This window comes from Emys orbicularis, chromosome 4 (genome assembly GCF_028017835.1).
Source record: "Emys orbicularis isolate rEmyOrb1 chromosome 4, rEmyOrb1.hap1, whole genome shotgun sequence".
In the NCBI taxonomy this organism is placed as follows: domain Eukaryota; kingdom Metazoa; phylum Chordata; order Testudines; family Emydidae; genus Emys; species Emys orbicularis.
In genome coordinates this window covers 155,366,732-155,435,469 of record NC_088686.1, presented here as the reverse complement: position 1 = coordinate 155,435,469, position 68,738 = coordinate 155,366,732, and the positions used below count along the sequence as shown (strand labels likewise).

At 51.6% G+C, this 68,738-nt stretch overlaps 3 protein-coding genes and 2 long non-coding RNA genes across 5 annotated transcripts in view; 2 read left to right on the top strand and 3 right to left on the bottom strand.

The window, feature by feature from the left end:
* Window positions 1-12,717, top strand: part of LOC135877341 (integrin alpha-D-like) — a 14,938-nt gene extending 2,221 nt beyond the window's left edge. The window contains exons 6-30 of the mRNA XM_065402769.1: window positions 20-150; window positions 393-538; window positions 933-1,086; window positions 1,902-2,052; window positions 2,428-2,501; window positions 2,846-2,975; window positions 3,200-3,348; window positions 4,319-4,459; window positions 4,755-4,961; window positions 5,316-5,446; window positions 5,740-5,897; window positions 6,066-6,220; window positions 6,386-6,517; window positions 8,216-8,289; window positions 8,648-8,789; window positions 9,037-9,150; window positions 9,261-9,340; window positions 10,558-10,641; window positions 10,809-10,887; window positions 11,148-11,255; window positions 11,499-11,582; window positions 11,759-11,872; window positions 12,071-12,163; window positions 12,310-12,420; window positions 12,595-12,717. Of these exons, the coding sequence (XP_065258841.1) occupies window positions 20-150; window positions 393-538; window positions 933-1,086; window positions 1,902-2,052; window positions 2,428-2,501; window positions 2,846-2,975; window positions 3,200-3,348; window positions 4,319-4,459; window positions 4,755-4,961; window positions 5,316-5,446; window positions 5,740-5,897; window positions 6,066-6,220; window positions 6,386-6,517; window positions 8,216-8,289; window positions 8,648-8,789; window positions 9,037-9,150; window positions 9,261-9,340; window positions 10,558-10,641; window positions 10,809-10,887; window positions 11,148-11,255; window positions 11,499-11,582; window positions 11,759-11,872; window positions 12,071-12,163; window positions 12,310-12,420; window positions 12,595-12,717 (3,065 nt within the window). The remainder of the gene's footprint in view (window positions 1-19; window positions 151-392; window positions 539-932; window positions 1,087-1,901; window positions 2,053-2,427; window positions 2,502-2,845; window positions 2,976-3,199; window positions 3,349-4,318; window positions 4,460-4,754; window positions 4,962-5,315; window positions 5,447-5,739; window positions 5,898-6,065; window positions 6,221-6,385; window positions 6,518-8,215; window positions 8,290-8,647; window positions 8,790-9,036; window positions 9,151-9,260; window positions 9,341-10,557; window positions 10,642-10,808; window positions 10,888-11,147; window positions 11,256-11,498; window positions 11,583-11,758; window positions 11,873-12,070; window positions 12,164-12,309; window positions 12,421-12,594) is intronic.
* Window positions 12,718-16,813: 4,096 nt separating this feature from the next.
* On the bottom strand, window positions 16,814-21,748 carry LOC135877375 (cytochrome c oxidase subunit 6A, mitochondrial-like). Its single transcript, XM_065402811.1, has 3 exons — window positions 21,649-21,748; window positions 19,782-19,924; window positions 16,814-16,909 (listed from the first exon to the last, which is right to left on the bottom strand). The coding sequence occupies exons 1-3, from the start codon at window positions 21,746-21,748 to the stop codon at window positions 16,814-16,816; spliced, it is 339 nt and encodes a 112-aa protein (XP_065258883.1).
* Window positions 21,749-26,235: 4,487 nt separating this feature from the next.
* LOC135877379 (uncharacterized) lies at window positions 26,236-27,880 on the bottom strand. Its single transcript, XR_010561358.1, has 2 exons — window positions 27,647-27,880; window positions 26,236-27,317 (listed from the first exon to the last, which is right to left on the bottom strand). It is a non-coding gene; the product is annotated as an uncharacterized LOC135877379 (long non-coding RNA).
* Window positions 27,881-35,978: 8,098 nt separating this feature from the next.
* Window positions 35,979-48,086, bottom strand: LOC135877366 (E3 ubiquitin-protein ligase DDB_G0292642-like). The gene is made up of 4 exons (XM_065402794.1): window positions 47,893-48,086; window positions 45,063-45,157; window positions 41,230-41,397; window positions 35,979-37,746 (listed from the first exon to the last, which is right to left on the bottom strand). Exons 1-4 carry the CDS (start codon window positions 47,960-47,962, stop codon window positions 37,291-37,293), a joined length of 789 nt encoding a protein of 262 aa, XP_065258866.1. The 5' UTR covers window positions 47,963-48,086; the 3' UTR covers window positions 35,979-37,290.
* A 10,252-nt stretch (window positions 48,087-58,338) lies between these two features.
* Window positions 58,339-62,262, top strand: LOC135877382 (uncharacterized). The gene is made up of 3 exons (XR_010561361.1): window positions 58,339-58,453; window positions 58,703-58,813; window positions 62,090-62,262. It is a non-coding gene; the product is annotated as an uncharacterized LOC135877382 (long non-coding RNA).
* Window positions 62,263-68,738: the final 6,476 nt, after the last annotated feature.

Here is a 68,738-nt window from a genome sequence, read left to right as displayed (position 1 = left end):
TCTTTTCCGTCCCTCTCAGAGTGCCCCAGACGTGCCACAGACATAGCGCTCCTCATCGACGGCTCGGGCAGCATCATACCAGAAAACTTCAGAAAGATGAAGACGTTCATCTCTGAGATCATGAAGCGTTTCCGCAGCACCGACACGCAGGTAACGGGCAGAGGCTGAACCCTACTTACCCTGAGTCCTGCCTGAGGGCGAACTCCCAGTCCCCAGTGTCCCAGTGTGTTGCAGGGAGCAGCAATGGATTTTGCATCTAAAACCAGGAAAAAATTCCCACAGAACCAGCTACATCCCGACCGCCTGCCCCAGCGATTAACTGAGTCTGATTCCCTCTTTTCTTACCCTCCACCCCGGGGTTGTTTTTCTCTCTTCTCCCCTGCCTCCTGCAGTTTGCCCTCATGCAGTACTCGAACAGATTTAGAGAGCACTTCGACTTCTTCCAGTACAGGAGGAGCAGCAACCCTGATGACCTTGTCAGGGCAGTCGTGCAGCTCAAGGGTTGGACGCACACGGCCACCGCCATCCAGAAAGTGGTGTAGGTATTGCCCTCCTCCCCGTGCTGACTCCACAGGGAATGGGCTGCAAGGACATGCAAGCTAAGGGATAGGAACTCAGGACTCCTGGGCTCTGCCTTTGTCCCCAACTCTGGGAGGGGAGTGGGGACAAGTAGGTTAAAGCGGGGGGGGAGGGGATGCTGGGAGCCAGGATTCCGGGGTTCTATTGCCAGCTCTGAACCTTTGTTATTTTGTGACTTTAAGCAAGTCACGTCCCCTCCCTGTGCCTCAGTTTCCCCATCAGTAAAATGGGGACATGACAGTGACCTCCTTTGTAAAGGACTTTGAGATCTGCAATGCCAAAGCAGTGGACGAGCGCTAGGTGTTGCTACGTATCAATAACCCTCCCACGCCTTCCCCACCCCCCTTTTCCAGCCGGGAGCTGTTCACCTCTGGGAGAGGCGCTCGGGATGAGGCCACCAAGGTTCTCATTGTGATCACAGATGGGAAGAAAATTAGCGACCCGCTTTCTTATTCAGACGCCATCCCCGAGGCTGAGAGAGCTGGAATCATCCGCTACGCCATCGGGGTGAGCTGCGGCCGTGCGGAGAATTAGTATGGATCTTGGATCTGAGCCCGTGTCCAGGGACATTGTGTGTGTGGGGAGGGGAGGCGGGGGGGAGCAGTCCCATCAAGCACAGGAGGGCACCGGTCCGGCACAAGGGTTTTGGAGACGAATGGAAGCCAGGTTGTAACTGAGCCAGGGTGTGGCGCTATAGCAGAGCTGGAGTTTCACTAGCCAGATTGAGCGGCAGATTCTATCTCGTTAAGGCTGTTCCCCGCGCCCGCTATTGGTCAGGTTAAGTAGCGTTGTCTAGTCAAAGGTGGGGAATTCTCACTGCCCTCCAATCCACATGCCCACTCCGATGGCCTTGACATTTTGTGTGCTTCCAGGGGATGCAGGGTAGGGTTAGTGACCCGCATGTGGGGTGACTTGACCCAGGGGTTGCTGAGACACATTCTCCCACAGACCCAGGATTGGACAAAATCACCCCGTTCTCAATACTGTTATTTCATTTTCTGCCCACACTTGGGGCTGAAATAATGGCTCTGGTCCTCCCCAAGCTGACCTGTCACTCAACCCTTATGTCAGCTAGTGCACGGCATCTATTATCCCATTGGGGAAGAAGTATTGAACCAATGATTGGCCTTAGAGTGTAGATTATCACAGCACAGCTCCAGTGCATCCCACGCCCACACCCCAGAGTGGCACATGGCGCTGGCTGAGCCGGGCCTCTCGAGGGCCCAGCAAGGCTCGGGATGGGTGGATGTTGGTCCAGGACTCTCGGCTGTGACTGACGCTCATGCCCTGGTCTCCCCTGTACCTCCCTCTGCTCCATGAAGGTCGGTGATGCCTTCTCCAGTGCTGCTGCCCAACAGGAGCTCCAGGAGATCGCCTCTCAGCCCAGCAACGAGCACGTCTTCCAGGTGGAGAATTTCGACGCCCTCCAGGGCATCCAGAGCCAGCTGCAGGAGAAGATCTTCGCCATCGAAGGTACCAGAGCCGGGGGAGGGGCCACACTGGCCCTAGGGCTCTAGAAATGGGTTTTCAAGGCCGAGATGGGACGGAGAGCAGCTGGGAATCCAGAGCTCAAATAGGCCCCAAATAGTCTCTCTTTTCCCATCCAACATGTATCCACTGATCTATCTCCATATATCCCCCAAATGCCTTTCTCATCCGGGGGCCCCCAGGCAGGGGACTGGCTGGCTCAAGGGGTTGAGGAATGGGATATGGGGCCTTCTTTCTAGGGGACGCTGGATCCAATCCAGCCTCGAGGTGGGGAGAAGGGCTGGCTCAGGGAATGGGACACGGGGCCTTTACCGTCTATGAAGGTCTCTCCCATGTCTGTCTGTCTGTCTCTGCCCCCAGGCACCCAGTCCCAGAGCGGCAGCTCCTTCCAGCTGGAGATGTCTCAGGAAGGATTCAGCTCCCTGCTGTCCCCTGTGAGTGACGCCTGCCCCAGGGCGTGTCCCACGCTGCCGTGTGTTGGGGCCCTGACGGAACTTTCAGCCTAAGTAGCATCAGGCTGGGTTAGTGCCTGAAAGGCAGATGGCCCTTTATTCGCCCAGATTGCTGGAGGAGCAGCATGGGAGGTGCTTTTCCCACAGTGCCTGAGAGTGGTGCTGTCCTGCCAGCATTGGCCTCAGTACGGGGCGCTGTCTCCCCTGGCAGTCCCCAGTGCCATGCTAAGCCGTGCTGTGCTGCAGTTGGTGGGGAGGTCTCGTAAATATTTCCTGTGCTGTCCGTTTCCTGTAATCAGTCCCCTTTGCCGTGCGTGTCGGTTTAGGACGGGCCTGTGCTGGGAGCGGTGGGAGCCTATGACTGGTCCGGTGGGATATACCTGTACGGGAGCGGCGGGGAGCCGAGCTTCATCAACGTATCCAGAACCTCCACTGACATGAATGATGCTTACCTCGGTAAGAACAAACCCACCGAGCTTCCCTTACCTATTTAAACAGCCCCCGCGCCCCACCCCAGCAGCAGCTGCATCTCAGCACCAGGTGAGGGCTGCCTGAGTAAACTACCCCCGCACCCCACCCCAGAAGTGGCTGCATCTCAGTTTGGGGCAAGGGATCCCTGCGCAGCACTGTTGTATGGCTATTTCCCATCTCACCTCCCCATGTCCCTCTCTTTCTTTGAGGTTATTCATCTCAGGTCGTCACAGTCAATGGGCAGAGCAGCTATATGGTCGGGGCCCCTCGGTACCAACACACCGGCAAAGTCATCCTGTTCAGCCAGGATACCAATGGCGGACAATGGACACCCAGATGGGAGCTGCAGGGGGAGCAGGTATGGGGAGCATTACAGACAATGTGGAGCATGTGTGGGGGTGAGGGGTGAGGAGTGGGGGGACTGGAGGAAGCCTGTAAGGTTTTGACACCATGTGTTTGGTTTCACCTTCAGGAATGATTCAATAGGAAAGATTCAGGCAGGGGCTAAATTTGACTGGTTTAGAGAACTGCACCGCAGCTGATAGTCAGCATGTCTCCAGTATCTCACTGCTCTTACATTCAGTTAGGGTTTGTCTACACTGAAAACCCTGCAGCAGCGCCGCAGCGGTGCTGGTGTAGCACTTCAGTGAAGATGCTACCTACGCCAACAGGAGTGCTTCTCCCATTGGCATAGGTAATCCACCTCCCCAAGAGGTGGTTGCTAGGTTGACAGGAGAATTCTCCTGTCAATCTAGCACTGACTACACCGGGGGTTAGGTTGGTTTAATTGCGTTGTTCGGGGTGGGGGTGGGGGGGGAGATTTTCACACCCCTGAGAAACGTAGCGATACCGACCTGATTGTTTAGTGTAGACCAGGCCTTAGACAGAACTCATAAGACTAATACAAAGAGACTGAGACAGGGTTAAAAATTGCTGATAATATGCACAGTGTCTGAAAAGGATTTCACCTCAACTAACACTATACCTTTCTCCAAGGTCTAACTGCCTATACGTTCCAGCTGAATGGAATTTGTAACAGTGACTTACAGTCAGAGTGGCTCAGTGAATCAAGCACAGCCTCTAAAAAGAAATGCACCACAACAAGCATTCAGCACCTTTGAAAGATGCTGCCGACCTCTGCCTATATGTTCACGTAGAAAGAAAACTTACAGGAATAGCACCACCTGTTGTGTGTAAAGGGTGGGTGAAGGAGAGGATGGAATGAACATGGGGATTGAATCCTGCTCCCAGCAGGGTGGGGAGTGAGGAACCCAGTGGGAGAAGGAGGAAGTGACTAAAATGAAGGAGTGACTTATCTGCCCCTCCAGGTTGGCTCGTATTTCGGGGGTACACTGTGCGCTGTGGACCTTGACAGAGACGGGAACACGGACCTGGTTCTGATTGGAGCCCCCATGTACTATACACCCCTGAATGGAGGACGGGTCTGTATTTGCTCGTTTAGCCAGCAGGTAGGAGAGACAAGCAGGGCCATGGGAAAGATGGATGGCCTGGGGTCGGTTTTACCTGGGCTGCCGTGGGGCTGGGATACTATGAAAATAAACACAGTGATACCTGGGCACTGTGCTCCAGGGAGCAGGGTCAGGGGCTCAGTAGAGGCTTACCTGGCAGTGTGTGCTGGCCCCAGTGCAGCACTAGAGGGTGCTCTGTTGCTGGGAGAGGCATGGGGAGGCTCAGTAGGGGGCACTGACCCTCACAGTCGATGCTGATCTATTTTCCATGTGCTTCTTTGAATCTGGCCTGCAGGGGGCGACGCTGAGGCATAGGAGAACACTGCAGGGGCAGACGGGGCAGGCGTTCGGGCGCTTTGGGGCCAGCATGTCTGAAATCGGAGACATCAGCGGGGATGGACAGACAGATGTGGCCATTGGGGCCCCCATGGAGAATGACAATCGTGGGGCCTTATACATCTTCCATGGGGAAAAGGGAGGCCTCAGTCCCCAGTACAGACAGGTGAGCCCAGCTCCTATGGGGAGGGGTCAGTACACAGTAGTGAAGGGATGTTATAGGGGCCCCATCGTCCCCTTGTGGCCATTAGCCCCTTTCTTAGTCCTTACCCTCTGCTGCCCCTAGTGTCCATTATACAGTATAGCCGCCCCTTTCCCATTCCTCCCCCTCCGCTGCCCCCTAGTGCCCGTTATACAGTACAGCCGCCCCTTTCCCACCCCTCACCCTCCGCTGCCCCCTAGTGCCCGTTATACAGTATAGCCGCCCCTTTCCCATCCCTCCCCCTCCGCTGCCCCCTAGTGCCCGTTATACAGTATAGCCGCCACTTTCCCATCCCTTACTCCTCTCTCTGCCCCACAGCGCATCGAGGGGTCGCTGTTTCCCAGCAGGCTGCACTACTTCGGCCAGGCCGTCAGTGGCGGGACAGACCTGACGAGGGACGGACTGCCAGACATCGCGGTGGGGGCACAAGGGCAGGTTCTGCTGCTGAGGTGAGTTACTCTGTGTCGTTGCACTGCTCCACGTGGCAATCACAGACAGCAACAGTACAAGGTGTGTGTGTAACTGTGTGACTTCTGCCCCATGCTGGAGAATGGCACAATGACAACTCTGCTGCTCCCTTCTCTGCCCTCCAGCATCTTCTCCAGCAGAGCTGTGTGTCCATAACCCATCTCCCTGGGGTGCTGTGAGCACATCCAGGCTGGGTGGGAGGCTCAGGGGAAGGAGGGGGCCTGGCCCCATTGCGAAGAGCATCTGGGTGATGGTTCTGTTCCCCCCATGGCAGGTCCCGGCCGGTGCTCAGAGTCGGGGTCTCCATCAGCTTCCAGCCCCCCACCATCCCCACCTCGGCCTTCGACTGCCAGAGGCAGGAGCAGCTCAACACGGAGGCCAGCAGGGCAAATGTCTGCTTCACCGTCACTAAGAGCACCATGGACAGCCTAGGTCAGACCAAACCCATCCCCTGCTCCCCTCCCCCCTGAGCCAGCCAGTTCCTTGCCCTGTGGATGGATTGGAGCCAGCGTCCCCTGGGGGGAAAGGCCCCATGTTCCATTTTTCCTTGAGGTTCCCGCTCTCAGTCTCTCTCTGTCCCTTGTGTCCCCTCCCCTGTAGGCATCAGGATCTCCAGCACCATCCAGTACAGCCTGGCCCTGGACCCCGGGCGGACGAAGATCCGAGCCGCCTTCGACGCCACCAGCCCCGTCCTGAGCAGGAAGCTGCGGCTCGGCATCGAGAAGAGATGTGAGACGTACCAGATAACGTTACCTGTGAGTGTGGGGGGATCCTAATTCCTTCCCCTCCTGGTGTGTCTCCTCCTCCAACCCTGCCCCTTGCTCCCAAATCACCCAGAGAACAAACCTCTCTCTGGGTCCCACCCAGCCCCCAGCCCCCCTTTCCCTTCAGGGGCCTGACGTGTCTTTCTGTCTCCCCAGCTCTGCCCTGAGGACAGCCTGACCCCCATCACCCTGCGCCTCAACTACACCCTGACAGGGGAGCCCATCGCTGCTGCCGGCCACCTCAGACCCATCCTGAGTGAGGACTCCACCGTGATGACTGCAGGCTCGGTAAGGCTGCCAGGGCCAGGCAATGGTGTTTGTGACAGTGTTAAAGATGGTTGTAGCGGAAGTGGGTTTGATTGCAGTGCTGGAGTAGCCTGTATTGATGTTCTGTGGTGATGGGTAAAATTGTAATGTGGCTGACAGCGTTGGGTGAGGTTGAATTGGTTGTGTTATTGGTGATGTTGTTGGATAGTACTGCAGTGGTTTTGGTGATAATGTAAGCTGAGGTTGAAGTAGTTGTGTTAGTGACGTTGATTCAGATTGTAGCGATCTTGGTGACAGTATGGTTTGAGGTTGTAGTCATTATGGTATGGGTGATGTTGGTTCAGACTGTAATGGTCTTGGTGGCAGTATTGGTTCAGGTTGTTGTGGCTTTGTTGCTTGTGCTGGTGCAGACTGTATTTGTGGTGGTGATTGTGTTGAGATTGTAGTTGTATTGGTGACAGTGTTGGTTGAGGTCATAATGGTTGTGTTAGTTACTGTATTGGTACAGAATATACTGATGGGTGGCAGTGGTTGTAGTGGTGTTGGTGACCGTGTAGTTTGTGGTTGTTGTGTGTGACTATTGTTTCAGACTCTATTGACACTCTATTATGGTTGAGATTGTAATTCTGTTAGGGCTGGTCCACACTGGGGCGGGGGATCGATATAGGAAACGCAACTTCAGCTACGAGAATAGCGTAGCTGAAGTCGACGTTTCCTATATCGAACTAAAAGTACTTACTTCGGGTCCACGCGGTGCAGGCAGGCTCCCCCGTCGACAGCGCTTCCTCCTCTCGGCGAGCAGGAGTTCCGCAGTCGACGGGGGAGCGCTTCTGGGATCGATCTATCGCGTCCAGATGAGACGCGATAAATCGATCCCAGAAGATCGATCTCTACCCGCCGAATTAGGCGGGTAGTGTGGACCAGCCCTTAGTTACCATGTTAGTTGTAGTTACAGTGGCTGTGCTGGTAACTGTTGTTTCAGACTATATTAGTAGTGGTGGTTGGTGAGATTGTAATGGTGTTGTTTACATTGTTAGCTGAGGTTGTAGTTGTCATGTCATTTTACAGTGTTGGTTGACATTTTAATGTTAATCGACACTGGGGGAGGGGTAGCTCAGTGGTTTGAGCATTGGCCTGCTAAACCCAGGGTTGTGAGTTCAATCCTTGAGGGGGCCACTTAGGGATCTGGGGCAAAAACAGTACTTGGTCCTGCTAGTGAAGGCAGGGGGCTGGACTCGATGACCTTTCAAGGTTCCTTTCAGTTCTAGGAGAATAGGATATCTCAATTAATCAAGGTAGTGGTGGAGGTGATGGTTGAGACTGTAGTGGAAATGCTAGCATTGGCAGAGGTTGTTGCATCTATATTGCTGGTGGTGGTGTTAGTTCAGACTGTGTTGATGCTGGTTGTGGTTGAGATTGTAGGGCACTTGTTGACAGTGTTGGTTGAGGCATAGTGGTTCTGTTGTTGGTGGAGCTGTCCGCTCAGACTGTTTTGGTGCTGGTGGTGGGTTGAGAATGCAATGGTGCAGGTGACAGTGTAGGGGCGAATGCAGCCGTTGTGTTCTTGGTGATGCTGTTTCAGACTGTATTGGTGGTGCTGGTGATGATTAAAATGATCTGATGGGTGACAACGCTGGGCTGGCTGAGTTTTGCTCCAGTCCCCTCCTAACCACCCTGACCCCTGCTCCCTTCCCTCCCTCTCCTGGGATCTCTCCCTAGCTCCCGTTTGAGAAGGACTGCGGCAGTGACAGAGTCTGCACTGATGAACTACAAATTTCCTTCAATTTCTCAGGGTAAGTCCTCCCCTCTGCCTTCCATCCCAGATAACTTCCACCAGGGACCCATCCGGCTTGATCAGGCCTCAGATCTGCACCACCCAGCTGGAGATCTGCCCATATTTCCTTGTGGCATCTGACTGGGCACCGATATAGGAAGCTGTCAGCACTGGGGTCCCCAGCTGGGCACTTTTATAAGAAGCTTGCATCACTGCCCCAGTGCGGCATTAGGGGCTGTGTGGGGTTCTCATCTGGGCACTGTTATAGGGAGCTCACAGCACTGGTTTCCTCTGCTGGGTGCTGCCTTGAGGAAGCTTGCAGCGATGCTGGGGCACTGCCTTCCCTGAGGAAGCTCACCCCTTTCTCTCCCCCTTAGCTTGAGCACCCTCGTGGTGGGCGTCACCCCCGAACTCAACACCACCGTCTCCATCCAGAACCGCGGGGAGAATTCCTACAGCACCACGGTGCAGTTCTTCTACCCGGCCGCGCTGTCCTACCGCCGGGTCCTGCTGCTCCAGGTACCATCAATCCCTCCAAGCACTGCAGACATGGGGGGCAGGACACAGGGGATGGTGCAGGGAGCAGGCAGGGGGCTCAGCAGGGGGCGCTGTGCTGTAGGGGGCAGGCGGGGGCTCAGCAAAGGGCTCTGTGCTGCAGGGAGCAGGCAGGGGGCTCGGCAGGGGGCGCTGTGCTGCAGGGAGCAGGCGGGGGCTCGTAGTGGGCGCTGTGGGCTGCATCTCTCACTGGCTGGTCCCCTGTGCTCAGTCCAACAGGAGGGCCGTGGCCGTTAAGTGCAGCTCGGCCGTGGGCTCCAAGGAGCAGACTCAGAGGAACAGCACCTGCCACATCAACCACCCCATCTTCTGGAGCGGGGCCGAGGTAGGGTTGCCCCCCCAACCCGGTGGCCTGACAATGCCCATCCCCTGCTTTCTCTAGCAGTTCCCCAGCCCCTGAGCCTGGCTCCCTCTCACCCCATATGTGTTTTCCAGGCCACTTTCATCGCCACCTTTGATGTCTCCCCCAAAGCCGATCTGGGGGACAGTCTGCAGATCACAGCCCAAACCAGCAGGTGAGGGAGGCGTGCAGGCCACAGAGGGCAGTGTGGGAGGCAGTGCGGAGGGGTAGATGTGTAGGGCTGTGCAGTGGGGTGCATGGTTTAGTCCATTGATGGCAATGATATGTGGCGCCTGGTGCAGACTGCAGGTTAGTGCAGTGATGTATGGTCCAGTGAAATGCAGTCAGGTGTATTGCAGTGCTGTGTGCTGCAGTGCAATACAGTGATACATGCGGCATTGAAGTGATGTATGGTGCAATGGCAGTTCCACTGTGAAATGCAATGGTGTGGGGGGGGGGGCAGTGTCATGCAGTGCAGTGATGCCAGTCACAGTGCCATTGAGTGGAGGGCACAGCAGCTCAGTAGCCTAGGATGCAGTGCAGCACAGTGATGTGTGGCAGTGCTGAGTGACAGATGCTATAAAGCCAGGCAGAGCAGTGTGATGCAGCCCAATGCATGATGCACTGTGCTGGCTAGTACGCTGCCCCAGGGCAGACAGCCGTGGTGTAATGGTTAAGGGCAGTGATGCATGCTAAGAGGCATTGTGCAATGCTGTATGCTCAGGGAAGGGCTGTGTGGAACAGTACAGTTACCTGTACTCCAGGGTGGTGCAGTGATCCATACCCAAAGCAGTGGAGTATGGTGCAGTACAGTGATGTAAACTGGAGGGTGATGCAGTGTTGTATAATCCACAGCACTGGCATATGGTGCACTGCAGTGCAGTGGATTATGGTGCAGCACACTGATGTATACTGCAAGGTGGTGCAGTGGGGTATAAACCAGAGCAGTGGTATATGGTGCTCCGCAGCAGAGTATGGTGTAGGGCAGTGACATATGGCACAGTGCTGCAATGTAGGCTGCACCGTGGTGCAGTGATGTATAACCCAGACCAATGGTGTATGGTGCAGTGATGTATGCGGCAGGGCAATGGTGTATGGTGCAGTGCAATGGAATATGGTGTTCTGCAGTGACATATATTGCAGTGCAGTACAGTGGTGTATAACCCAGAGTTGTGGTGTATGGTGCAATACAGTGACTTAGGGTACAGGGCACGGGTATTTCATGCAGGGCAGTGCTGTGTGGCACAGCGATATATGAAGCAGAGCAGAAGTATGGTTCTTTGCAGTGCAGTCCAATATTGTGGAGGGCAGTGGACTCTGATGCATTCTCCCTGCAAAGTTAATTGGCTGTTTCTCTTCACATCTCTCTCCTTTGCCCTCCCCTCCCTCCAGTGACAATGGCGGCCCCATCACCGAGCGCATGATTCACCGGGCGGAGCTGCCGGTCAAGTACGGCATCTTCATCATCCTCACCAGGTAGGTCACTGCGGAGACAGAGGGGACAGCTTGGAGAGCGCCCCCTACTGAGCCCCCTGCTCCCTGCAGCACAGCATCCCCTTCTGGACATGACACCCCACTGTCACTCTTCATTACACTCACCCACTCCTGTCTCTCTTGTTCCTTCCATCCTTTTCCTCCCCCAGCCTCGAGGAGTCGACCAAGTACGTCAACTTCTCCGCCAAGGAGGCAGGGACAAGTGTGCCAGTGACACATCGGTATGAGGTGAGGCCAATGGCATAGAGTGTGAGGGGGAGAATGGGGAAATGGGGGAGGGCTCAGAGGAGGGGGATAGAGTAGAATTGCTTGAGTGGGGTCTGAGGGTTAGAGCAGAGAGGGGTGGGGGTGGCCCGGGAACCAAGACTCCTGGGTTCTTTCCCCAGCTCAGGGATGGGAGTGAGGTCCGTGGGTTAAATAGGGGGCTGGAGATCAGAGCTCCTGGGTTCTCTTCCTGCAGTGCCCTATGGTGAGTCTGTTTCTTTCAGGTCAAGAACCTGCGGCAGCGAAGCGTCCCCATCTCAGTCACTTTCCAGTTCCCCGTGGAGCTGAGCGGGGTCTGGGCGTGGGACGCTTCTGAGGTCGTCCCCTCCAAGGTACCTGCCTCTCCCTGCCCTTGTGTGTGTGTGAGATGGGCCCAGTGACACCTGCTCTGCCCTACAGCGCCCCCTGCTGGGACAGGCTGCCTATGGGGGGGGATAGGCCACATGTTCTCCCACCCCACCGCAGCCAGCCAGTCCCCTGTCCTGGGGCTGGATTGTAGCCGGTGCCCCGTAGAGGGGAAAGGCCCCATGTCCCCTTCCCGCCCCCGTTAACACCGTGTCTCTCTCCCTCCCCAGCCCCAGCTGGCTCAGTGCGTCAGTGAGGCTGAAACGCCCGGTTCAAAGGACTTTGTGAAGCAGATGAGTGAGCGCCCCCTGCTGGTGAGTACAGGCTGGTGCTGGTCCCAGCAGCCCCTTCCCCTCTGCACTATCACAGACAGCGAGTGGGGGACTGGGCTGGAGGAAGGACCCCTGCTATAGACAGACCCAGACCCTCATGGCCATGCTGAGCCCCTGCACACCCCCTGCCTCACCCAGCGATATCCTTCCACCCCCAGGACTGCTCCGTGGCCACCTGTAAGAAGATTCGGTGCAGAATCACCTCCCTGGAAATGCAGCAGCCGCTGGAGTTCATGATCAAAGGGAATGTCAGCTTCCAGTGGGTCTCCCAGGTACGAGAGCTGCCTCTGCCCCCCGGCCCCAGGCGAGGGATCCCCCCGTGAGAACAGCCCCTGAGCCCCTCCCCACAGGTGGCTGCATTTCAGTGCTGGGCAAGGGATCCCTGTAAATTGCTCTGGGTCCCTCTGGGCTGATGCTCTGGGCTGGTTTGTGTCATTTCCAGTCAGGGACAGATAATTTCTCTGTTCCAGACTCAGCAGCAGAAAGTGAGTCTGGTGAGCGAGGCCCGGATTGAATACGAGGAGAAGAAATACACCCAGAAGGAGGGATTCGTCCAGCGCCAGGTACCAGAGTAGGTACCAGAGCTGGGAGCCAGGAATCCTAGGTCCTGTCCCTGCTCAGGGAGGAAGTGAGGTCTGGTGTGTTAGAGCAGGGGCAAGTGATGGTGCCAGGACTCCTGGGTCCCCATCTCACGGCTCCTCTCCCCCAGGTGAAGACAGTGGTGGAGCAGTCCGAGGTCTATAACTACCTGCCCATCATCGTGGGCAGCAGCGTGGGGGGCCTGGTCCTGCTGGCTCTCATCACCACAGCCCTCTACAAGGTGAGTGGGCAGGGCTTGGACCTCTTTCCCCACAGCCCATCACCCTGGGGACGGGGCCTCTGGCCCTCCCAGCTGGGTGGGGGTGGAGAGAGGGTCCCACACCCCATCCCTCTGACCCACAATGTGAGTCTGTCTGGCTGGCTCTCACCAGCTCTCCCCTCTGTCTCCTACCAGCTCAACTTCTTCAAGCGCCAGTACAAGGAGATGATAGAGGACGTGAGGGATGGTGTTGGGGCCAGGCTGGGCCAGAACGACTCTGCCAATGTCTGCCTCAACCCCGACATCCCCAAACAATAGCCCCCTCCCCTGCCCCACCCTGGGATGCTCTGGATCTGCCCTCCCCAACATCCGCCCCCCATGGACCGCTCTAGATCTGCACCCTGATGACCTACTTGCACTCAGAACATCGCCCTATACCAACCATGTGGGGCTGGGAGTCTGGTCTCGTGAGTTCTCTCCCCAGCTCTGGGAGGGAAATGGGGTCTAGTGGTTAGAGCGGGGAGGCTGGGAGCCAGGACTCCGGGGTTCTATCCCGAGCGGTTGAGAGTTCTGGGCTATGCTAGATTAGGGGAATAATATGGGACGTGAACCCTCTCGCGAAGTGATGGACGCTAAGGAGCTCAATATGTTTGGTTTATTAAAAAGAAGACAGGTGCGATTGCTGTATATTGTTGTGACCAAGCGGGAATTTTTCATAATATTTTGGATGACTATTGTGTGTGCCTCAGTTTCACCTACGTGGTGCATGGTTAACTGGGTGTGTGGTGGGGGGGAACGGTTTTTACTCTTTGCAGGTGTGACTGATGCCTGGCCTGGCCCCCATGTCCATGGAGAGCCTGAGAAGACAATGGTCACTCCAATTGCCCAGACATTTCACACCTAGCAACGGACGACCAGGGATGGCCAAACCCTCCGCAGGAAGCCAGCCGGGTGTGACCAGCTGGAGGACAAAGGGCTGGGGAGGGGCCAGGTGAGGTTGTTAAGTGTGGGCTGCTGGAGGCAGGAGGAGAAGCTTCCGGCCTGGGACCAAAGAGGGTTCAGAGGGCGAGTCTGGACCGACCCAGATGAACTGTGCTGTAACTTTCTGCTCTCTGTGCTAACCACGGGGTTTCTAAGCTGCGTTCCAGACAGCTAAGAACCCTCTGCTTTTACAGAGCTGGCTGAGAGTCACTGCGGCTGCTGAGGGTGGGGGTGCCTTGCTCCCTTTGGGGGTACACGTCTCCCTCCGGTGTCCAGCTCAGGCCGACTCGCCGCAGGGAGCTCACGGTTTGAAGCGGGGCTGCTACAGGCTCCAAAGTTTAGTTCCAGGAGGCAGGGGAGCCAATGGGCTCCCCCCAATGAGAGAGTGTGACCTGAAGGGGGCTGATGCACTGAAGGACTCCTCCCAGGGACTGTTCCAGAGCCGCACGAGAGCACCGGGCTGTGTGGATCTGTGACAATTATCTCCCCAGGGAGACAAGGCCAGGTACTGCAGGGCTCTCTACTCTCGCAGAGAAAAGCAGAACAAGAACCGACGGCTGGAAGCTGAAACCAGACAAGCGCCTACCGGAAATGAGGCTCCCGTTTTCCCCAGTGAAGGTGATTAACCCTTCGGACAAATTCCCAAGAGAAGCGGTGGATTCTCCATCTCTCGCTGGCTTCAGATCCAGACTGGAGGGTGCTTTGGCCAAACACATTGGTCCATACAGGGGGACCGGGTGAAATCCTCCGGCCTGATCTCTACAGCAGGTCAGACTGGAGCCCGTCGTCCAGCCGGAACAGCGACGAAGCCATGAAAACAATCCTCTGAAGAAATGTCCCCAGGGGTGGCTGATCCTCAAAGTGTCCACTGCAGGGTTCTCGCGCCTTCCTGGTGGCGGGCAGTGTCAGAGGCAGGGTGGGCCGCTAGGTCTGATCCAGCGAGACAGGGAGGTTCAGCTTGATGGGGCACAGGCCAGAGGTCTGAGAGCAAAGAGGGAGGAGGCTGTGGATTTCCGTGGTTCTACCCCCCCTGCGCGCTGGAGAATTAGAGGATTAAAACCAATGAGCTCTGAGTCTGGCCACTTCCCAGAGCGGTGCTGTAAGGGGGCTGTCACAGCGCAGTGACCTTCCTGTCCCAGCAGCCTGGACACCTGGGTCCCCCAGCCCCATATGTGTGTGCATCTGCAGCCCCGGGGATCACTGGCCGGCCGTGAGCAGGGCGCCAGCCAGGCACAGGGGAGACGCAGCCAGAGGCAGCCCCCAGGAGGGAGAGAAACAGTAGCAGAGGCAGGAAATCGGTGCCAAGAGGAAACGGCTGCAGGGACTCGTACCCTCAAGCTTTGAGGCCAGAAGGAACCATCGTGATCATCTTGTCTGGTCTCCTGCACGTTGCAGGCCACAGGGCCTCACCCACCCACTCCTGCAATAGACCCAGAACCTCCGGCTGAGTCACCGAAGTCCTCAAATCGTCAAGTTACAGAGAATCCCCCTTTTGCACTAGTTTAAACCTGCAAGTGCCCCATGCCCCATGCCCCATGCTGCAGAAGAAGATGGTGAGGGGATTGGAGCTGACCCACGGGTGGGACAGGAGAACCCTCCACCCCAAGCCAACTCCGAGGCGACAATGGGGGTGGGCAGGGGTCTGTGCAGCTGAGCCCTGTGGGGGCCTGAGGAAACAGAAGTGATGGGGGCTGGGGCCAGAATTAATTGCTCAGCAGAGGGGTGGGCAGACATGGGGGTGACAGCTCCTGCAGCGGGATCCAAAATCAGGATGCCCAGCTCTGGGAGGGGAGTGGGTTCTAGTGGGTTAGAGCAGGGGGGTGGATAGGGCTAGGCGTCAGGACTCCTGGGTTCCATGCCCAGCTCTGGGAAGGGAGTGGGTTCTAGTGGGTTAGAGCAGGGGGGTGGATAGGGCTGGGCGTCAGGACTCCTGGGTTCCATGCCCAGCTCTGGGAGGGGAGTGGGGTCTAGTGGGTTAGAGCAGGGGGGTGGATAGGGCTGGGCGTCAGGACTCCTGGGTTCCATGCCCAGCCCTGACATTATCTTGTCATGTGACCTTGTCCACGTTCTCTCTTCCAGTCTCTGTGCCTCCATTTCTATCTCTGGAGTAACAAGCCCTCCCTCGCTGCGAGACACCTCTTAGCTAACGGGACACAGTACAGACCCCAAAGATTAACTGCCCTTTGACCTGACAGCTCCACTTTGGACATTGTTTTTTTCAGTCAGTGCTATAAAGTGATATGAGCCCTGTGCCGTTTGTACCTGGCTTCTTCACCCTCGTTTCAGTCTTATTAAAAGGGGTAATTAAAAAAAAAAAGAATCAACAGAACGCTGGCCCTGGGGATCAAAAATGGGGGGGGGGTTAACGCTTTCTATCTGATATTTGATCTTTGTGCTCAGAGCTGTGCAGTGAATCTGAAAGTCAGGCAAGGTGATAATTCCTCCTATTAGGGGAATGAAGGATTAAATCCCCCGCTCTTCTGTGCTGGGAGTTTCCTGTTCCCTCCCCTCCCCTCTGCCCCTCTCCAGGATCAGAGCCAGAACCACAGCTGGGACCCCCCACCTCCTAACCAGCTCTAGGATAGCATGGGAGGGAGGATCTGTGCAGCTGAGCTCAGCTGGGTACCCCTAACTCAGCCAGACCCCCCCCCCTTCCACCTGATGCCGCCATGAGCTGGTTGAGTGAATAATTGAGCTACAGGCTGTTTACACAGGGATACTTCCACGGGCACTTTAGATACAGCCACCCCTAGGGTGGGGCAGAGGGACTCTTTATGCAGGGATCCCTTGCCTGGCACTGAGATGCAGCCATCTCTGGGGTAGGGCAAACTGGTGTATAACAGCAACACTGCAAAAAACTTTAGGGCAGCAAGTGAAGAGGATCTCCGCATGCAATTGAAACAGTAGTGGGGGATTTCAGGAGACAGAATGGGATTGCTGGAGCTGGGACAGTAGTGGGGGATTTCAGGAGACAGAATGGGATTGCTGGAGCTGGGATTTGGTCATTTATCCCCTCCTGAGCCCACAGCAGGCAGACAGGTTTCCAGGCGGCCGGCCAGTCCCACCCAGGCTATTGGTTCCCAGTGGGTGCCCAGACCCTGCTCCCCATGGGGAGGCTCTAGTTCCCAGCTGGGGGGATCAGTGTCGCCCCCGGAGGATGAACCCATTTTCCCTCCCAGCGCTCTGCGCTCACCCAGCCCTGCCCCTGGCGCCCCCATCTCAGGGGTAGCAATCAGCGTGGCAAAGTGCAGACTGAGAGCGAGTCTCATGCATGTCCCAGCCCTGGGGGCACAGAGGGGATCCCGGATCCAGGGGTTCCCACCCTGTGTCTCTTTCCAAGCTGTTGAATGGGCCAGAATGTAAATAAATCTCCTGGGAGACAGATCCACTCAGGTTTATTGTCACTAGGCCGGGGGACCCGAGGGCGGGTGGTTCAGTGATGACCCCTTGCTTCTTCATAGCCTGTGGGCAGGGGGTTGGTGTGGGGGTTGTGGAAGAGGCTGTGGTTCCCATCAGCCCAGGGGAATGCCTGCAAAGAAAAAGAGGGGGTCAGGAGAGGGGAGTGTCTCTGCACCTTGGCTTTCTCAGGACTGGCTGCGCTGAGGCCAGAAAACTCAGTGCACCTCTGAGCTTTCATTGCTATGGCTCAAACCCACAGGTCTGGTAGCCGGCCCCCTACCTGACAGCTAGGGTTGCCAACTGTCTAATCACACAAACCCAACCACCCTTGCCCCGGCCCCTGGCCCGTCCCTTCTCTGAGGTCCCACCCGCTCACTCCATCCCCCCTCCCTCCGTCGCTCGCTCTCCCCCACCCTCACTCACTTTCACCGGGCTGAGGCAGGGGGTTGGAGTGCAGGAGGGGGTGCAGGCTCTGGGCTGGGGTCGAGGGATTCACAGTGTGGGAGGGGACTCCGGGCTGAGCCTGGGGCAGGGGGTTGGGGTGCAGGAGGGGGTGCGGGGTGCAAGCTCTGACGTTATCTGATTACAATATGACCCTATAGAGCATTGTTGCAACCACTGTTATATATTTGCAGCAAATCTCGTACGAAGGTTGTCGAGTGAGGTGTCTAGGAAAAGGTTATGTTTTGCTGGTTATGATTATGCTATCCGTATGCATGTATCATTTTTGTATGTGACGTTATAAGTATTGGAATATCCACCAGCTTTATGGGGATTGTCTGCCCCATTCTTTGCAGTTCACCCTAATTGAGTGACCACAGCTATCCCCCACTGGGACACTGGTCACAGCCAGATATGCCATGTAAGGTATCTGCAAAAATATTATAATTTGCTAGATATGATAATCTTGTTTATATGTTTGTATCACCTTTGTACTATAAGTTATAGATACGTATGTACAGTAACTCCTCATTTAACGGCGTCCTGCTTTGTCCACTGCTTGCAGAAAGAGCAGCCCGTTGGAGCAAGCTGGTGGAGGCTTGGAACCAGGGTGGACCGGCAGCCCCCCATCCATGGGCAGCGAGTTCTATGGGCCCGTGGTGCCTGGGCACCAGTCATATTCCGGGCCCGGCTCTAGCAATGTTTGAGGCCGGGTCTCTCCCTCGGCCCCGCCTTCTGCCCCAGGGCACTCCCCCCCCACGCGCCTTCCCCGGGCGATTTAAAACGGTCCAGGCCCCCCCCCCACCGGCAGCGCAGCAGAGCTGAGTGACTTCCTGCCTGCTAGCTCTATGTGGCTGCCGGCCCCTCCCTGCGGCACAGGGGCAGGGTGGGTCTGTGTCTACACGCACTGCTCCCGGGAGCCTCCTGCTTGCTGGGGGCAGGTCCAGCTCTAGGTTTTTTGCTGCCCCAAGCGAAAAAAACCCCATACCTCACTGGAATGCAGCCCCTAGAATTGTGGACCCCAAGCACGTGCTTGGTTTACTGGTGCCTAAAGCCGATCCTGGCTGTGGGGGAGGGGGCTGTCAGGGTGTCCCCCTCCCCCTGCTCCTTCCCCCACTCCTGCCCCCCCATCTCCACAGAGCAGGGCGGGGACACCACAGGGCTCAGGACAGAGGAAGTTTGCTGGCAGCAGCTGCTGTCTCAACTTGCTGATCTACTTAAAAAAGCAATGTACGTAGAGTGGGGCCAGCGTACTTAAAGGGGCAATTTGCGTCTCTCTCTCACACGCAGGGTGTGTGTCTCTGTCTTTCTCTGCCATGCTGTCTCCTCTCCCTTGTAGAGTGTGTCTTAACCCTTGAGGGCTCAGCCGAGTGCTAGTTCATCATTTAGCAGTAAGGCATTCCCTGGGAAATATCCCACCCTCTGACTTCACCACCTCAACCAAGCTTCACAATCATAATTGCCGTGTACAGTATTACATTGTTTGTTTAAAACTTATACTGTGTGTGTGTATATATATAGAGAGATATAGATATAGTCTTTTGTCTGGCGAAAAAAATGTCCCTGGAACCTAACCCCTCCTATTTACATTAATTCTTATGGGGAAATTGGATTAGCTTAACATCGTTTCGCTTAAAGTAGCATTTTTCAGTAACATAACTACAACGTTAAGTGAGGAGTTACAGTATGTCTGTATTTCAAACTTGTGCTATGCTTTTGGGTGACACCCCAGACAGTTTGCCATCAGCACTGCCTAGCCTGCTTGATAGCCCATTAAGGACCATCAGCTATACAACTGACCCATTGAGAGAAGGCAGATACACCTTATAACTCAGCAAGGCATGCAGGGACATGCCTATGGACAGAACTCGGGTGCAGGAGGGGGTTCAGCGCTGGGGCAGGGGGTTGGGGTGCGAGAAGAGGTGAGGGGTGTGGGCTCTGGCTGGGCAGCGCTTACCTTGGTTGGTGCCCGGTTGGCGGCGCAGTGGGGCTAAGGCAGGTTTTTTGCCTGCCCTGGCTCCATGCTGCTCCTGGAAGCAGCTGGCACACCCCTATGGCCCCTGCGGGGGGCAGGCGTCTCTGCACGCTGCCCTCGCCTGCAGGCACTGCCCCACAGCTCCCATTGGCCGCAGTTCCCGGCCAATGGGAGCTGTGGAGTTGGCGCTCGGGGCGGGGGCAGCACACGGAGACCCCCTGCTCCCCCCCAGAGGCCGCAGGGATGTGCCAGCTGCTTCCGGAAGCGGCACGGGGCCAGGGCAGGCAGGGAGCCTGCCTCAGTCCCCTGTGCCACCAGACTTTTAGCAGCCTAAAATCTCCCCGTTTGGCTTGAGTAGCCTCCAGGAGATAGAGCCGGATTCCGGGAGACTCCCAGCCAAACCGGGAGGGTTGGCAACCCTTCTGACAGTCCAGCTCAGAGCCTCAGGCACATCTATCCTGCCCAGTATCCTGCCCTCTCCCTGACAGCCCAGATCAGCCTCATGGGCCCATCTAGCCCAGTATCCCGCCCCCAATGTCCTGCCCTGGATCCGCCCCATGGGCCTGTGTAACCCAATTCCTTGTACCTTGGTGCGAATACGCAGGTGGTGGTAGGGCACGAACTCCTCAGGCTCGTGGGGGTGATTCTCCATCTGCAGCCAGGCGTTCAGCATGCAGATAGCCACGCCAGGCAGCGCCACCACAAATGACAGGATCTTCCATGTTCTGGCTGCAGAGACAGTCACTGCACAGTGCATGACCCCTACACAGCCCTGGGGCACTGGGGTCAGCACTGACTGCCCGGGGAGAGAGTCCCCTACTGAGCTCCCATCCCACTCCCTTAGGGTGACCAGATGTTCCGATTTTATAGGGACAGTCCTTATTTTGGCGGGGGTTTTTTATATAGGATCCTATTACCCCCACCCCCGTCCCAATTTTTTACACTTGTTATCTGGTCACTCTACGCTCCCTGCAGCACAGTGCCCCCTAGTGCTACACTGGGGTCAGCACTGACCGAGGGGAGAATGTCCCATTCTGAGCCCCCCCCCTAGCGCAGCGCCCCCTAGTGCTGCACTGAGGACATCACTGACTGCCCAGGGAAAGCATCCCCTTCTGAACCTCCCGTCCTGCTCCCTGAAGCACAGCGCCCCTTAGTGATACACTGGGGCCAGCACTGACAGAGGGGAGAGTGCTCCCTACTGAGCTTCCCCATCTCCTCCCCCCCCCCCCAGTAAGCGTCCCCTCGCGTTGCATTGGGGCCAGCACTGACAGAGGGGAGAGCGCCCCCTACTGAGTCCCCCGTCCCCCCCATAGCACAGCACCCCCTCGTGCTGCATTGGGGCTGGCATTGACAGAGGGGAGAGCGCCCCCTACTGAGTCCCCCTGTCCCCCCCATAGCACTGCACCCCCTCGCACTGCATTGGGGCTGGCATTGACAGAGGGGAGAGCGCCCCCTACTGAGACCCTGCCATGGTCCCCCGTAGCACAGCGCCCCCTCGCCGTTCCCAAACGGAAGCAGCAGAGGTCAATTTCAAAGTCGCTCTGTCTGCAGCCTCCCCCTCCTCCTGGTGGGTAAATATAGCCCAGGCCTGACACTCTGGCATCGCTCCAAGGCCCATTCCAACAGCAGCGCCAGCCAGGGCACAGCCCACCTGTCAGGGGAATAAATAACGCTCCTCAGCCACCTCCCAGCCCAGTTAGTGGGGGCCCGGTTCATCTCGGTGAGTCAGGGTGTCCTGCTGGTGCCGAGAGACGGGTTTGGAGCCCGCTCCTAAGGCACCCAACGCTTGACCGTGGGGAGACACTTATGGGACATTCCTGCCTGGCCCATGTGGCCCTGAAGCTGGCTGGGCTGGGGGGACCCTGCTGAATTTGGCTGCACAGGGATTACGGGGGGGGGGGGGAGGCTAGAGGGAGGCTGGTTTGCAGTTATACTCCTACGCAGAACTTGGCAGATGCCCTCCACTGCTTGACCCCACTAAACCCTTTTGCCCTGGCTGTTTCTGTGACCAGATCAGCATCAACCAGGGACTAATGATCTCCCACTCCCAGAGCAGGGCAGCCCTGGGGCGAGGTTCCCCCTCCTTGCATCCCCTGACACATACAGCCCCTCTCCACGCACCACCCCGTCCCCCGGGGAGAGGGGAGCGCTGGTTCCCTGGACTATCCAGCCCTCAGCCTCTCTGTGGTGGCTGCCAGCCAGGGGGCTCGTTAATGCTGGTGTGGGCGGGGGGCTGATATGTGGGTGCTGGGGCTGAGACCCGACAAACTCATTTCACAAGGCCACTGAATGAGTGTCAGCTGGACTCAATAGCTTGGACAGGATCAGAGCCAGCAGCTCCTATTGGGGAAAGGCGCCATGTCTCATCCCCCCCCATTCCCAGCCAGTCCCCTGTGGCTGGATCAGAATGAGCACCAAGAAAGGAAATGCCCCTTATCCCACTCATCTCTCACCTCCTGTCCCGTCCCCGTGGTGACCCCCGGCGCTGGCCGACGCCGTGGCTAAACTTCGCCCCTTGGACACCAGCGGGGTCAATCTCTGCCACAGGCTCATGTTGGGAGGAAGCAGGGGAGGGAAAACCAGCCAGCAAAGTCTAAAACGAACACTCAGCAGTGACCTCCTTCCCTTCACCTTCTGCTCTCCTCTGGTGGCTGGTCAGGGGCTTCCCACAGTTCTCCCGCCCCTGCCCCCCCCCGTCCCCAGGGCTCATCTGACCCAGCATGGCCAATGAGGCAGAGGCCAGCAGGATAAACCTGCCCAGCTGGGTCTCCGTCCAAAATACTCTTCTCCCATCACGTGCCCGGGACAAGGTCTCTCTGAGCCTGGCATGGTGCCCAGCAGCCCTCTTGGATTCCTAGGGGCTGTAGTGGAGAGAGAGAGAGATCCTGGAGCACTGGGCAATATCTGAGGCCTGAACCATGTATTAAAGTAGAGGCTTATAAGTTTATTATTTAGTACAGGAATTTGGTAGAGTTGTTGTTAGTGTTTTAGGTATTAGCTATTTACATAAATATATTTCCAGGCTAGAACAGATACACCCCAATCTCCTACAAGCTAAGACGGCTTGACGGAATAATCGCTAGGGATACCGTGCACACCTTGTATAAGAATCACATCTGTCCCGCATGATTTGATTCTTATAAGCGGTTGATTCTTACAAACAGAGTACTAGGAGTGATGTTGTCCCAGTGATTTTGATCACTAGATCCGGTTGATTCTTATAAATGGAGTGCCCTGTATCAGGAACAAGGGGAGGTAACAAACAGATGTCAATATGTATGGTGGGGTGTGAGTTGTGTATTCCAGTTGTTTGTCTCAGTGTATAAATGTCAGGGTATTTTCTAATCCCTTTGCGTGGGCTAGGCAACAGCAAAAACTTCCGCTGCTCCTAGGCACTCATGCGCCAGTGTACCTGTGACCACGGACACTGGGATTGTGCCTAGGGGACAAGCAACCTGGCCGACTGCCTTTGTCACCGAACCGTGCGTGTGGGCTTTCTTTATAAGGATCATCGAGGTCTGCAGCATGAGCAGGCTGCCTGATCTGCTGCTCCAAGGCCAGAAGCTCTGAGCAACCGAAACAGCGTTACTATGGCAACAACCTTCCCATCTTCAGCAACTTAACTATGCTGGTTGTACTATCCAGGTCTGCTGTACCAGCTATCGGCCTGGAGCTGGGAACAGCACACGGAAAGAACACACGCAAGCCAGCTGGGAACAGGGGCTATACTGAGGATAGACTGAATGAAGATTAATGGTAATAGAGGGTTGGCTGTCCTAGGGTTGGGAAAGGAACCCAGGAGTCCTGATACCTGGCCTGCATTGCGCTAACCCAGGGGTTCTCAAACATTTCCCTGCGGCCTACCTGTGCAGTGGTGATAGGCACTGGAGCCCGCTATTCATACCCCTTGAGGAAAACCACAGTTTAGATGGATGTAATAATCAAAATGAAGAACACTGTCAATAGACAATGCACACGTTTCGTTCTCATTTTAATGTCAGCACTTGTCATGATGGAAATCCCTAGCGGCCGGCACTCAAAGAAATGCTTCAGGATCGGTGAAACCCAACCATTTCACTCAAACCGCACTTTGCAACAAACGCTGGGAGCAAAAGGTGGGGTTCAAACAGGGAAAACAGAGGTTTGTGTAAAACTGAACAATAAGCCACACAATTGTGTTAACAAACTTTTTTAGAAAACCCACATCGTGTTACTAGATGCGTTTAAAACAAAATAGTTGTGCAACTTTGAACAATTTGTGCCCCTTGTCTCGCAGCATCCAACTGTCCAGGCTTTCAGGGGAGTAGCCGCTCCGGTACCCAGCAGCCTCTGGGTCTGACATGGTCCCCAGAGCGCCTGCAGCAGCCTAAAGAAAGGGCCAAATCCCAGCTCCCGTGACCCCATTCTGCCTTCAACATCCCCCACTGCAAATGGATACAAAAAACTCCTTCCCTTTCTGTCCTGAGCTCTGGTGGGGTGCTGCCGTTCGACACCAGCTTGCCCTGCCCAAGAGGTGGCTGCATCTCAGTGCTGGGTGAGGGATCCATATGTAAACAGCCCCCGCGCCCCACCCCAGAGGTGGCTGCATCCCTGTGTATAGAGCTTGCCGCTTCATGTAAGGGCAGTGTAAGGAGGAAAGGGGGGGTACGCCGGGTGGGTTGGGGGGGGGGTCCTTGCTGGACCCACCTGCACAATCTCCCCCCCATACTGGCTTGGTTGGGGGTCCCCACTGGGCTCAGCTGCCCTGCAGCCTGCTGGAGGGTGCCTCTCCATTCCCAGCTATGGCTCAGGCTCCAATACGTATTCCCTGCAGGGGCTGGGGGCACCCTGCAGATCCAGCCCCTTGGGCACCAGGTGCTGCCAGCGTCCCCAGCAGCCTCCGCGCCCCGGGTGCAGGAGGCTGACACAGGAAGATCCCATGCTGCCCTGAAGCTAACTGGGCTGGGGAGGAGAAGAGGCTCAGATGCACAGACCCCCACCCTGCCGCTCCAGAGCCGGCTGTGGTGTGGGGTATTTGTCTCTCTGGTACCAGCCGCAGCTCAGGCTCTGATCCCCTTGTCACTGCAGCCGGCACAAGCCCAGGAGCCAGCCCTCAGTCAGCGCCTCCCTGCGGGACCCTTCTGCACTCCAGGGCCAGGAGCCAGGGCATGGACCAATCAGCTGTGGATGCAGGGGAGGGACCAGTCGCTGCTAGGTCTGGACTGCAGAACCCCGGACTTTGACTCTTATTTCAAAATCCCCCCCCAAGCAGCGCGGCTGCGTAGGGCACCCGGAAATTGGGGGCACCCCAGGGTCTTAGTGTCCAACCTCCCAGCTCTTCTGATCCCTGTTCTGACCCTTCCTGCAGGCTCCCACCACAGCTGGCTGCTGCAGCCCCCTGAGTCTTCCTCTGCAGGGGATCTAGTAACTTAAAAGTGAAAAGCCTCCAGCCTGCCAGACCTATTGGCACAACATTGAAACTGTTAAAGAGACATTCAAGAGGTAATGAAAGCATTTAACAAGCATTTGCCAACCCCCAGGTATATACGGGGCCCTTGCGCCACCCCCACGCCCCAGGTAACCCTGCCCCCCGCCCCCCCACCAGAGGAGCCCCCTCTGTGGCAGCTAACCCCGCCCGCCACCCGGGGAGCCTGCCGCCCCCCCACCCAGGAGCCCCCGCAGCAGCTACCCCGCCTCTGCAGCTAACCCCACCCAGGGAGCCCGCCCCAGCTCACCTCCGCTCCACCTCCTCCGCTGAGCACGCTGGCGCCGCTCTAATTCTCCTCCCCTCCCAGGCTTGCGGCGCCGATTGGAGGAGAATTAGAGCGGGGGCTGTGTGCTCAACGGAGGACGCGGAGTGGAGGTGATCTGGGGCGGGGAGCGGTTCCCCTGTGTGCCCCACCCCCGTTACTGTGGGCGGCCCTCCCCGCGCCCCCCCACCCAGGGCCGGCTCCAGGCACCAGCTAAAGAAGCAGGTGCTTGGGGCGGCCAGTACCAAGGGGCGGCACTCCGGCCGCTATTGGGGCGGCATGTCTGGGATCTTCGGCGGCAATTCGGCGTCAAGTCCCTCTCGGAGCGAAGGACCTGCCGCCGAATTGCCGCCGAAGAGTGGGGCAGCGCGATTGCGCTGACACGGCGCTTTTTTTTTTTTGCCGCTTGGGGTGGCAGAAAACCTGGAGCCGGCCCTGCCCTCGCCCCAGCTCACCTCCACTCCACCTCCTCGCCTGACCGGGCTTTTAGGCGCCCTAGGCGGCTGCCTAGTTCGCCTAGTGGTTGCACCGGCCCTGGGTATATATTGTCAGTTTCTGAATTTAGTGATAAAAACAAAACAAAACAAAAGAACGTGGAGTACTTGTGGCACCTTAGAGACTAACACATTTATTTGATTATGCTCAAATAAATTTGTTAGTCTCTAAGGTGCCACAAGTACTCCTCGTTCTTTTTGCTGATACAGACTAACAGGGCTACCCCTCTGAAACCTGATAAAAACAGCTGTGCATTACTGTTTTGCATTACTCAGCTCTTCTGAGTTAAGATCAAGTGTTTACTCAGAACATGTTAGTCTACAGGACCTTAGTTTAAAATTTGCTTTAAAAATATTTCATTAGTGTGTTGCTGAAGACGATAAAATCATATCTCTAAAAAATCCTTGCATCGATTTTTAGATGCACAATTGGAATATTCATCTTTAGACTTAAATGCTTGGATCTTCAGATATCTAGTTTTTTAAATAAATCCTTCAAAAGACCACCCTTATCTAAAACACACACGCAAGCCCCGGCTGCCTCGGGCAGAGGGGCACCAGTTTAAGAATACTGCATAGGGCCCCATAAATCCTAAGGATGGCCCTGCCCGGGAGGGCGAGCGGAAAAGAGGTCACGTCCGGGCATGGACCCTAACAACCCCACCCCAAGGCTTGCTAATTTGTTAATTTCAGCGCAATAAGAGGCCAGCGAGACACAGAACTGTCCCCTGACAATGTTAAACAGTTACGCAGGGTTGAGGGTTTGCGGTACAGAAACCTCGGGCTGCTTTGTCTCCTGGCAAACAATAGAATCCTCACGCTGCAACTTGGAAATTTATTGATCAGGATACCCAAGAAAAGCATTTAAAACAAGACAAAGTATTTTGAAAGTGAGCGTTAAGCAAAACAATCGTAAGCAAAACGTGAAGTTCCTTTTTTCAGAGAGGATATTGGTGAGAGTCTCTCATTGTGGCTCATTTCTTAGCGGGGAAGATGGTTCGTTCTTTTGTTGAGAGCTGTGAGTTTTGTGGTTACTTTCCCTGCTTTTAACAAAACAGATGCAAAGGGAAGTGGAGGAAGAGAACAGATAATAAGGTGGGAGAAATACAGCTTTTTGTTGGTGTTTTCAGGACACAAGACAGCTGGTCTGTCATGGACAGATGCTCTCTGGACTGGCAAGTCGGTCAGGATAGCTGTTGTTCTGGACCCTGACTCACTTTCCCGCTCCTGGTCATCATCTGGCTGGTCTCGGCAGGTCCTTTTCTTCACCAGTCCTTCACTGAGTGGCTCTCTTATTCCATTGTGCTGGTGTCATGCCTTGCAGTTGGTTACAGGATCAGCTCAAAGACACAGAGAGAGAGAGAGATAGGACAGGCGGAAGATAGAGGGGATGGAAAGGAACACACAAGGGAAAGGAAAACAGCCGGATCCTCGTGTTTATCAACCTGGTGGCTTGGTGGACTGGCAGTGATGTCCGGGTGTCCCCTCTGGTGTGCTGAGCTCTGGGTGTGACAAAAAGAACAGGAGTACTTGTGGCACCTTAGAGACTAACACATTTATTTCAGCATAAGCTTTCGTGGGCTACAGCCCACTTCTTCAGATACAGACTAACATGGCTGCTACTTTGAAACCTGGGTGTGACAGTAACCCTTGAGGCTCATCACCACTCCCCTCTCTGGTTTCTTTCCAGGCAAATGATAACCAAATCCAGGGTAGGCCCCAATGCACATCATTTCTTATGTGAAAACGGAGTCCTTCATTAAGTCAACATGTTACCCCCTCCTCCAGGCAGCTGTATAACCATGACGAAGATAGACTTGTTTCTGATAAAATAATCTGAGAATTTCTTCCCTCTTTCCACTTGTTGGTTAGCGTACAGCAAACTAAATTGTTGGTAACCTGGTGATAAAAAAAAAGGGAGAGTTAGTACAGTGGATCTCTAAACAATTACTTTTCTGCCATTTCATATTTGGACCGTTGGATCGAAAAGCTAAATAACTAAACATACAAGAAAATGATTGCTAGCTGCTTGACTTGTCTGTAGATGAACTAACTAATTCATTTTAAACAAATCACAAGTCTCTTACAATAACGTAAACTGGCTTTGCCAAAATGTTGTTCTGCTGGGTGGTGTATAATTATCCAAATGCAAAATACGTCTCAGACAGTGAGCTCTCTCAAACAATAACTGCTCAGTTTTAAAGTACGTTTATTTCCTTACTCCTTACCTGGCCTCTTCAGGAGTTTGGCTGCCACCATCTCCATGAATTTGTCAGTGGTCATATTGTTGAATTCCTGCTCTTCATTTGCCACATCTATGATGCTTTTTCTGCCCTCCACCCCTTCTACAAACACCTGGAACAGGATAGACATCCTCACCGCTCTTCAGTCAGATGGCAACTGAGCCAGGGTGTTTGCTTCTCCTCACCAAGTCTCTGAAGCTTTCACTTTCACTGTTTGTGATACATTTTTAAAGAAACAGCGTCTGCATTACTGAGCCGTAAAAACAGCCATTAAGAAATGTCTTCCAGAGCAGCCATTGGGGTGGATGCTGGAGCAGCTCTCTAGGGTCTGGGTCTGGGTCTGGGTCGGGGGGGGGGGGGGGAGAAGAGCTGGGTGACACTGTAGATACAGATTTAACACTGGTGAAAGGATTCAATATGATTTTAGCTGTTAGCTGAAGTTGGTGTGCGCATGGGTTTGGGTTGAGTTGGTATGAACAAGACAGCATGACCTTGTTTTGCAAAAGTAAGGACTCTGCTGAGCCAAATGGTCTTAAGCTCTTCAGACTTTTTCCACAAAAAGACAAAGCAGTGTTATCAAAAACCCCTCTCAGTTCTTAACACTGTTTTGCAGGACAGCGGAATATAGACAAGTGCTCATGGGCAGCTGGTGACCTGGCCGTTGTGGGAGGCTAGCCCCCAGCGCCTCCCCTTGTGCCCAAGGCCCCATCCCATATGCCCCCCCTTCTGCCCCCCCTCCCCTGCAGGAGCTCAGAGCACCCCCACCACAGCCCCCAACCCCAGTGCCAGGCGGCCAGGGGGCAAGGCCCCAGCCTCGGTGCTCTGGGCTTGGTGCGGGAGGCAGGCCAGCCAGCCTGGGCTTGCCAAGGCAGAGCGCTCTGGGAACCGCAGGAGGGGGCCGGGCCTGGGAGCAGAGTGTGGGCAGGGCCACGCTAGGCTGTTTGGGAAGGCACAGCCTATCGCTACCTACATAACGATACCCGCTGCCCATGTTCCTGGAGCTCTGAAAGGGGAGGGGCGCATGCCTGCAGGGCAGCTGAGTTCAAAACACTGAGCAGAGCCATTACGGTGGGTATTGTGGGATACGGAGGGAGGTCAGTTCTGGCGATATAACAAATGACAGTGTCTACACTGATGCTTTGTTGCTTTAACTTTGCCGCAAAAAGCTCTATGCCTCTCCTCGAGGTAGTTTTATTTTGTCAGAAAACAGCAGAGTTTTGCTGCCAAAAGTAGCTTTGCAATGTGTCCACCTCCACCATTTTGTCGGCAAAAGCTGCCTTTTGCCCAACAGAACTGTGCAGTGTAGACAAGGCCTGAGCCTCAGGTTTCTTTCCCTCCTCTGCTGTCCCAGCTGCCCCAGCAATCTTTAGAAACAGGTGCCCTAAGCCCCTGCAAATGAAAGTAAGACAATCAGTTTTCTAATGTAACTGTAATGTAATGTAATGTAAAAAAAATGTTTGTTTTTTCTCCTGCTGATAATAGCTCATCTTAATTAATTAGCCTCTTAGAGTGGATAGGGCAACTCCCACCTTTTCATGTTCTCTGTATGTGTATATATATCTCCTCACTATATGTTCCATTCTATGCATCCGATGAAGTGGGCTGTAGCCCACAAAAGCTTATGCTCAAATAAATTTGTTAGTCTCTAAGGTGCCACAAGTACTCCTGTTCTTCTAATGTAACTGATGTTCCTACCAAGTCTTTCTCACTCAGGGACAAATCCTACCATCCTCATTCAGGCAAAAATAACTTATTGGCTTCCAAGGAGTTTTGCCTAAGGACTACATGATTTTGCTAAAGTGGCCTAGGGAATAAAAGGTCATTTTTTAAAAACAAATTGCAACGTGGCTACAGGCAACAGTGCTTGATCACAGCCAGTTGTTTTCTTCTTGATGCAGCTCTAGTTGGTGAAACGTGGAGAGGGAGATCTAATCTACGAATAAAAAAAGAGAAAAATGAAAGTAAGTTTTAAGTTTCATTTTCCTTGCTGGGTGGGGCAGCGTTTCCAGGAATTAGAGTTGTTTATCAGAACAGTGAGACCATGAACAAACATTAATTTTGGACACGCCTGTAAAGAGACAGGCCGAAGCCTGGAGTTCCCCTGCATGTATTAGACACAGCCCCAAGGGCGGAGGCCCACAAATGCAATTATCCAGCCCAAGGTTATGCTTCCTGGGAAGCTCAGGGGGTTTTCTGTGGATTCATCAGGGCTATGCAGGGTTCATGTTTGCAAAGTAACCACAGTAATGTTTCCTTGAGAATGCCCAGGGAATTGTATGGAGCATTTAAAACCCAAATGTGCCCTATAGTACTCATACCTCATGCTTGCCTTTGTACCATTTGAATTCCTCCACTAATCACACCAGATAAACTGCATTTCTCTCAATCAAAAACCAGATATTCGCCCACCTGTGGTTTCCCTGCTGTAATCAACCACCTTCCATTTCCCATTGGCCCCCCTCACTGTAGCAAAGCAAGTCTGTCTGCTGACTGCCTAGGCAGAGTAGGTGCATCTATACAAATATGCTCTGCTCCTGAGATCTTTTCGCCAGTTCCTCGGGAGAAGAGCTCATTCATATCCTGGCTTACCTACATTTGTCTGATTATTGTGAAGGGGTGTGTTACTGCATGAATAAAAGGGGTTAATCCAGGAAAAGGGTGTCTGCAAGTCAAAGAACAATGGCTTCAGATAGTCACCCCGCTACCAACACTTAAAGGACAATTCAGGGGCCATTTGCTCTGATGTTTCTACCTTGGGTCCCTAGTGAGCCCAGCCAACAAGTTTGGCAAGCAGGGGGCTGTTCTGGGGTGCAATAAAACAGGGTCTAATTGTGGTGCTGTCTCTCTCAGTGCATAGGTCATTGATCTTCTGGAGTTGTATCAGTTTTTCTCAGGTGTCTGTTTCTGTCTCAGGCCTTTTCCCCAAAGGGGGAAAAGTCTGGTTCTCCATTCCTCTGGAATCTCCACAGCTAGCAGCATGAATTATAAAATGCTCATGTCCATTGACCTAACCTGGTCTTCTCAAGCCCAGGCATTTCTCTTATTATCTAGAAAAAACCATCCACTTTAAAAGTCTGTATCCAGAAATGGAAGAGATTCTCTGTTCAGGCCAAAGAAAAGGGCCTAAAGCCTGATTCCTCATCAGGTGTATCCATATTGGACAATTTGATGCATTTAAAAGTCTAGATCTGTCTCTCATGTCCATCTGGCTGGTATAGCAGCTCAGCATAAACCTGAACAGGGAGCTAGTGTGTCCTCTCGCAACCGTGTCTCAACGTTTCAGAAGTGCCTCCCCATTTCCTGTCTTGCGCGGAGGGAACGGATACGTTTTGGGTTGTATTATCGAGCGTGTTGTGTGCAAGGGACCTGAGCAGGGTGATGAGCTAGGTGCTCTGTGAAAAGTGGCAGGAGGAGAGAGATGAATGCTGGGGATTTGGTTGGAGGGACAGGGTGAAATGTTGTAGGTGTAAAAAGTAAAATGGATTTGTGGGACAGAGACAAGGGGGTGGGAAGAGAGGCCGGAGGGAGCTGGCAATAACAGGAGGTAGAGAGAGGCAGTAGTTGGGGCATAGATGGCTAAGAGGACAAGGACAGATGTAGAGGGGGGGTGAGCAGGGAAACAGGTGCAGAAGGGATAGAGGACCCAAGCCCTTTGGTCACAATCAGTCTATTTTCAGCTCTTAGTGCAGTCAGTTCTGGCCTCCCCCTTCCACACTTAATCACTTTCCCCATCTTGGCCCATTTCCCCCTCAATCCATTCAGCTTTTGTACCTCCAACCCTCCTGCCCACTTTGCGCGGCTCTTGCTCTCCCTGTGTCGCACCCCAGCACAGATCAGTACGTGCATTTCATGCAGACTGGATTTTGCTCTGTTAATGTTGGCAGGTTTGCTGTAGTGAGGATGTGAGGTAAACACCATGCAAACATGGCAAACTTTGGGTTGTACACATCCCTACACATCCGTGGTACTGAAACAACCAGACCTTCACACACCTCTTCTGTTTTTCCAGTATTTGGGAAATGAAGATTGGCACAGGCGCTGACTTTTATTTTTGCCGGTGGGTGCTTTCTGCCTTCCGGTTTCACCGTGCACCATGTACATGCTCCTGCCACATACTGGTGACTTGTGGGTATTTGGGGGGGGGTGCTTGAGCCCCAGAGCACCCATGGAGTCTGCACCTACAAACACAGCTGGCATCAGTCAGCAGTGTTGGAGTTATGCCTCTATGTGTGCACGCTAGCCCAGCGAGATGATGGGACCACAGACTGTCCACCTGTGGGGACTCCACACAGACTGCTAGTCAGTGCTCACGCCTCTGAGAGCAGGCATCCTCACAGGTGGGTCTGACCTGGGCCTGGACTGGGGTGGGCCTGGGGAGGGGCTCCTCTCCCCCACAGCTCTGGTGGGGCTTGGCTGGGCTGAGGGAGGGGTGCCTCTCCCTGGCAGCTCTGGTGGGGCTGGGCCAGAGGAGGGGCGCCTCTCCCCACCTGTGCATGGCCCTTGAGAGCCTGCTGCGTGGCTGCACAGCTTACAGGGAACATAGACATCTGGTGACCCTACGGGGAGGGGAGGCAGATCTGACAAGGAGCTGGGAAATGGGGGAAGAACTGGAAATGGCTGGGCTAAGACTGGGACAAGGAGCTGGGGAGTGGGAGTGGGGATGGGGCATGGCAAGGTGGGGAGACTGGGACTGGGGTGAGGGATCTGGAGGATTGAGACTGGGATCAGAAACCTCAGGAGTAGAAACTGGAGCTGGCGAAATGAGGAGACTGCGAGGGGACGAGGAGCCACTGGTGTAGTGGAGACGAGGACTGGAAGAGGGCAGAATGGGTCAGGCTTCGGGGGTATGGATCGAAGAGTCTCTGTTCAGTAGAGCAGTGGGTTCTCAACAAGGGGCACGTGTAGCCCTGGGGGTCCTCAGAGGTCTTCCAGGGGGTACATCCACTCATCTAGAGATTTGCCTGGTTTTCCAACAGGCTACATAAAAAGCACTAGCACAGTCAGTGCAGGCTAAAATTTCATACAGGCAATGACTTGTTTACACTGCTCTATATGCTACACACGGCAGTGTGAGTACAATCGTTATATTCCTGTTGATTTATTTTATAATTATATGGTAAAAATGAGAAAGTAGCAATTTGTCAATAATAGTGTGGCTGTGACACTTCTGTATTTTTGTGTCTGATTTTGTAAGCCAGCAGTTTTCGAGTGAGGTGAAATTTGGGGGTACGCAAGACCAATCAGACTCCTGAAAGGGGTACAGTCGTTTGGAAAGGTTGAGAACCTCTGCACTAGAGAACACTCTCCTCCAGGACGTGGAAGGGAACCCAAGGCTCCTAAGACTCCCCATTCCTCTGCTGTTTGCTAGACACTGGGAATGGGTGACAGGGATGAATCCCTTGATGATTACCTGTTCTGTTCATTCCCTCTGGGGCGCCTGGCATTGGCCACTGTCGGAAGACAGGGCACTGGGCTAGATGGACCTGTGGTCTGCCCCAGTATGGCCATTCTTATGCTGTCAGCAAACATCTGTGAAGCCCACAGGCAATCTGTCGAATTCCCCTGTAGTGCTGGTCCATACAGAGAATGACCGCCTCTACTGCTGTCCGTCAGTAACACCATTAGCTCAAGTGGCAGGGGGCCTAGAGGTTCCAACTCTGTTGTTGAACCATGTGAGTGTCAATATGATGCCACCGGATGGAATTCGGTTTTTGCAGTTTGCTTTTTTGACAACCAGAAAATTGCACATAACGAATATGTTAAAAGAACTTTAGTAAGGTTCCAAAGTCAAGCACTGCAAAGGTAGGAAATGCCAGAATTGTAATGTTTCCAGTCCAGTTTTGCAGACTCAAAATGTTTAAATAATTCAAACAGCCTTTGGAGAATCAGCTGGATTTTTTATGCTTATTTGAAGAAAACTGAATTTCTAAACCATCTGAGATTCACACATTTCTCTAAAAACCTGTTAAGTCTACAAGAAAATTATATAATCACTTTCTATCAAGTTTATTTTTTTCCTTGGAAAATGGCACAATTTGTGTCTCTAAAAAGAGAGAGAAAAATAGTTTTATGTGACACTACTATATTACTAAAAACAAAACTGATTTTAAAAAGTTAAGGATACTAAATGACAACAATGTTGTGCTGAAACACACATTTAGTATACTGTATCTGATATATATTTGAGCAGTATAAGATATATGATGTCTTAAAAACAAAGACACAAAGAATTAAAGTTTTTTGTAAATAAGAGGAAGATACCATTTTAAAAATTAAGGCCCTGATTCAGGAAAACATATAAGCATGTGCTTAAGTCCATCCCTATTCAGTAAAGCAGCACATGCTTGGGTTTCACTGAAGTCAGTGAGACCTAAACATGTGCCTAAAGTTAAGCACGTGCTTAAGTCCTTTGCTGAATGGGGAGCTAAACAAATTGGATGTAGCGTACAGATCATTACACTGTAAGAGTTAGTGGCAACTTAATATTGGCTATAAACAAAATCCATATGCCCCTAGAAGCTCTAAAATTGTTTGAAAACTATCCCTCAAAATTGACTGTATATTTGATTGTTCATTGATATGTGTAGATTCGTGCTCTCTGCACAAGCAAAGCATCACCCCACTATCTTTTGCTTTTGCCCTTAAAAGACTTTGCCAGCACTATGGCTGTGGGAATATATCCTGTTAGTCCTTTTGACTGTAGACTACAGTGGTGCAGAATCATTTCTAATTTTCAAATAATGAGAGTTCCTTTAATATTTTACTAGATCTGCACTTAAAATCCCTGTGTGGCATGAATTATTGTCTAAATCCAATCTCTCTGCATGTTGTGATACAGGAGGGCCAGGGAGCAGTGGGAGAGGGGAAATATATAAGCCCTAGGCTAATTAAGGTGTGGTTCCCTGTAGACAAGGGAGGGTGGCTACAGGTTAATTGGAGCACCTGTGGTCAATTAAGGCCCTGTCAGGAACCTAATAACACACACCCCCACCCCCCAGTTCAGGCAGTCAGGGAGAAAGAGAGAGAACTGGAACTTGGAGGTGTGCTGTGAGATTTGAAAGTCCAGAGAACTGAAGTAAGGGACCCTGCCCCAGCATCTAAGGACTGAAGGTACCCCACCCAAGGGATAAGAGGGTAAGAACCTGCAGGGGTTGAGAGGGGCTGGGGCTCAGAGTGAGGAGCAAACCCAGACCCCTTCCCTCCTTTACCACCTTCCTGGGCCACTAGCGGGGTCTTCAGTGCCCCAAGAGCAGGGGCAAGGGGTGGCATCTTAGCCCCTGTCATAAACATACAGCTAAGGGTAGCATAAAATCCCTCCTTTGCCTGTAAAGGGTTAAGAAGCTCAGATAACCTGGTTGGCACCTGACCAAAAGGACCAATAAGGGGAGAAGATACTTTCAAATCTGTGGGGGAAGGTTTTTGTTGGGGCTGTTGTTGCTCTCTTGAGAGAGACCAAGCAAGTAATCCAGCTCCTACTTGAATGATGCATCTAATATTACAGAAGTAGTAAGTAATAGCAAGGAAATGAGTTAGGTTATCTTTTGTTTTAGCTTGTGAATTTTCCCTGTGCTAAGAGGGAGGTTTATCCCTGTTTTTGTAACTTTAAAGTTTTGCCCACAGGGGAATCCTCTGTGTTTTGAATCTGACTACCCTATAAAATTACCCTCCATCCTGATTTTACAGAGGTGCTTCTTCTACTTTTTCTTTATAATTAAGTTCTGTTTTTAAAAACCTGATTGGTTTTTAGTGTCCTAAAAACCCAAGGGGCTGGTTGGTGCTCACCTTGGTTACTCTCAAGTCTCCCCAGGAAAGGGGGTGAAGGGGCTTGGGTGATATTTTGGGGAAACAGGAACTCCAAGTCCTTTTCCTGAATCTTTGTCTGACTCACTTGGTGGTGGCAGCAGTACCCATCCAAGGACAAGGAAGGATTTGTGCCTTGGGGAAGTTTTTAACCTAAGCTGGTAGAAATAAGCTTAGGGGGGCTTTCATGTGGGTCCCCACATCTGTACCCTAGAGTTTAGAGTGGGGAGGGAAACCTGACAGCCCCCCACCACGAAAAGCTCAGGACCCACCATACTAACATCGGCCATCTTGTCACAATGTATAAAGCTTTTATCTCCTGTGTTCCTAAGTGTTGTACATGGACCAAAAGCAATGGTGAGCAGGCATGGAGTTATCTAGGAATGGTCAAAAATTCTCAGTCAAAACTGGTTTTTGACAGAAAATTGGGTTTTCAACTAACCTGAGTTTTCCATGGAATGTGTCTGCTTTCTGTGGAAAATTACAAACTTATTCATTGAAAACCAAAATGTTCTCCCCCAAAACCTCAAAAGTTTAATTTTTCTGTTTTTCACAAAATGAAACATTTAGCAGAAAACGTTGACAAAAATTTTTTTTTTTTGTAGTGGTGAAATTTTGCACAGGAAGAAAAAAATCGGACTAGTTCTAGTAGTATCCTATTGCATCACAAAATTTCAAGCATACTATAAGCAGATAGCATTCTGCTAGTAGATGGGCACAAACATTAAATTTCACCAAAACTTCCTAGAAGTGTCATTTTAAAATCTCAAAGATCTAATTCAATTTATTCAACACTTTAGAACAGGAGTCAATTTGTCAATGAGCTTTAATGCTAAACCTCTGAAAGCAAGAAATTTTTTGGAGATACAATGCAAATCAAAATCCATCTTGCAGTGAGATGCTAACTAGTCTTAACTATGAAGAGTCTACTGTTATGTGACAATAGTGGATATCTGCAAATCACTTTCTTCAAGCATTGAACAGAGAATATTGCTGTACTGGAATAAAGAAGACCCATAGTTTAACTTCCACAGTGAGGCCAGCATGACACATTGTACGTAGACCAATTTATTCACAGCTTCACAATGGGTTATATTTAGAAATTTGGTATGTTTGGTATGTCTTAACCAGCCCCCACTATTCCCAATGAATGGCAAGCCTGAACTTTCTTACCCATGAAAAGAGTAAGATTGATTAATACTGGGTTCAAAAGGGACTCTCCAGGTTGTGTGTGTTAGATTGCAGTACTCTGTGTGAAAAGCTGGACATGTTTCCCTGTGGGGAAGGTTGGAGGACTGCACAGAAAGAGTGGTTTTTCATTCAGTTAGACAAAATACTTTAAAAGCCAAGATCGAACCTCTTTATCCTAAGCCTATGAAAATAAAAACACTTGTATTTGGTTTTGTTCAAGCTTGGTTCAGTCTTAGCCACCTTGTAGAGAGGGGAAATACAATTATGATTATGAATGTATATTTGCTGTCTAGCAAAATCTGAGTATCTGTTAATTGCATGGGTTCTCCAGTATCCTGAACAAGCTACAAAAATAGCCTATCTATTTTATATTACAAGCATTTTCTTTTTTTACGTATGGCTTAAATATCAGGTGTAGCAGACCTATAATATTCACCTCAACACACACTATCCTTACTGGAAAAAGTGTCATTGGAGGGGGTGGGCTTGTCCTGACTCTCGATCAATCTCTTATCTGTCCATCAAGCTTAATTTGACAGGAGGGATAACATTGCTTTTGGGAGGATTGCAGTGGAGCTGAGTACTGACCCTGGGGCATTTCCTAATCTCCCTGGCCTGTATGGCTGGAACAATTTTGCTTATTTCTGAGCCCATACCGGAATTTGTGTTTGTTTTGGAGCTAGTGGTTTTGCACAGTATTGAAAATAGGCACCACGTTTGCTGGCTTGGCAGTTACGAGCAATTTCAAGGCAAGCGAAACAAAATTCAACGTGACATTGTGGACATACAATATATTTGCACTTTTCCATGTGCTCAATGAGTCGCCCACAGGTGGGACAAGCACGGATGGAAGGACAGTTTTTTATTTCACTTCCTGGAAGATCCTTCAGCTTGCAGTTTGCTAAGACTTCCAGGGACTGGTTCTTGCATCCCACATTTTCACACCTCTCGGATGGTGCTCCACCACCTTTCCAGGGCTTCAGGCACTGCCAGCAGAACTCAAAGCCTTGCCCCTTCAGCGAATGGCAGAGGATACAGACCACCCTCAGGTTTTTCAGATCTTGGCGTTCCACATAGCTGTGGCAGTTGGGACACTTGGAGAAAAAACAAATTTCAGACATGAGTGAGAATGTTACTCCATCTTTTTAAAAAGAAAGTGACACAAAATGGTATTTACATAACTTCTGGAGTTCCTTCCCATTTCACAGACCATTGTAAAGATGTGTGCCCTTTTGACTTTTTCATGATTTATAATGAAGGCCTGAAAGGGTATTTTCCTCTCCAAAAACACTTATTTGCCATAGAAATATCAGGAACCTCAAGTCTTAGGCCTTGTCTACACTATACAGTTTTGTCAACAAAAGTCAGCTTTTTCCGACAAAACAGTGGAGGTGCACACCCTGAAATGCTCCTCCTGCGGATGGAACTCCCCTGCTTTGTTGACACCATAAGACCGTCTCAACAAAAGGCACAGGGCTTATGTCGGTGCAGGTAGGGCGACACAATGTCTGTGTAGACACTGCATTCCTTACATCGTCATTGGCTGTCATTCTTGTCAATTTCACAGTTCTGCTGGAGCCGTGATATGGACAAGAAAGCTGCTCCCAGCTCCAGAGCTGGGCTGCTGCCCGGTCTCCGCTCCAAGCCAGGCTGCCACCCAGGCTCCCAGCTTGGGCTGCCACCCGGACTCCCCACTGGGAGCCCTGCTGCCCCGCAGGGTCCCAGGTATCCACTTCCCACCGGGAGCACAGCAGCCGACTGGACTCTGGGTGCGGATCTCCCCGCTGGAGGCGAGAAGTCCCAGGTGGCTTCCCCCACCCCCGGCTAAGAACAGGGAGGTGAGAAGCTGGGGGCAGGCTGGGCTCCTGGCATGGAGCTGTGCAGAGCTGAGCACCCTGGCTCTCAGCCTACTACGCTGCCTCTTGTCAGTCGGCGGGAGCGCTCCTGGTGAGGTCGCACATCACCGACAGAAGGAGGGTAGTGTGGACATCAGCCACCACCGTAATTAATGCAGTGGCTGTAAGTCGACCTAACATAGATCGACTTCTCTTTAGTACAGACATAGCCTTCGCTTTTGCTGATGATCATCCTTGGCCAATCAGGGAAATGGATTGGGGGCACTCCAGCTCTTCGTGATAGGGTGGGGTGTGGTGAATCTTTCACAGAGCTTTTCTTATCACTTTTTGCTAGGCATTGGAATGAAAGAGGTGTTTTCGCAGTCTGAGTCAAAATCCATTGTTCTCACAATCCGGTTCATTTCCTTGCTTTCTGTATGGCCCGATCCCACTCTTACAGCATAAAACAGGATGGACAAGCCCCGAATTTCTAACATTAAAAGACCCCAGGAGGCTGGGGAAGCAGGCAGTTCAGGCGTCCTTTATCTACATCATGAAGAACTTAAAAGGAAACAAAAATAGGTTACCTAGCAGTAGTTGTGGTTCCTCATGATTCGCCTCTGTGCAGTCACACTCATGGAATGGTACCCCCAGTGCCTGTAGGATCTGGAAATCCCTAGAAAACCATGTTTGTAATGGCTACAAAAATGCTTCCTCACCAGCCTGTGGGGTTATATAAGGACTGCAGACCGTTTCTTTTCCTGAAATCCACTGTTGCAGATGTACAGAGAACTCCCAGGTTGAGGGGAAGGAGGGAGGGGCATGGCAGCTCGTAAAGAAGCACAGTCACCGCTAGGTAGTGATTTTCCTCTTTCAGAGACTCTGCATTCCTGCTTTTGGGAGGTCCGTGAGCAGAACAGCCCGTGTGGAAGGTGGGCTGAGGAGTAATCGGTTAAATACAGATTGTAACACGCCTCTCCCAGTCCGGCACTGGCCAAGTCTGAGGAGTAGTGGAAGCAAAATGTGTGAATCAAACTCCACGTCGCTGCTCTGCATATTTTGGCATTAGAGATATATCTCAGACAGGCGATGGCAGCAGAGAGAACCCCGCAGAGTGAGCACCGAGCAGTGCGTACGATTATTCATGCGGCCAGGGGTGGAGCCTCCAGATTGATATGGAGATCTCTGCTGTCCCTTGAGATAAAGGTCCTGAGAGAGAGGCCGGTACTGTGGGGGTCCCAGAACAACTCTGGAAGGTAAGTATGTCGCTGCTCCCTTGGCCATGCTGGAACAATCAGGATGAGCCTTGCTTTGTCTTGGTGGACCTTTTGAATGGCCAGTGTGATGGGGTGAACTGGAAGAAATGCATACAGATCCTTGCTCCAGTCCAGGAGGAGAGCATCTATCAGAGATTGCTTGCTCCTGCCTGCTTATAAACAGTAGAGGGGACATTTGGAATTCTCTCCGGAGGCAAATAAATGTATGTCTGGCACTCCCTGCCTGCTGAGGAGACCGCTCTTCAGTGTTGAGCTGCTCTGCTGAAAACGTCTTTGCACATTCTTCTCTCCTGGCTGCAGACCAATGCCAGAGACTCCTATTGTCTTCGCACAGTGCTAGAGAGGGAGCTCTGCCTTGCTTGTCGTACATTGCTGTGGTTTTGTGTGAACAACCTGGCCTTGGGGAGAGAATTCGTTGGCCCAGTGAATGGCTTTTGTTTCCCACTTGTTCCCGAGGTCATGGATGACCACTAGCTCTTGGAAGCCCCGTGCAGAAACGTCTGTAATGATTACAGCCAAGGGAGCTGGGTGGTTAAAGCAAACTCCCTGTAGCTCGCTATCTCTCTGGGTCTGTGTGGGGATGGGGAGCAGATTGTTGTCCATAGGTGCAGAATAAGAAGACTTGGCCCCCTTTAGCTTTTCTCCAAAGCTGCAGATACCAAAAAATTTGGAGCTGAGATGCTGCAAGTCAGTCTGTGCCAGTTGCCGCAGCTGACAAGGTAAGCGGGAGCCTGTGATGTCAGCCAGCTCCCCTTCTCAGGAGCCAGAAGCCCGTGGCTGATATATAGGACAATCCCATCCTGAACGGTGGCTTGTAGTATATTAAGCAGTAGATCCCTGGCTTCTATGAACAGTGGTGGTGACCTCCTACTTGACAGGAGTGCACCCTTCTCCCTAAAAACAACGAGGAGTCCTTGTGGCACCTTAGACTAACACATTTATTTGGGCATAAGCTTTTGTGGGCTAAAACCCACTTCATCAGATGCATAGAGTGAAAAATATAGGCCCAATTGACACCCCTTTCCAGAAGGTTCAGGAAATTTGAGGTCAGGCGCACCATCCCATGAGTGGGAATGTACAGAGGCCCTTGAAATAGTGCTTTCCTATGCAGGTCACCTTTCAGGAGATGCGCCATTCTCGGTCTTCTGTGTTTGAAGATGACTTTCCCAAATGGTTTTTTAGCTCCATTTCCTGCACATGCCCAGCTGCATAAATAAGGTCAATGTCCCCCAGCTCTGTTAGGGATGTGCGCTATGCGAGGCCGGGCAGAGGAACAACTGGATACCGGATATCTGCTCCTTGGGATGCCCTGGATCCGTAACCAGCAGCATCACTGTCATGGCGCAACATGGAAGCTGCTGCAACAGGAGCAGCACAGCTTCACCGTTCTCTACAAAGTGCCATCATGAATAAAACAAAGGCAGAGGTGTGAAGGAGGAGAGAAGCAGTAGGGATCCGGACTCACCTCTTTGTAGTCATGGTAATATTTAGCTGCAAACTTCGCAAGTTTTTCTTCAAAGTTCCGTTGCTCTGCTTCAGTGATTGAAGCATTCCGACGGACTTCCGGATAGGACCATTCCTTCCCACATTTTTCCCCATTAACATCAGCAGGGCAGTGAAACTTCAAGTGACCCTGTAGGCCAGGAAAGCAGAGAAGTCAAAGAGGCAAAGCTATGAAATTTGAAACCTTTGCCATATTACAAGCCACCTATTAAGGTCAGCGTTAACTCCATCTTAAAAGAGTTGCTTGCTTGTTTGCTAGTTTGGAATTTGGATCTAGTTTTACTGATGAGATTCTGGTGGTGGTGGAGGTGTTAAATATGGTCAGAAAAAATTGTGCTTTCTCTGATTTCTGAAGCAGCTTAACTCTTCATTTCTCTCACTTTGTTGAAAAGCGTTGTGGGGTGTGTGTGTGTGTATATATATATATATATATTCATAACCAACCTTCAGTTCCCATTATTATTATTTTTTAATAACTTGCTAATCTGAGGCTTATGAATGTGTCACTGAGTCATCAGTAAGTGAAATATTTATAAATTTATTTAAAGGAGTACATTTGTGAAATATTTCCTGAAGCAAAAAACCAAAGTCATGGCTAAAAACTCCTATTTAAGTGAGGGGGTATAAGTGATTTGAAGAAAAATTGCTTTGAGTCTGACTGTGGTCTCCATTCTGGCCATCTATGCTGTTTTGTTGGGCTACTTATAAAATTACTCTTCTTTCTTTTAGTATTTAACATTTCTTTCCCTATTTTGTCTATCTCTTGTTTTATGGTCTCATCCGTTCTGTATGTGCCCAGCTTGGAAAACTGCAAAGAGCAATTCCAGCCACAGTTGGCTGTTTAATCTACCTTATGCTCTCTTTGGTGTTGAGGAATTTCATGTTCTCATCCACTCAGCCTGCCTTCTTTCTTAAACTTAAGACTAGCTCACTGAACCAGCACGCACGGCACCAAAAGACTGAGATTTAGGAAGCCGCACTCGTGACGAGGTTGGTAGTCCTCGTGCAGTTTGAGGACTCTTCAACACCCTGATTTATGTTAGGATCATCTGAAAGGTTCTCAACACGGCTGGATAGCTTTATCTGAATTTTTGTTCTTTTCTCCATCCCTTTTTGCAATCGATCATAACTTTTCTGGGACATTCATCCACTTCTTGTTACGCATTCCCCTGGCTGGGGGAGCCCATCCTGAGCTTCAGGAGACATATAACTCGGGTCCAACCACAGACTGCCTCTTGTAATGCAGTGCTCCTGGGTGGATTGTTGGCAGTGGGGAACAGAATCCAGGAACCTCTGCATCTAAAAGCAAGAGCCTCTGCTGCCTGGCCTATGTCTGTTAGCTCAGGGGCGGTAACAGACTTGTTAAACCTCTATGTGGTTAAGCCATTAGAGGAAGGGAGAGCCACACTGCAGGTGTGGGTTACACGTACAAGGAAGCTTCTGAAGCATTCACATACCTATGTACTTGCTGACTCCTCCACTTTTATTTGCATATAGTGCCATTCTGTGTTGGTGAGTACTCGTGAGGCATGTCCCCCTGGCAGGTGCCACATTTATAGAAGACTCTGAAGGAGGACTACATCAAGTCCGTAGGATAATGCACTGGCTGTGTCAGGGTTCCCTCCCCACTCTGAACTCTGGGGTACAGATGTGGGGACCCGCATGAAAGACCCCCTAAGCTTATTTCTACCAGCTTAGGTTAAAAACTTCCCCAAGGCACAAATTCCCTTCCTTTTCCTTGGACCACCAAATGATTTACACAAAAATTCAGGAAAGGGTCACTTGGAGCCCTATTCCCCCCCAAGCTCCTTCACCCCCTTTCCTGGGGAGACTTGAGAATAATATACCAACCAATTGGTTAACAAAGTGAGCACAGACCAAACCCTTTGGTTTTTAGGACACAAAATCAATCAGGTTCTTAAAAGAACTTCTTTATTATAAAGAAAAAAAGTACAAGAATCACACTTGCAAAATCAGGATGCAAGGTAACTTTACAGGTAATAAAAAGATTTAAAACACAGGATTCCTCTCTGGACTCAGATTCACAGTTACAAAAAACAGGAATGAAACTCCCTCTTAGCATAGGGAAAATTCACTAGCTAAAACAAATGATAATCTAACGCATTTCCTTGCCCTTATTTACAATTTTTGTAACCTTTTATGGATCATTTCAAGTATGTTTTCAGGAGATGTTTTACCTGCCTGGTCTCTCTCTCTCTCTCTCTCTCTCTCTCTCTCTCTCTCTCTCTCTCTCTCCATCTGGAGAGAGAACAAACAGAGAGCACAAACAACCTCCCCCCTCCCCCCCAAGATTTGAAAGTATCTTCTTTCATTAGTGGTCCTTTTGGTCACATGCCAACCAGGTTATTTGAGCTTCTTAACCCCTTACAGGTAAAGATTCAGTACAGCTGCCCAGGAGGGATTGTATGCTACCCGTATCTGTATGTTTATGACAGGCTGAAACTGTGGTGTTTATTTGGGTTATAGAAAACTACTTGTGGCAAGGTGCTCAAATTTTATTTTATCTCTGAGTACTTAGCTCTGTATAGGTCTCCAGTAGCAGGACTTTCTCCATCCTTAGAGGTTTGTAAGGCCCGGCTTGACAAAGCCTTGGCTGGGATAATTAGTTGGTGTTGGTCCTGCTTTGAGCAGGGGGTTGGACTAGATGACCTCCTGAGGTCCCTTCCAACCCTAATCTTCTATGATTTGGCAGAGGTCATAATTCCTGGAAAGGTTCATCTTCTTTTGAAAGTGTTCAAAGGCAGATGATATGCCAAACGGATGTTGACTAAAACAAAAAATTTCCAAATAGTGTAATAGAATCTGCACTACTGATTACTTCTATGTACTCAAAAGAACAGCAACTGGGCGTGGCATTTTCAGACAGCTTTTGTCTCCAAGTTCATAGAATCATAGAGCCATAAGGTTAGAAGGGACAGCAGGGGTCATCTAGTCTAACCCCCTGCCAAGATGCAGGATTGCAAGTTGTTCTAACACATGTTCTACACATGGAGGTACATGTCTCTTTCTTCAGAGATTCTCATTAAGCTTAAAAAAATCTACATGGATCTGAATCTTTGGGTTTTTGGCTTGTCACTAGCACACCATTCTGTTGGAATATCTACTTGGAAAGTTACATGCATCTTCTCCATTTGGCTGAGTTCCTCTTTTACCTGGCTGTCAGTGGGAGGGAGACTTCTAGGTGCTGGCAGAAAGTGGGAATTGAAACCAAGTGCTCTTTTGGGGTGGCAAGTGGAGCTGCCTGTTGACAGCTCTAAGGAAGTCAGTCATTGCTGTGTCAGGGCTCTGGCCGTGTTCAGTGTTTTGTATATAATGTGGCCTCACCTCATTGTTTTGTGTACCCCTGACATTACAATATCATTACAACCAAAAGTACCAACTCAGCCCAGGAATTGCTGTATCTCATCACATTTCCAGCACAATTTTGCAGACTCAAAAGATTCAAAGAAATCAAAGGCTTTAAAAATAGCATCTGGACTTCAGTTGTTTATTTGAAATGGACCCTTTGAACTTTCTGAGGTTCTCTTGTCACTGGAAAGAATGATCTCTTTGCATCACAGGTAGTTACTTATTTCTCATGGGTGGGGAGGGAAGCAGGGGATGGGAGGGGAAATAACAGTACATGGTCTCAGAATGCCCCACATTACTAGCTGAAGACAGTTTTCCCACTTGACAGAACATTTCAATATCTCAAGGGACATATCTCTGGAAGAAACCAAAATATATTAAAAACACATAGTATGGCTTCTCTGACTGCCTTCTGTGTTCTCTTACCTGGTCTAACAGACTTCGGCACCAACCTGTTAAGGAACCAGGATCTGCAGCATGTCCACAAGACATTTCCACCCTCATGAGCTCCTCCTCATCACCTGACAAGCAAGGAAACACTAGCTGAATTAACATAAAAATCCTCTCAAAACTGAGTGTGTTTATCAAGTCTGGATCTTTGGTCTGGGAGATTCTGCGCGCACACACACACACACACACACACACACACACACAACTGCATAAAGAACAGGAGTACTTGTGGCACCTTAGAGACTAACAAATTTATTAGAGCATAAGCTTTCATGGGCTACAGCCCACTTCTTCGGATGCATATAGAATGGAACATATATTGAGGAGATATACAGAGAGCATGAACAGGTGGGAGTTGTCTTACCAACTCTGAGAGGCCAATTAAGTAAGAGGAAAAAAAACTTTTGAAGTGATAATCAAGATAGCCCAGTACAGACAGTTTGATAAGAAGTGTGAGAATACTTACAAGGGGAGAGAGATTCAATGTTTGTAATGGCTCAGCCATTCCCAGTCCTTATTCAATCCTGAGTTGATTGTATCTAGTTTGCATATCAATTCCAGCTCAGCAGTCTCTCGTTGGAATCTGTTTTTGAAGTTTTTCTGTTGTAAAATAGCCACCCGCAGGTCTGTCATTGAATGACCAGACAGGTTAAAGTGTTCTCCCACTGGTTTTTGAGTATTATGATTCCTGATGTCAGATTTGTGTCCATTAATTCTTTTGCGTAGAGACTGTCCGGTTTGGCCAATGTACATGGCAGAGGGGCATTGCTGGCACATGATGGCATGTATCACATTGGTAGATGTGCAGGTGAACGAGCCCCTGATGGTATGGCTGATGTGATTAGGCCCTATGATGATGTCACTTGAATAGATATGTGGACAGAGTTGGCATCGGGCTTTGTTACAAGGATAGGTTCCTGGGTCAGTGTTTTTGTTCAGTGATGTGTGGTTGCTGGTGAGTATTTGCTTTAGGTTGGGGGGTACAGAGTACTGAAGCAGCTGACAGAAGATGTGTCTAGGGTGCACATATTTACAAAAGTTCCTCTGGGATTTAGGGACTCAAATATCATTGACTTTCAATGGGACACGTGGGACTTACACTTTTAAAACCCTGAGATGCTTTTGGGGATGTGGGGGAGGGTGCAGGAGTCAGCATGGGCTGGGTGTGTGTGTGAGGGGGGCTGCAGGAGACAAGGCTGGGTGTGTGAGGGGTGGGTACAGGAGTCAGGGAGGGTAGGGGACTGGGGTGTATGTGTGTGTGAGGGGCGTGCAGGAATCAGGACAGAGGGTGGGGGCTGGGGTCATGGGAGTGCTCCCAGTCCCCTGCCCTGAGCGGCTCATGGCAGGGGACTGGAGAGGGGGTATGTGTAGGGGGAGTGTGGGGGCCCTGCCTTTGCTCCGCCCTGTCCTGATTCCACCCCCCTTTCCCAAGGCCCCACCCCCACCTCTTCCCTGCCAGAGCATGCTGCGGCCCCACCCTTCCGGAGTGCCTGGAGCTGGCAAACAGCTGTTCGGCGGTGGGGGCAGCGCTGGGAGGGAGGAGGAGGGGCAGGAACGCGGCACTCTCGGAGGAGGAGGCGGGAGAGGGGTGAGCTTGGTTGCCAGTGGGTGCAGAGCCTGCAGGACCAAGCTTCTGCCCCCGTAGCTGCCCAGCCTGGGGGGCCCGTGCCAGGACACCCTGCTGTGTTTTACTGTAAAGCCGCCTGTGGTCCCACTACCACAGACTTCCTGAGCCTTCTTCCTCATGGTCCTTTGGCTCCTTCAGGCCAGCTAGGCTGGCATAAAAACGGACAGAGCATGTACAGGACCCCCCTACAGAATATCGCCAGGCACAGGAAGGGGAAACTCTCTTGTTACTTGCAGCAGCACCACCCAAAAGAGACTGCATCACAAAATTAGCAATAATACAGCGTTTCTTCAGACTGACTTTCTCGCACGCTAAGAAGAAGAACTTCTAAAACTATTTTAGCATCGCTATCTGATGTCTCCCACCAGAATAGTCATAGTCTCCATCTCATTCCTTAGATGTCCTGACCTTGTCCTGGCTTTTTGACTACTGCTACATGTTGAACAGCAGTCTCCATTGAGCTGTCTGCAGCGATGCTCAAGCCTATTTTACAAAATGCTCAGTACAAGCCAACCAGCAAATCTGGGAGGTCCGTGACCAGGCATGTCGTCCCCCACTGTCGCCTCTGTCTGTATGAAATCCACTAAGGGCTCTTTACATCTTTTGACACAAATACTTTTTACATTAGTTCAATTTAAAAAGTAATGATTATTTTCATACCCACTTTCAACTTCTTAGCTGGGGCAGGATCTGTGTTCTGATCCACCAGCCTGGCCACGAATGGGCAGAGTCCCAGGCGCGTAAAAGGGGGCATACCTCCCTCCATCTATGGCTACAGCATAGGTGGGCTCTAAAGGCTTCATCTGCTTCCCTAATGCCACCCCTCTCCCCACCATTCCTCTCTCCAGACACCCCAGAGAAGCAGGAGAAGTGTCCACACATGCTGCATGCACCCAGTGGCTGCTTCTCCTAGTGAGCTATGTGTGCTGAACAGGAAACTTCAAGGTGCAAAGTCACCAAATAGCAGGTTTCAGACTAAGGTAATTCACACAATGATTTAAAGTTTCTGCTTTGCTCTCATGCTTCCAAATGGCGTGACTATCTGGTTACACAAACTCCAATTCCATTTCAGAATGGTGAGACCATGCCCCTTCACCACTCCCACAGTGTGTTTGCCACAAACAAGGAAGGACCTAAGTTATCAGGCTGATAACAAATGAAAATGCTGCCCAGAATTACCTGTGATATCGTCCTTTCTACGAACAAACTTTGGTGCAGGCTCTTCATTTTCTTTCCTAAAAAATTCCATAGTCTTAGCTGGAGACACAAAGGAGACAGAAAACCCCCTCCAAAAATTATCGCTCAAGGGAGAGAGCGTCTGTCTGTCAGTCCTGTACAATGGTACAATTTGCTTTGACAAATCTCTGGGTGAGGATTACAAAGCTAGCTAGAAGTGGTTTCACTTTGAGCTGGTTAATGACTCCTCCCTCTCGAGCTGCATCATTCAACACTCATGCTGCAGAAGGGAGCTTCTGCTTTCATTTCCCTGTTTCCCTCTCTCTGAGGCCCAGAGAGCATCAGTTCAAAAACTTACAGTCTACATACGGGGAGAGCAACAGTTTTGCCACGGCAATTGTTACATGAAAGCCCTGATAAAAAGGGCTCAAATGATAGAAATGTTACTTAGGATGTACATCGAAGTCATCATAGACAGTGTTTTGTATCTAAAATGACTTTTACTTTTCATATGTAGTGTGAATAACAGCAGCAGAAGAGCATGAGCAGAGAGATTCAAACAATTTTGAACCCAAGTCTCCACCAAAATGTGTGGTGTGTTTTTGTTGTTGTTGTGTTTTTTTTTTTTTTTTTTTTTTTTTTAAATTTAATTTTTATTTCTGGGGAGAGAATGTTCTGGTGTCCTGGTCCCTTATTTGACAGCAGGGCTGTCACTGAAATTGTTCTTTATCACCCTCTCAGGCAGCCCAGGTTTTTAACAAATCAAGTTTATAAACTGCTTCTTACAGTATTGTTCCCCCAGCAAACTGCAGAGTTGTCCAAATGTAACTAGAGATATTTGGCAAAAAACACAAATCCTAGATTCCACAACTCCTGAATCAGCAGTGCGACAAGTCCACAACTTTCAAACCAGAGAAAACTAAAACTAATAGCTTTAACCCAAGGAGCTAAAGTTTACAAAAGAACCATCTTCTACGGGCCCCTTCCTCCAGTCGTATCAATCACTGGCGGTGCTTTGTCCCACTCAAAGATACAAGGAAAGGCAGGTATAATAAAACAAACAAGTATTTATTGAACAAACACAAGGAAAACCACTCAGTTAACAACCAATGTTTGGCATAAAGCCAGGGACCCCAAAACAAGATAGGTAGATAACAAGTAAATCAAATAACTCTGTACATAACCATGTCTTGCAGACACATGAATGCTATGGACCATGGACAGGAACCACAAGGACCACCAGGAGACAGCACTCAGGATCCTTTTGGGACAGCATAGGGAATCCGGACCAATGCCACGACAAAGACAGGACCAGGATCAGGTAACAGGCAGGTAAGTCGGAATCTTCTTCGGACGTCACACGGGTACAGATAATGCGCACAGGCAAATGGAACTGGGCTGCCACTCGGGTGCTGGGCGCACAGTCCTTTGGTAACCTCCCGTTGTCGGGTGGATTATTCCAAGTCATGTGACTATTTCCTGCTACAAGTTCCCACCAAACTTCAGAAAGCGCACCAACTGGGTGATAAAGAAAGGGGACTAACATGGAGGGCAAACGACAACTCAGGCGAAACCAGCCAAAATAGTGAAATTGGCCCTACTGAGAGAGAGGAAATCCTCTGGCTGCAGTGGGCCTGCCATCTGACTGGGAAGCTGATCCACTAACAGGTGTTCTTAAACTGAATACTATTATGATAAATTGGAAAGAAAATAGCCTGATGCATGACTGAAGTGTGTCATGCCCCCTGCAAGAGTCTAACATCCATTCCCAACTGGGAGAACCACTGTCCTTTTGCAAGGTGCCTGTTGCTGAGCCCTTGGTCCATCCACCTTGGGGGAAAATTCATTTGACCGGGACCTGTTTTAAATCTAGTTCCCCACTGAGTTCCCTCCCTGCTGAGCAGCAGCAGCAGCAGCTCTGTGCCACTGAAGGAGCCTGCTAGCCAGTCAAGGTGAGAAGCATAAGGCAGTGCGTGAACTGTTGGCTGAGGGAGGCTAGCCCCCAGCCCCACCCCTTCTATCCAAGGTCCCATCTCTTTTGCACCCTGCCAAAGCCCGGGGCCCCCCTCACATGGCTACTGGCCTCAAGCCCCACCCCAGGCTAGCCCCCCAAAGGAGCACCAGAAGAGTAGACAGTGTGTGGCCACAGCCTCCCTAGCTCCAGAGTGTCAGGAAGGCGGATGGCGCAGGGCCCCAGCCCCTCCAGTCCCAGAGTGCCAGGAAGGCAGGTGGCACATGGCCCCAGCCCCCCCCAGCCCCAGAGCACTGGGAGAGCGGGCGGGCGGCACCACCACAGTCCCCCCCCCCAACCCTGGCCGGAGCACATGGGGACTTGAGGAGCCGCACACACACTAAAGGGGAGCTGCCTGGGCACGTTGGAGCATGGGCGGGGCCATGCCTGGCTGTTTGGGGAGGTACAGTTTCCTGTAGCCTATGGGACCCACCGCCCATGGATTTCATTATTTCCATGAGTCAAGGTCGCAGACAAATCTGTGCTTAAGAATAATTTAATGGAAGGTTGCATGGCCCAGAGGATATATGAAGAAGGGATACAGAATCTTCCCTTTCAGGTCACCAAGTCAGCTCTGACCCAGGTTGGTAGCTACCAAAAGTCATGATGCTTGCTGGATGTATTGTATGAAATGAGTTGGTGGTCACAGTCCCATTCCCAGTGGATAGGTTCATATCTGTCTGAATAGCAAGGCCAGAAAGTAAATGGAGGCTGAACCATCAATACACAGATTCCTGCCAATCAGGGTGAGGAACTAAAACAGAGCAAGTTGGTGCAGCAGCTGTTCATGTTCTAATATGAACAGAATAGCTGCAGTGGCACTGTAGGACTGTCAAGAGTCCAAACCCCAAAACTATAGGCTTCTATCAGCTTAAAGTAAAACTATTTTTCAGTACAAACCACTCCATAGGCAAAAGGTGACACACTATCTCCTCAACAACCCTTAAAGGAGAAGGTAAGTTTTGTTCCTAGCAGCCAGGATGCAAAAGTATCTTCAAGTTTTCGCAAACCCCTTTCCCCAGGGCCTCTTTTATGAAGAATCTAGAACTTCCCGTCAGGGTTTCTGTGAGTGTAACCCCAGCTGGGGAAGCTTGGCCTATTTAAAAAAAAAAAAAAAATTGCTTTCAAGGCAAAATAGCTTGAAGGTTTTTCTCTGCATCTTCATTCAGGAACTAGACCCCTCTGCCCCTGTGTCACCTCCCCAGAATTTCCTTCAGCTGAGTTTTAAAGACATAAAACAGACTTTGTGGATGAGAAGTTCAAAATGTGAATGAAGCGTTCAGAACACCAGAAGAACCAGCCCTGGCTTTTCTGACTTATGCATGAAGGGTCTCCTAGCCCTGCCTCACTCCTTGCACATATGAATACATAATACACCTTTACTCCGGTCCAGTCATAGCGAAAGTGATAGCTCAAGGAGCAGCCATGTATAAGCACTGTCAGAGAAATAAAGGATTCAGTTGTAAGAATATTGCATCTACTTCTTCAGGGTAAACAGGATGCTGGAATGTGTGTGTGTGAGAGATGGAGGAAGTTCTTTCAGAATAGATAATGGGTCACCTGGGAAATGTATCTTGTATTTAAGGTAAGAGCATTATTAAATGGATCAAGTAGCAAGTGCGTGACTAGTTTATTTTAGGCTTTGTCTACACTACACAGCTTTTAGCGGCACAAAAGTCGGGCAGTGTAAACGCTGTTTGTCGGCACTTTTGCCAACAAAATACTTCCACCCCCTATGAGCGGGGTTTGTGTTGTTGACAAGAGGGCGGAAGGCCAGGCAGGTGGAGGAAACCCACGCACCCCGACCCCACTCTGCTGGAAGGGGTGGGGAGGGGCCTCCATGTGCTCTGGTCCAGGACCCCACAAAATGATGATCTGCCTCTGGCTAAATTGGGTGTCGGCTCCTTACTGCCCCAGTCTGTTAGTCACCCAAACAATCTCCTCTGAAGCTGTGCCAGCCTTTTCTCAGCCTTGCAGGTAACGTCTGGTGCCTCCCAGTCCCCAGATATCTCTCCAGCATCTCCCTGTAGTGTCCATATGGACTCAGGTGTGGGCAAAGGGATGGGATTCATCAGAGCCACGTGTGCCTGCCTGCTCAGGCACAGCCTTACATCTCTCCACCTGGGTCCCATGGGTGTGACTTGACCTTCTCTTGTTTGATCTGCCTGTGTTTGTCCTGGTCAGCAAGCGTCTGTTGCTCCAGCTCTGCCTCCTCACTCTGACACCTGGCCTCCCGCTTCCTCTCTCTCCTCCTCCATGAGCCGTCTTTTACACAAGAGTCTCCTCAGCTCTGGACCTCTCACCACTGCTGCTGTCTCTGCGGTGTCATCTGCTTGAACTCCTTCATGCCCGGATGGAGGAAAAGGGCCCTCTTCTGGCCCCGGTCTGTGCCATGCTTCGTGGCATGCAAGTGTCACCTGGCCACTAGCTCTGATTGCTTCTGATCAGCAGCTGATGGACCTCCCTTACACACACAACTTTTTGGTGAACTCAGTACATGCTCCTTTGCTCACCCTGCCATTTCTGCTGCTTTCTTCATCTTGTTCTATGGCCCTCTCCTGAAACCACCAGCAAATAACAAAACTGTAACTTTTTCTGTTTCCAAACTTCTCACTTGTGAACCTCTTAGAATCGAACATACCAGTGCTTGGAGGACAAGCAAATGATCTGTAAATCCTGTTCAGCTACTACGCCTTGGTGAGCCTTTCTCAGGGCACCCAGAACCATAGTAGAAATAGGAGCTGACACTGATTTAAGGAACGCACTACATTTGTCGCAATCACCATCAAACTTGCAGGTGGGGAGCTAAGGAGGCACACCTTGACTTGCATGAGCACATTCTGCACCTGCAAGGTGGCAACTTAACCCTGCGAGGTATGCAGGGTTCCCACTATCTCTGTAAGAGAGGTATTGGCCTTTGTAGGATCCATGCTCGCCATATCTGCTTTAGTTCCTTTATTGTTGATGGCTTTTTGTTTGCTCAAACTGTCAGACTGGGACATGGGAGATTGTGCCTAGTGGCTGGAGCTGGAGTCAGGCCTAGTGGTTGGAGCCACAGTTGATAGCCAGGAGTCAGGGCCAAGGCTCAGAGCCTGGTTATCTAGAGTGAGGCTGTGATGTTGCGCTCTATGAAAATTATGCTTATGATTGTGAATATGATGTAACTGGAATATGCTTTATGCAAAAGGTCTCTTGGAAGGCATCATTACAAAGGTTATAACCTACTAAATATATTCCTCCTATTTGTATGCATGTATCATTCTTGTATCTGAAGCTAGAAATATGAAGTATAACTCTGAGGTCCTATTGTAATTATGCAAAGTGTGGGCCATTAATGGTGGTTTAGAAACTTGATGGCTCCCATCGACCCAAACAATTGGTTGTAAATGGCCTTATTTACTTGAAAGCCTTCCTGTGTACGTGTGGGCCAACCCATGGGGAATGAGGTCTCAGACATGTGACCATGTCACCTGATATTTAAATCCATCTTAAATCTTGTACTTTTCCATTTAGAAGGAGGGGTGGGTGCCAAGAGAAACAAAAGATTCCCACCTTGTGCCAAAGCTATAAAAGGGGGTGGAGGAGGACAAAGGGGCTGCCATTCATGAGAACTCCTGCTTACCACCTGAGATGTCTGCTGAAACTAACAATGACTGTACCAGGGGAAAGGATTGGGCCCAGACTGGGAAGGAGTCTAGTCTGTGAAAGAAGCTTATTGCAACATCTTTGAGAGTGAGATATTACCTGTATCAGTTTCTTAATGTATTAGGCTTAGACTTGTGTGTTTTTGTTTCATTTTGCTCTGTGACTACTTTATTCTGTCTGTTATTACTTGAAACCACTTAAATCCTACTTTCTATACTTAATAAAATCACTTTTGTTTATTAATAAACACAGAGTAAGTGATTAATACCTGGGGGGGAGGGGCAAACAGCTGTGCATATCTCTCTATCAGTGTTATAGAGGGTGGACATTTTATGAATTTAACTTGTATAAACTTTATACAGAGTGTCAGCATTCTCCCCCCAACTCTGAACTTTGGGGTACAGATGTGGGGACCCACACGAAAGACCCTCTAAGCTTATATTCTACCAGCTTAGGTTAAAACCTTCCCAAAGGGACAAATTCCATTCCTTGTCCTTGGACAGTATAGCTGCCACCACTAAGTGATTTAAACAAAGACTCAGGACAGGGTCACTTGGAATCCCTATCCTCCCAAAATGTTCCCCCAAGTCCCTTCACCCCCTTTCCTGGGGAGGCTTGAGAATAATATACCAACCAATTGCCTTTAATGTAAATACAGACCAGACCCTTTAATTTTAGGACACTAAAATCAATCAGGTTCTTAAAAGAAGAACTTTATAATAAAGAAAAAAGTTAAAGAATCACACCTGCAAAATCAGGATGGAAGGTAACTTTACAGGGTAATAAAAAGATTTAAAACACAGAGGACTCTGGACTCAGCTTCACAGTTACAAAAACAGAAATAAAACTACCTCTTAGCATAGGGAAAGTTCACAAGCTAAAACAAAAGATAACCTAACACATTTCCTTGCCCTTACTTACAATTTTTGTAATCTTAGATGGATCATTTCAGGTATGTTTTCAGGAGATGTTTTACCTGCCAGGTCGGGGTGTGTGTATGTGTCTGTCTGTGTCTCTCTCTCTCTCTCTCTCTCTCTCTCTCTCTCTCTCTGTCCGGAGAGGGCACCAACAAAAAGAGCTCAGAGAAAACCTCCTCTCCTGCCCCAGATTTGAAAGTATCTTCTTTCCTTATTGGCCCTTCTGCTCAGGTGCCAACTAGGTGATTTGAGCTTCTTAACCCCTTACAGATAAAGCGATTTAGTACAGCTTCCCAGGAAGGATTTTATGTTACCCTTATCTCTGTTTATGACACAGAGATAAAACAGATTTATTTGGGATTTGGATTCCATTGGGTGCTAGGTGTCTGGGTGCTGGAGACAGGTAACTTGCTGAGCTGTTTTCAGATAGGTCTGTAGCTTTGGGGGCATGGCCCAGACCCTGGGTCTGTGTTGGGCAGGCTAGCGTGTCTTGGTCAACAAGGCAGGGTTCTGGAGGCCCAGGCTGGCATGGGTAATGGATTCAGAGATAATTCCAGCACGTGACAGGCCCAAGGGGATCTCTGTGACCGAACCCGTCACAGAGGCAAGGCTGGCTCCAAGGCAAGCACAGGGGCTCCCGCAGCCATGGGCGAATGCTTTGAGCAGCTGACAAATGACGACTGCTGCTGGGCTTAAGAGCTGGTCTGCTGACTCTTCCTGCCAATCAGGCAGCCTCCTGCAGGCCAGTTTTGCTCTTTATATTCCCTGGAGACTGGCTCAGCTGCAAGTCCTGATTCCTGACCCTCATAGGGTCTGTCCACACGCTGCAATTAAAACCCCCCGGCTGGCCCTTACAGCTGACTCAGGATCATGGGGCTTGGGCTAAGGGTCTGGTTAATTGTGGTACAGATGTTTAGGCTGAGGCTGGAGCTCGAATTCTGGGACCCTCCTCCCTCCAATCCAGTTCCTAGGAGCAGGAGAAGTGGTGGATGGGGGCTGTGACTCTCAGAATCGCTCAGTCCCAACAGGCAAAGGATTCACTGTTCTGCAACAGCAACGCCTATCAGGCCTGACAAAGCTCACTACACCTAACACACTGCTTTCATAGTACTTATCCAAAAAGTATATTGTGAGGCATCAAATGGAAACTTGTATCATAGTCAGTGTGATGTATGTCAGGTCAGGGTGTGCGGAGTTAGAGGTGCATACTAAAAATAGGTTCAAATTATGTAACTGGGTGGGGTTGATAAATGAGCTTTCTCTAGACAAAGGAATGTTGAGTTACCTGTCTGCCTAGGCTTCTAAGTTAAATTAAGCAGTGTGCAACCAACACAAGCCCTATTTGAATATTAAGTCAACAGGGAAAATAGGTTGGTGTGTGTGTGTGTGTGTGTGTGAGAAATCAAGAGGGGTGAGCATACTGAAATCTGAGCCCCAGGGGTCATCCTGACTCGAAACAAGAACAATGTACTTAGGAAATATAAAGGAGGAAGCAAAAGGACATTTTGTTATCCATTTCACTGAGCTACAGTCATTGCCGCCTGGTGCCTCGTGCTGCAGTTCCCAGCCCATGGGAGCTGCTGAGCTGGCACTTGGGGTGGGGGCAGAGTATGGGTAGGAGCCAGAGGGGGGACATACCACTGCTTCCGGGAGCCGTGTGAAGCCACGGCAGGCAAGGCGCCTACCTTAGCTCTGCTGCGCCACCAACCGGACCACCCCGTCAGTGGTACTGACCAGAGCAGCCAGGGTCCCTTTTTGACTGGGCGTTCTGGTCGAAAACTGGACACCTGGCAACTCTAGTAACTGCTATTCCTGCCAAAACTTCCTCACTTGAAGATAAATCCTACAGTCCCGAGTCAGGCAAAAATGCTATTGGTTTCCCAGGAGTTTTGGCTAAGCCTAAAGGCTGCGTGATTTTGTTGAAGTGTACTAGGGAATAAAAGGTCATTTCAAACTGCTTGCAACATGGCTATAGGCAACTGTGCTTGATTACCACAGCTGTTTTCTTCTTGATGCAGCGCTGGCTGGTGAAATATGTGCGGGGGGACAGCTAAGCTTAGAGTAAAAAATAGAAAGTGAAGTTAGTTTTAAATGTTGTGTTTCTTGCTGGCTGAGGCAGCATTTCCAGGAATCGAGCTGTTTATCAGAAAGTGGTGCCTTGAGTCGATCTTTGAGCCTGCTTGTAAACAGGCAGGTTTCCTCTGGAATTCCCCCTCCAGGGCAATGGGCCACAAAGGCCTTGCCCAGTCCAAGGTTATGCTTCCTATAAGCTCAGCAGGTTGGCTGCGTGATCATCAGGTCGCTGCAAGGCACAGTGTGCAAAGTAACCCCCCTTTTTATTAAATAGAAAGAGGGCTTCCTCTGCAATTACTCGCTTCCTGGCCTGCGGAACACCAGGCCATTTGCAGTAAGCATTGAAAAACCTCAGTCCATTTCCCAGTGGTCAGGTTTGTAACAGCCTGAGCCTATTCCTCTGGGGGAAAGGATAGCTCAGTGGTTTGAGCATTGGCCTGTTAAACCCAGGGTTGTGAGTTCAATCCTTGAGGGGGCCCTTTAGGGATCTGGGGCAAAAATCTGTCTGGGGATTGGTCCTGCTTTGAGCAGGGGGTTGGACTAGATACCTCCTGAGGTCCCTTCCAACCCTGATATTCTATGATCAACGCCAAGGATTGAATCAAGGTCCAACCACAGGTTCCTGCAGACCAGGGTGAGGCACTATAATGAGCTAGTGGGTACAGGAGCTATTCATGCATCTGTCAGAATTGAACCCCTGTAGGGTTATCAAGGGACCAAACCCCAAATGTCTTGGTTTCTATCAGCTTAACGTGAAACTTTTTCTCCACTCAAGCTGTTCTGAAGGGACAAGGTGAGGTATCAAACTCCTTTCCTTAGGGCCACGGTTCTTATATTACTAGCAATAAGGCTTTGCGTGGATGGTTTTAAACCTCAGGAGAGGAAGGGTGAGGCAGTGCTTAGGGTGCTAGCTTAGCGCTTGGGAGCCTTGGGTTCACGTCCTTGTTCACTTCAGACTCCCTGTGTGGCAGTGGCTAAGGGCAAGTCGACGCTACAGTGCTGTGTCGGCGCAGTTATAGAGCGTCTGGTGATGAGTGACTGTGCCGATGGGAGAGCACTCTCCCGTTGGCATAATTGCTGTTCTCCCACTGACATAGCGCCAGAGTGGACAGCGCTTTGGTCATTGTCTTTTGTATCCCTCGGGGGGATCTTTTTCACACCCCTGAGCGACGTAAGTTGCATCAAGGTAAGGAGTCGGGTAGACCAGGCCTAAATCTCCCGTGCCTCAGTTCTCTCTGTATAAAAAGGGGATAATACCACTGCCCTGCTTCCTGTGTGTGTGTGTTGGGGGGGTGTTAGGATAAAAAGGTGGAGATGCTCAGATCCTAAGGAAATGGGGGCCACATAAGTACCAACAAAGTTAGCTCTCCCAGGGTCCTTCTGTTACTGTGTGTGCATGTGAATAATTGGAAGTTTTCTATGTGTGAAAGTGCATTATGTTAACCTGTGCATTGAGTAAGGTGGGGCTGGTGGACCCTCCACACCCAGCAGGGCAAGATCAGGCCCATGGTGGTTTTATGTTTGTTGTTTGTTTTTTGAGGAAGTATATAATATTTCAATGCCGTGCCAGAAGATTTAGCCTTGTGACTCCCACTGGTGTTAAAGGAAGTGGCAGAGCTAAATTTGTACATGCTGAGCTGAATAATAAACACACCATACAAGGGTATATGTTTTCAAACAAATGTCAGTGACTTTCTTGCCAGCCAAGAGCCACTGCTCCTTCTAGTGGGCTAAGAAGGAAAATGTAGCAAACGTATTTGCTCAATCTGTCCCATCATAACGAAAGTGATAGTTAAAGGAGCAGCTACTTCAAAGCCCTCAGGATCAGTCTTTTCTAGAGGGTTCAGCCTTTAGCTTTCTTCTCAGAACTCTGCTCAGGGGACTAATTTACCCACTGTTCAGTGACTTGTGCGAAAAGGTAAGTTGTGTTACTGTGCACAGGGGAAATCAGAACTTGAAAAGAAGGCGTGTGACAGGTGGGGAAGCAAGTTCACAATGTGTATCGGACTCACTGTGTGGAAAATACAATGGAGATTGTGTTACAGGAGCGAGCAGCTTTAATTAGTGTGGCAATGCCTGTTTAGTTAAAAGGGGGAGTCAGACCTTTACATTCAGCTGGCTGTGGACTTTGCAGCTAGATGCTACTAACCCTTATGTGCTTGATTAGCTTGCAGTGTATCGAAACGTGCACGAACCTGGGAAGACATCTGATGCTAACTACTGGTGAGCTAAACCAGGCAGCTTGAAGGAGACGAGGGATGAGACAAACATCCTAAAAGTTAGTATTACTAAAATAAACAGTAATAATTGAGGTATTATTTACATAGCGCCAGGTGTTCAAGGGGCATTTTATAAACTGGTGGTATTGCTGGGAATACAAATCATCACTGGGACAAGGCAGTTCTTAATAAGGGGGACCCCATTTTTTTCTCCCTTAACTTGTGATAAGCGCTGTATTCACCCTGCATGCATTTGGTGAGAAAACCCATTCATTTGGATTCCCATTAAAAGCAAAACTTGCTTGCTTGGTCAGAACCCAGCCCAGAGGCAGCACCACTTGGCATTTAGTGCAGGTTCATTTCACTGGCAGGGTTTACACTTTGATCTGGATCTTTAGTGTCCGCCCCACCCCACAAATAGGGTTGTCAACTTTCTAATCACACAAAACCAAACACCCTAACCCCGCCCCTTCCCCGAGGCCCCGCCCACTGCCCTTCCCCTTCCCCAAGGCCCTGTCCCTGCTCACTACATTCCCCCTCCCTCGGTGGCTCGCTCTCCCCCACCCTCACTCACTTTCACTGGGCTGGGGTGCGGGAGGGGGTGAGGGCTCCGGGGTGGAGCCAGAAATGAAGGGTGCAGGGTGCAGGAGGGAGCTCTGGGCTGGGGCAGGGGGTTGGGATGCGGGAGGGGGTGAGGGCTCCGGCTGGGGGTGCGGGCTCTGGGGTGGGGCTGGGGATGAGGGGTTTGGGGTGCAGGAGGGGGCTCCAGGCTGGGGGGTGGGGCAGAGGGGTTCAGGGTATGAGAGGGAGCTCTGGGCTGGGGCAGGGGGCTGTGGGGAAGGGGAGCTGAGGGCTCCAGCTTGGGGTGCAGGCTCTGGGGTGGGGCCAGAGATGAGAGGTTCAGGGTGTGGGAGGGGGCTCTGGGCTGGGGCAGGGGTTGGGGTGTCAGAGGGGGTACAGGATCTAGGCTGAGGGTGTGGGCTCTGGGCTGGGGATGAGGGGTTTGGGGTGAATGAGGGGGCTCTGGGTTTGGGGGGATTGGGGCTGGGGCTCAGGGTTGGGGCACAGGCTTACCTCCGGCAGTCCCAGTCAGCAGCACAGCGGGGGGACTACGGCAGGCTTTCTGCCTGTCTTAACTCCGCACTGCGCCCCAGAAGTGGCCAGCCTAGGTCCGCCTCCTAGGTGGAGGCGTGGCAGGCGGCTCTGTGTGCTGCTCTTGCCCGCAGGCACTGCTCCCCCAGCTCCCATTGGTCATGTTTCCCAGCCAATGGGAGTGCGGAGCTGGTGCTCGTGGTGGGGGCAGCACATGGAGTCCTGTGGCCCCCCCCGCCTAGGAGCCAGGCCTGCTGGTTGCTTCCCGGGCGCAGTGTGGAGCCAGGACAGGTGAGACTAGCCTGCCTTAGCTCCACAGCACCGCTGCCCAGACTTTTAACGGCCCAGTCGGCGGTGCTGACCGGAGCCGCCAGGGTCCTTTTGCAATTGGGTGTTCCAGTCGAAAACCAGACACCTGGTCACCCTACCCCCGAACATAGAGTGATAGTCAGGGGTGGTGCCAGGCTTTCCTGGTTGCGGGGTGCTGTGGTGGGCCTTAGGGCCCCGTGGCAAGGTGGGGCAGCCCTCTTCGTGGCCCCACCCCTGCCGCTCTTCTCCTCCGAAGCTCCGCCCCCTGGCCCCATAGGATGGGGGGCCAGAGCTGGGCAGTGCTTGCAGTTGGCGGCAGTAAGAGCAACCTGGGGGGGACCTGGCTGGGGCCGGCAGAGCCCTCAGTGCTTGGGGAGCAGCGACCGTGGGGGATGGGGCCCAGAAGCCCAGGCTAGAGCATGTCATCAGATCTGCTGTGCGGAGCCCTGGACCCTCCCTGTGTCCCAGGCAGTGCAGGAGACACTGGCCAGAGGCTGCTCTCTTCAGAGCTGGGCAGCCAGAGAGCGGCAGCTGCTGGGGGAGGGGGGGGGCTAAAACAAATTTTGGGGTAGCTATAGCCCTCGCAAGCCCCCCCCACAAGCACCTCCCCTGGTGATTGTCTGCATGGTGCTGAAATCTGTCTACCAGGCAGGAGCATGTCTGGCGTGTGTAGCTGGCACGGTCAGCTGAGCAGTTGTACTCAACAGTGGGGAGCTGCTAGGTGGGCTCATCTAGCCGGGCAATCAGGACAAGGAATTTCAAAAATGTGTGTGTGGCTTTAAAAGGGAGGGGTCTTCCATTCTCCATGACCCATGGGGCGGGGAGTTCGCAAGGGTGACCAGAGCTGTCAGCATGGGCGCAGGAACTTGGGGTGCGGGAGGTGCTGCAGCACCCCTGGGCTCCCGGCTGCCAACCCCACGCGCCCAGGTCCCAGCTGCCAGCCTCAGCTGTGGGGATGGTGTTGGACAGGGGTAAGGGGGCTGGCTTTCAGCACCCCCACTATTTAAAATGTTCCACCGCCTCTGGCGGTCAGTGTGGGACGGCTGCTGGAGACAGTTACGGTCAACGTACGTAATGCTGTGTCTAGGCTCACAGTGCATCAAGCTCAGTACATTGGCCATGGCTGTACGCCACTTCAGGAGGTGATGTTATTAAGTCAGTGTAATAGGGCATTTACATTGGCAGGAGTCAAATTAAGGTGTACACACATGCACAACTAGGTCAGTGTAAGCTGCCTTGTGTCGACCTAACTTTGTAGTGTAGACCAGGCCTGAATGAGAAAGTCAGGAAGAGGAAGGAATAGGCAGCAGGAGAAGAAGGACTGGAAAAAAGGGAGAAAGCCAGGTGTCAAATCAGAGAGGAGTGTATGCGAAATGGCACGTTTGCTGTTACCCGCTGGGTTTATTTAAAAGAGAAAAGCAAATCAAATATGCATAACATCATTGAATAATTTTCTATTAATTGTCGTGCTGAGAATGTTCTGAATGTGTCTAGGTGGCGGAAGGCTTGTCTACACGGGGAGTTACTGAGGACTATTCCTGATTAACTATTTCTGATTCGCTCCCTGTGTGGATGCTCTTATTTGGGAATAAGACACTCTTAGGCCTGGTCTACACTACGTGTTTAGGTCGACTTTAGCAGCGTTAAGTCGAATTAAGCCTGGACACGTTTACACGACGAAGCCCTTTCTTTCGACTTAAAGGGCCCTTTAAACCGGTTTCTTTACTCCACCTCCGAGGGGATTAGCGATAAAATCGGCCTTAGGGGGTCGGAATTGGGGTAGTGTGGACGGAATTCGACGTTATTGGCCTCCGGGAGCTATCCCACAGTGCTTCATTGTGACCGCTCTGGACAGCACTCTCAACTCAGATGCACTGGCCAGGTAGACAGGAAAAGCCCCGCAAACGTTTGAATTTCATTTCCTGTTTGCTCAGCGTGGAGAGCACAGGTGACCATGCAGAGCTCATCAGCACAGGTAACCGTGATGGAGTCCCAGGATCGCAAAAGAGCTCCAGCATGGACTGAACGGGAGGTACGGGATCTGCTCGCAATATGGGGAGACGAATCACTGCTAGCTGAACTCCGAAGCAGTAAACGAAATGGCAAAATATTAGAAAAGGTCTCCAAGGCCATGAAGGACAGAGGCCATAACAGGGACGCACAGCAGTGCCGCGTGAAAATTAAGGAGCTAAGGCAAGCCTACCACAAAGCCGGAGAAGCAAATGGAAGGTCCGGGGCAGAGCCGCAAACATGCCGCTTCTACGCGGAGCTGCACCCCAGTGCTATGGACCCCAGTGCTATGGACCCCAGTCCATATCACCCCAACCGTGTGCTATGACTCCCTCACTGGAGAAACACACAGGGAAGCGGGTTTGGGGTACGAGGAAGATGAGGATGGAGATAATGTAGATAGCTCACAGCCGCAAGGAAGCGGAGAAACCGGTTTCCCCAACAGCCAGGATATGTTTATCACCCTGGACCTGGAACCAGTAACCCCAGAACTCACCCAAGGCGTGCTCCCAGACCCTGAGGGCACACAGGGGACCTCTGGTGAGTGTACCTTTGTAAATATTACACATGGTTTAAAAGCAAGCGTGTTTAATGATTAATGATTAATTTGCCCTGGCAATCGCGGCCAGTACAGCTACTGGAAAAGTCTGTTAACGTGTATGGGGATGGAGCGGAAGTCCTCCAGGGACATCTCCAGAAAACTCTCCTGGATATACTCCCAAAGCCTTTGCAAAAGGTTTCTGGGGAGGGCTGCCTTATCCCGTCCGCCATGGTAGGACACTTTACCACGCCAGGCCAGTAACACGTAGTCTGGAATCATTGCATAACAAAGCATGGCAGCGTATGGTCCCGGTGTTTGCTGGCATGCAGACAACATCCATTCCTTATCGCTCTTTGTTATCCTCAGGAGAGTGATATCATTCACGGTCACCTGGTTGAAATGGGGCAATTTTATTAAGGGGACATTCAGAGGTGCCCGTTCCTGCTCTGCTGAACAGAAATATTCCCCGCTGTTAGCCACGCGGTGGGGGGGAGGGGTGAAGTGATCATCCCAGAGAATTGGGTGTGTGGGGGAGGGGAGTTAGTTGGGTTTGTGCTGCATGTTAACCCTGAAACCGCAGCCCCTCCTTTTACATTGCAAACCCATTTTAAATGGCCAACCCAACGGGTGCTTGGTATGGGAAATGAGAGCGCTACATGTTAAGAAGGTTAAAAAACCCAAAAGACTGTGTCTTACCATGGCTGCCTGCAAGCTGAAATCTGTGGCCTGGCACTGTGTGAGTGATCTCTCACACCAAACCGGCAGGCCCTCAATATAAGAGGAAAAATGCAACCTTGTAACAAAAGCACATGTGCTGTGTAATGTGAACAGCAAAATTTAACGTGAAAGAGTGTACCCATTGTTCTCTAAAATGTGTCTTTTTTAACCACCTCTCCCTTCTCCTCCACCAGCTGCAAATGTTTCTCCTTCACAGAGGCTAGTGAAGATTAGAAAGAGAAAACGTAGGACGCGGGATGACATGTTCACAGAGCTCCAGATGTCCTCCCACGCTGACAGAGCACAGCAGAATGCGTGGAGGCAGTCAATGACTGATTACAGAAAAGCACAATATGAACGAGAGGAGAGGTGGCATGCTGAATCGCGGGATGAACAGAGCAAGTTGCGGGCTGAAGATGATAGGTGGCGTCAGCTTGCAGACAGAAGGCAAGAGTCGATGCTCCGGCTGCTGGAGCATCAAACTGATATGCTCCAGCGTATGGTTGAGCTGCAGGAAAGGCAGCAGGAGCAGAGACCGCCGCTACAGCCCCTGTGTAACCAACAGCCCTCCTCCCCAAGTTCCATAGCCTCCTCACCCAGACGCCCAAGAACACGGTGGGGGGGCCTCCGGCCACCCAGTCACTCCACCCCAGATGATTGCCCTAGCATCAGAAGGCTGGCCTTCAATAAGAGTTAAAGTTTTAAACTGCAGTGTGTCCTTTTCCTTCCCTCCTCCCCCACCCATCCCGGGCTACCTTTGCAATTATCCCCCTAGTTGTGTGATGAATTAATAAAGAATGCATGAATGTGAAGTAACAATGACTTTATTGCCTCTGCAAACGGTGCTCGAAGGGGGGAGGAGAGGGTGGGGTGGTTGGCTTACAGGGAAGTAGAGTGAACCGGGTGGGGGGGGGCGGAGGGTTCATCAAGGAGAAACAAACAGAAGTTTCACACCGTAGCCTGGCCAGTCACAAAACTCGTTTTCAAAGCTTCTCCGATGCGCACTGCGCCCTGCTGTGCTCCTCTAACCGCCCTTGTGTCTGGCTGCGCGTAATCAGCGGCCAGACGATTTGCCTCAACCTCCCACCCCGCCATAAATGTCTCCCCCTTACTCTCACAGATATTGTGGAGCGCACAGCAAGCATCAATAACAATGGGGATATTCTTTTCGCTAAGGTCTGAGCGAGTCAGTAAGCTGCGCCAGCGCGCTTTTAAACGTCCAAATGCACATTCCACCACCATTCGGCACTTGCTCAGCCTGTAGTTGAACAGGTCCTGACTCCTGTCCAGGCTGCCTGTGTACGGCTTCATGAGCCATGGCATTAAGGGGTAGGCTGGGTCCCCAAGGATCACAATAGGCATTTCAATATCCCCAGCGGTTATTTTCTGGTCCGGGAAGAAAGTCCCTTCCTCCAGCTTTCGAAACAGAGCAGACTGCCTGAAGACGCGAGCATCATGTACCTTTCCCGGCCATCCCACGTTGATGTTGGTGAAACATCCCTTGTGATCCACCAGGGCTTGCAGCAGCATTGAAAAGTACCCCTTGCGGTTTATGTACTCGGTGGCTTGGTGCTCCGGTGCCAAGATAGGGATATGGGTTCCGTCTATGGCCCCACCACAGTTTGGGAATCCCATTGCAGCAAAGCCATCCACTATGGCCTGCACGTTTCCCAGAGTCACTACCCTTGATATCACCAGGTCTTTCATTGCCCTGGCAACTTGGATCACAGCAGCCCCCCACAGTAGATTTGCCCACTCCAAATTGATTCCCGACTGACCGGTAGCTGTCTGGCGTTGCAAGCTTCCACAGGGCTATTGCCACTTGCTTCTCAACTGTGAGGGCTGCTCTCATCCTGGTATTCTGGCGCTTCAGGGCAGGGGAAAGCAAGTCACAAAGTTCCATGAATGTGCCCTTACGCATGCGAAAGTTTCGCAGCCACTGGGAATCGTCCCACACCTGCAGCACGATGCGGTCCCACCAGTCTGTGCTTGTTTCCCGGGCCCAGAATCAGCGTTCCACGGCATGAACCTGCCCCAGTAACACCATGATTTCCACATTGCTGGGGCCTGTGCCTTGTGAGAGGTCTATGTCCATGTCAATTTCCTCATCACTCTCTTCGCCGCGCTGCAATCGCCTCCTCGGCTGGTCCTGGTTTAGCTTTGGCATGTTCTGGCTCTGCATATACTCCAGGACAATGCGCGTGGTGTTCATAGTGCTCATAATTGCTGCGGTGATCTGAGCGGGCTCCATGATCCCAGTGCTAGCTATGGCGTCTGGTCTGAAAAAAGGCGCGAAACTAGTATATGACGGACCAGGGGAAGGAAGGAGGGAGGGAGGGGCGAGTGACGACATGGCGTACAGGTACAGGGAATTAAAATCAACAAAGGTGGCTGTGCATCAGGGAGAAACACAAACAACTGTCGCACAGAATGCCCCCCCCCCCAAAGATTGAACTCAAAAGCCTGGGTTTAGCAGGCCGTTGATTTGACGGAGGGAGGGGGAAGCAAATGAATACAGAACAAATCTATTTTTTACATCTTAAGACAACGGTGCAGCATGACTGATAGCCCTCGGCATCTTCTGGGTGCTTGGCAACAAATACTGGGCGCTTGGCAGTTAGTGTACTAAGACTGATAGCCACTGCAGTATGATGATGATGGATACCAGTCATAATATACTATCTACTGCCAAAAGGCAAGGGGCTGCTGCTGTGTAGCAATGCAGCCCCACGTCTGCCACCACCCAGATCGCCCTCGGCCTCTTCGGGGTGCTTAGCAGAAAATACTGGGCGCTTGGCAGAAAATAGCATACTACGACTGATAGCCATCATTGTCAAGACAGTTCGATAGGACTGAGCATGTCTGCCCAGGTGCCCATGATTGACAGCCACTGCAGTACGATGACGACAGTTACCAGTCGTAATAAACCATCTACTGCCAAAAGGCAAAAGGCAAGGGCTGGTGCAATGCAGCCCTACGGCTGCCAGCACCCAGATCGCCGATGAAGGCTACCAGTCATGCTGCACCGTCTACCGCCAAAAGGCAGTTAGCTGCTGCTGCTGTGTAGCAATGCAGTCCCACGTCTGCCGGCACCCAGATGACATATGGTGACGGTGAGCTGAGCTGAGCGGGCTCCATGCTTGCCGTGGTATGTTGTCTGCACAGGTAACCCAGGTAAAAAGGCGCGAATCTATTGTCTGCCGTTGCTCTGACGGAGGGGGAGGGGCCTGACGACATGTACCCAGAACCCCCCGCGACACTGTTTTGCATCATTCGGGCATTGGGATCTCAACCCAGAATTCCAATGGGCGGCGGAGACTGCGGGAACTGTGGGATAGCTACCCATAGTGCAATGCTCCGGAAGTCAACGCTAGCCTCGGTACTGTGGACGCGGTCCACCGAATAGAGCACTTAGAGCATTTTATGTGGGGACACACACAATCAGCTGTATACAACCGATTTCTATAAAACCGGCTTCTATTAATTCGACCTAATTTCGTAGTGTAGACATACCCTTAGACATGCCCTGACTTTCCTGTCTGGTCGTCTTGAAGGAGAATGTTTGCATTTGTTGTTTTTTGCTGTCTGGGAGATGGACCTGCTAGTTAGTGGATACAACAACTATTAAAAGAATGTAAGGAACTGGGTTTTATTTACAGCTGAAGTTTGGTAGACAGCTTAGGCTAAATCTTAAAGAAAAGTATTGTGATCATTTCAAACCAATGTTATAGTCCCTGTCACTGGTGTACAGGGTCGGTGCAACCATTTAGGCAAACTAGGCGGCCGCCTAGGGCGCCTAGTGGTTGGGGGCGCCTAAAAGCCCAAGGAGGCATAGGCAGAGAGTTCCATATCCACATGGTGCTCGGGCACCAGCAATATTCAGAGCCCAGGAGCCCAGCTCCAGCAATACTTGGGGCCGTGTGTCCCCCCGGCCCCACCTGCAGCCCCCCCACGCCTTCCCTGAGTGTCCCCTGGCCCCGACTTGCTGCCCCCGCCCCCTGCTCGCCTTTCACGGCCCCCGGACAGAGGAGCAGAGCGTCTCTGTCCGGGAGCAGAGCCTGTCTGTCTTTGTCTCCTCCACCCTGCTTCCCTGCAGCAACTGCTGCCGCAGGGTCCTAGTGCCCCCCTCCCCACTGCCAGGGCAGACTGACTCTGAGCCTGCCCTTCCCCCTCAGACCCTTCCCTTTTCCAATGGGACCCTCCAGCAGCACAGGGGACCCCCCTGCCCGCAGTCACTGCTCCTGCCCCACGCTGGGCAAGGAGGCACCCCCATCCCTCACCCCCAGTGAGGCTACAGTTGGGCAACAGCAGGGGAGGAGGCTCACGCAGCACCCCCCGGCACCCACCACGGGGGAGGCAAGGGAGATTCCAGGACCTGAGAGGGACCCTAGGAGCACATGCAGTGACAGTGGTGGGGGTGAGTGTGCTGCTGGGGGGGGGGGCGGGAAAGGGGGGCTCGTACCCCAGAGCTTGCTGCTGCTGGCAGAGAAAGAGCTGGGGGGAGTCCTCCTCTCTGTCCCAGAGCAGCCTGCCTGTACCCCAAACTCATCCCCAGCTCTGCCCCACCCCAGAGCCCACACCCCCAGCCAGAGCTTTCACCCCCCCACTGCAACCTCAACCCTCTGCCCGAGCCCCTCCAGCACCCCAAACACCTTATCCCCAGTCCCAGCCAGAGCCCTCATCCCCCCACACCCTGACCCTCTGCCCGAGCCCTGAGCCCCTCCAGCACCCCAAACACCTTATCCCCAGTCCCAGCCAGAGCCCTCATCCCCCCACACTCCTACTCTCGCCCTGAGCCCCTCCCATACCCCAAATCCCCCATTCCCAGCCCCAGACAGAGCCCTCACCCCCTACAACCCTACTCTCACCCTGAGCCCCTCCCACACTCCAAACCCCTCATCTGCAGCCACACCCCACAGCCCTCACCCCTGCACCCCATCCCTCTGCACCCCTCCCATCCCAAAACTCCCTCCCAGAGCCTGCACCCCAATCCCCTGCCCCTGCCTAGGGCCTGCACCCCAGACCTCCTCCCTCACCAAAACTCCCTTCCAGAGCCTTGGGCAGGTGGGGGGTGGAGTTTGGGGGGGCGGAGTTTGGGCGGGGGCAGGTTCTGGGCACCACCAAAATTTCTACAAACATGCCACCCCTGCGAGGAGGTGGAGTGAAGGTGAGTTTGGGCGGGGGGGGCGCCTGCAGGGGGGCGGGGAGTCTCCCCGGGCGGGGTTAGCTTCCGCGGGGGGGGGGAGAGCTGCTGTGGGGGGGGCTCCCCGGGTGGGGGGGTGGCGGGCTCCCCGGGTGGGGGGGTGGGGTTAGCT

Excerpts from the sequence above, each read along its gene's own strand:
- LOC135877375 (XM_065402811.1), bottom strand. The coding sequence starts at position 21,748 with ATGAGCCTGTGGCAGAGATTGACCCCGCTGGTGTCCAAGGGGCGAAGT. Across the intron at positions 19,925-21,648 it reads CCACGGGGACGGGACAGGAG|CCAGAACATGGAAGATCCTG; the intron begins GTGAGAGATGAG and ends CTGTCTCTGCAG. Across the intron at positions 16,910-19,781 it reads ACCTGCGTATTCGCACCAAG|GCATTCCCCTGGGCTGATGG; the intron begins GTACAAGGAATT and ends TTTTCTTTGCAG.
- LOC135877366 (XM_065402794.1), bottom strand. The coding sequence starts at position 47,962 with ATGGAATTTTTTAGGAAAGAAAATGAAGAGCCTGCACCAAAGTTTGTT. Across the intron at positions 45,158-47,892 it reads TAGAAAGGACGATATCACAG|GTGATGAGGAGGAGCTCATG; the intron begins GTAATTCTGGGC and ends CTTGCTTGTCAG. Across the intron at positions 37,747-41,229 it reads ATTACCATGACTACAAAGAG|TGTCCCAACTGCCACAGCTA; the intron begins GTGAGTCCGGAT and ends TTTTTCTCCAAG.